Here is a 71713-nt window from a genome sequence, read left to right as displayed (position 1 = left end):
TTACCAATTAATCCAATAGGTTTCTGTAGTTTGTACCACACTTCCAGATACCAAGAAACTCTGTCTTCTATTCCATCTTTCCACTTGAGTGGTCTATATCATGCCTCGTATTGAGCAGCAATTAGAAACATTTTAATTATAGAGACTAGTGGCAATTTGAGATTTGTAAGCTAAGGAAGTTCAGTTTAGCTGACAATTGTCATTTGAGGTATACACCTTCTCAAATGGTAACCCCAATCACTCCAAAACTATAGGATACAACACCCCAACAATTCCCCTAAAATTTGAGTCATTCTCTTAAATTGAGCATCTGTCTGGGGTGAATTGTAGTATTAGACTGTAATTAATTTCTAAAAGCTTCCTTTAGCTGAGTTCAACTGGATCTTAACCGGGGTTTCTTGATCTAAATCATAGGGAGTTGTATTCCATAGCATTACAAGATCTTATCTGTGAAAATCCTTGCCAGTTTGTTTCAGATTATACTTGGTTCTCACCTGCGGAACATACGCAGATTTATTGAATCGATCCTTAATTTCCTACACTCCACCCTGCTTTCTCTATGTTCAAGGAGACTGAACACCCAATCCATTGTAAGTTACTGCTTCTTCCTTTCAGAAATCGAAAGTGATTATAAGAACATTATTGATTCTTGTTGAGGAGCTATTCCTTACTGATAATTCCTACTGTTCCTTTCATCATAAGAAGCTCCTTGTAAGATTTCTGTTTTAAACTTTTGCTTTTCATAACATTTAATTCAACCTTCTACTCGTAAAAATCAAATCAAGATTCTGAACTTAACCTGCTCAATTATTATAGTACGAAAGGAACATATAACAGATAGATTTTTCCACCTGCAAAGAAGGTGCAGGTTCTGTAGAATCTATAAATTACATTAAGTTCTGGAAGCCTCTGAAGGAAGAGGACGACGCCTCTTAAGCCTAGCCATAAGTCTCTCGTGGTCTCCCAAAATTCTTTCATTGGAGACCTGCAGCATGTTTAGCCTTCTCAGTGTATCATCGGAGTACGAACTCACCAGTTTCAACAAGGAGTTGTTTTCTCCTTTGAGTTTCTCAACTTCCTGTTGAGACTCATGAAGTCTTCTTTGAAGAGACAAATTTTCAGTTGTTAGCTGCTGAACCTCGTTTGCTCTAGCCCGCAAACGATCAACCATGTTTGAAACAGAAACAGCACTCTGAATGCTAAAAGCCATTGAGTCATGCATGGCCTCTTCCTCAGACCTCCCTGTCATTAGCATTTCATCCATTGGAGTAATACAATTCTTAGCTACTATGACAGCAGTAGCATCATTCATCATCACAGAATCATTAACTGTGAGATGACGATTGTTGGATACAAAGGATGGACGCCAAACTGTAGCGTCACTAACTGTTGTGGGAACATCATTTAAATTGAAATAATTTGGGCAGGAAGAAGAGGAAGCCATTCTAAGAAGGTTTCTAAGAAAGTCTTGTAAACACTGAAAAAAGTTGAGCTGAAATGCTGTTGCTCAATCAAGTTTTACGAAGGCAATATCTATAGATGAAAATGTGGCAGCTTTTCGGATTCCAAAATCTTCTCGAATCCCCACATTATTTTTCTCTTTCACAAGAGTCCAAAACTTCACGTGGCCTCTAATAATGCTGTCGGTACTTTCGGCATTTCCGCGGATTATCTTCGTCAAGCCGATCTTGCTTTACGGATTTCACGGAGCTACTTTGGCAAAAGTACCCCGAGAATCTCGCAATTTTCCTATGGTTAATTTGAAATTCACTGATTCTACCTCTTCATTGTACTTGTGTATAAATGTGTTACTAATGAAACTTTCTTTGCAGAAGACATCCAATTTACTTCATACCAGTGATGCGATATCTACTTGTTTTTCTTATCAATAAGCACTCAATATGCCCGAGAAGCAAGACTATCTCTGATCATCCACTCAGGAAGCAAGACTATCCCTGATCATGTTTCAGCAAGATCAGGGAATCGTGAAGGCGGCCTTATGCTCTAATCTCCTGAGGTCCTTCTAGACTAGGAGAATTGATGAGCTGGTTGTCTGCTCTCATCAGCTTCCTTCCCTGATTGCTTACCTTACCTTGCAATCAATATCACAATTTTTGTATCTTTTCTTTCTTTTTATAATTCTCTGTTCCTAAGGGATTTTATTTCTGTACTGTGATCTTATCTTGCTACCTTGTGTCCATGTATAACTTCATGATGACATCTCCTTTCCTTAAATAACACTAGAACACTTCACTGAGGAAAGCGCTAAGCTGAATGACCTTCTTCGTTATCATTTCCGGCAAATATTCCTTATTAGTCTTTAACTCATTCAACTTATTAGTATTCCTTTATACTTTACCGGAGAAAAAAGGCTCCCTTCCTGGAGCGAGCTCAAACATAAACCCAATCTCCCAATAAAAAGTAACTCTGTAACACTGTATCTGGTCAGAGTAATCCAACTCTAGGATGATCTCCAGTCAACCATGCCGGAGAGGAATTCAATCTGTATCTACAGTAAATAATGCTCATGCTTCCTACTGAGACATAATATACTGTCTACCTGCGGCTTAAAACTGTTGCCACATAACCTCATGGTTGACTGCTTCCTCAACTAGCCATACTGCTCTGGGCCCATCGCTAAACAGAACTCCCATAAACTGTGGTATTTTCGGTAACTTACCTTGCATACTTGTTTTGCTGCAGAAATGATCTTTTAATACTAAGGGAACAGCGGCAATCCCTTTTGAAAGGCTTAGACTATCCATAATCTTATTCTCCCATAGTACTCCTCTAGTAGGGCTCGGAATAATGCCTTCCACACTTGGCACAATAGGGCAACTTCTCCTGTTAGAGACTGATAACAATTGTCTTCCAACACTCCTGGCTATACCAGCCCCAGAACAATTGCCAATATGACTATCTTGACTGGTACTTTCACTGGAACTAAATCCAGATCGGTACTTTCCGTATCTGCGGCCATTCGGTGATCGGAGACTATAATCACCACTGTAGATACCCCTCTTAAATTCCTCCTGATTAGTATTACCTATATCCAAATACTGTGCACAGAGTGCACCTCATGGTCTACCCATTATCTGGCTGAGGCAGACATTATCACGGCATCAAAGTTAATTAACCACTAACTGATCACAATATCTTGGGGGGGGGGAGGCTTTTAACCTTATCGCAACTAGGTATTACCTCTTACTTTCAGATCTCTTTTAGTAGAAAACAGTGTATGGAACCCCCTTTTTTTTTTTTTTTTTTTTTTTATACTCGGATCCAATTATTATTCTCTATTCTGCTGCAAAACCTCTTGTATCCTCACCTTCTGTAAACTTACAGATAAGACTAGCTATTAAATTCGGCTCTAAAATACTTGTTACGTATTAATCAAAGGATCCTGGTATCTCTTCTTAACTAAATCCCACCAATACTTTACTCTTCTGTAGAGCAACTAGGACCTCCATGTCCTGCTCTATTCCTTCAATTTAATCCTCTTTTTACTACTAGGTACCACCATTATCCCAATTTATAGCCTTCAATCCTTTTTACTGGATCCACCTATCTCACGGATGGATCTCTGGCTGACTAAACCCTGAGTTATCAACTCCCAAGGTCTACTGGACATTTGGATCTTCCTGCCTACTTGGTACAGTAGGTACGGCTCTTGACGAGCCTCTTAACAAAAAATTACTCTACCGGTTCAAATACCGGTGCAGTTTCTGTTCAACTTAGAAATCTCATTTCCTTACATCGAGATATCTGTCCAATTGTCTTACGGATACCACCACCATTAGGGCCCAACTCGAAAAGAGAACGAGGATGCACATAGTGCGAAGTCTACAGGAAGTAAAACCTATGCTCTGATACCAAATTGACAGGACCCGACCCAATTTCCGCTTTGGAATTCGAGCCAAGCCCTGTGCGTGTCCGACACCTGGCAATTGTCGGGCACAATGACCTCTTTACCCTTCCTGGATATAAATATGGTTAAAACTTTCTCTGGACTCCTGCTTTAATTTCGGCAGAGACTCCCCTGTAATTTGACTAAACCCAAATTTTTCCACCTGTCAAACAAACTGATAAATCCACACCAACTGCCAGAAAAGGGTAACTAAATATTCACCAGTTCTGGTTATCTATTTCAACCAGATATCAGAGCAGTTACTAATTGTTTACAAGAATTTAAGTAGGTTACAAGAAATCCTACAGCTTGGAAATAGCGTGGGAGCTAGGAGATGGCCTGGTGGTGGATTCCTGCACACTCGACTGCCTGGGGGGCGCAAAACATTTCAAAGTGTGAGTGGACCAAAATAAAGTTCCAGGAAACAGTATATGAACATAATAACCCCCACTGTAAAAATAATGATAATCATACGACTGAATATTTAAACTGCACTTGAATTATGATAAGTCCAAAGCATTTAGGTAAACATATATATACCATTACTGCTCGATATTAAGAAACTCAAGTAAAATCACTGAAATCAATATTTGCATAATTGCACTGACATTCCTCTAAAGTTACCAACTCGGTGTACCCTTTTAATTTCCGTCAATTCCTCTATAAATTCGTCAATTCCCCTGGCAGGTCTCGGCGACACATAGTGTATCCGAGCCGCAAACTGGCAGGATTCAGGAGACCGTAGTCAGCCTGATTCGCAATCCTGGCACTCACGGTCCGGGCGTCCCCAAAACTCGTGAGGCAAATGTCAAGTGCACTGACGTAACTGAAAGTAAACTGGATGTCTGTAGACATCATCATATCTGAAGGCAACATAAACCGAAGGCAATCTGGATGTCCGTAGACATCGTCTTATTTGACGGCAACCTGTTTCTGTAACCGGGTACCCACAGTGGTTTAAGAAAATATTAACTGCTGAGAAAATATCAAATATAAATATCATAATATTTCTGAAAGATCTGATGAATAACTGAATCTTTATTCAATCTATAACTGTGCTGCCCCTTTTATCTGATAGAAAACTCAAACTCTGCTTTCTATAATTCATGGTGGTCTAAAATAATTATCTTGGATAAAATCTGACATCCTCTGTATTCTGATAAAATCTGAGCTAGATATTTCTGAATCATAAATCTCAAAGTCTGTTGTCCAAATAACTTTAGCAAAATCAGCTAAGTAATGTATAGAAGGAATCTTTAAATTCATAGGAATAAATCACACTGAATAAAACTGATTCAGAAAATCATTTAAAAAAAGAAAGGTCCACTCACTGCTGGTCCGAGCTAGCTGGACCTCTTGAAGGTCCCTCCTGTGGTTCAGTTTGGCCTCTGATGCCTGTTTAACCATGAATATTCAATTACTAAACTGCTCAATAAAAACATTAAATTAAATACCCTGACCCCCGGCTCCTAGAAATACGTGCTCTCACTGTAAAGTCAACTCTATGTCCAGAATGGCCTTAAAAGACCGGAAACCTTACAAAGCGATAAACTGTTAGACCGGCCGATCCGGAACCCCGTGGGGTCCACGATCTCCGATGGCCGATCTGGGATTCTATAGAGGTTCCTCACTGTGTAAAACCCATGTCCTGCGAGTTTGGTCCGAAATGGACGGTCGGATTGGCCAAAATCGCGCTATCGCTTAAAACCCTAACCCTAGCCCCAGGGTTCGCGATTCCGGAGTATCCGGGACTCCGATTTGCAATCCGTCGAATCCTACGCTATCCTGAAACAATGTAGAACAACATATCCGAAATGGGGTGCGATCCAACGGCTAGACGATGCTGCAACCGGGAATCGCATATTATGGAAAATCCGTTCGGGGCTCAAACGGACTCCGAATTGATATCCGCGAAATCCTGCGCGCTCGTGATGGCACGAGGGTCTCAAAACTGGCCAGATCCGTGCCTCCACCCTGGCCCACGCGCCGCCACACGCGCGGACCGCTCGGTTGTCCAAAGCGATCGGGTGTGCCGGAAAAATCTTGGAACCGAGACTCCAAACTCCTACCCTAGGTAAAACACCCCATTTGGAGTCACTTTTGTTCTTGGACAACCCCCAAAAACTGGCCGGAAATGGCCGATTCCGGCGGTCGAAGTTCGGGCGATTTCAAGTCAAAAATTGAGCAACCTAGGGGTGAAATCGATCTAAACCCAGCCAACCATCAGTTAGAGCACGAAAAATAGTTAGAAATCGATACCTCACACGACTGATTTGGTGGCCGGATGAGGGAGAAACTGAAGTTGGAAAATCGGCCAAAACTGCTGCGTTTTCCAGCGGCTCCAGACAGCAGCAGGGGCGGCGGACGGGCTGAGGTTGATGGCGGGAGCTGGCCGGTGCTGCTGGGTCCGTTCCGGAGGGTCGGGGTGGCTTGAGGCGGCGTTGGGGGTGACTTGGAATGGGGCTGCCCGAATGGGTTTCTGAAACTATCGGGAGGGAGAGAGAGAGAGAGAGAGAGAGAGAGAGAGAGAGAGAGAGAGAGAGCTGACAGATTTTCTTTTTATTAAATCAATTTTGAAATATTTACAGTTCTGCCACTGAGACTCTTTTGACCATAACTCCTTCGTTACAACTCCGATTCGGGTCTACTCCGTGTCTACGAACTCGTTTCGCCGTGCTCTACGCAACGGCGTTAACGGAATTCCCAAATTCCTTCTCGGTCAAAAAGTCAAATTTTCCCCCTCTTAAAAGAGGTGAGGACAAAGTCGTCTTTTGCTAGAATAAATTAATACTAATTTTAGAATATTTTGTTTTGGGTTATTACAAAAATGCTAGAGAAGAATCCAAAGCAGTGGCATGAGAAGTTATCAGAAACTTTGTGGGCATACAGAACTTCAAAAAGAGAAGCAACTGGGATGACCCCTTATGCTCTAACCTACGGCCATGATGCAATTCTTCCCATGGAGATAGCAGTCCAGTCTCTTAGAATTGCTCACCAGCACGGTCTCATTGGGGAGGATTACTCTCAAGCCATGTTGCTGGAATTGGAAGAATTGGATGCAAGCAGAATTGACACCCTCAACTCTTAGCAGGAAAACAGGCTGTATCAAGGGCCTACAACAGAAGAGTCAGGAACAAAAGTTTTGAAGAGGGAGAGATAGTCTGGAAGGCAATTCTGCCCCTTGGAGCACACATAGCTGGATATGGGAAATGGTCACCTACGTGAGAAGACCCTTTTTTAATTAACCAAATCCTCGGAATGGGGGCATACAGGTTGCAGGACCGAGATGGAGTTGTTCATTTTGCCCCAATTAATGGTAAATGGTTAAAGAAGTTCTATCCAACCATGTGGGATTCGCAGGCTGTACAAACAGATCCCGGGATAGAAGAGGAACAAGCTTGACTTTTCTTGAAAAGAATCTTGCTTAGATCTGTTTTTGCTTTAAAGTTGTTTTTGTTTTTACTTTCAAAGCCGTGTCCGGTTATTGCATCAAGAATAAATAAAAAGCAGTAAAATGCTTTGAAAGCTTATATAAAAATAGCCACCTTTGCGGCAAATTATTCGAACAATAAAAGGAAAGAAGAAGCTAAAATCCTAGTTTTCTAAGAGTCTCCTGCAGGTTCGCTTTCTTGATAGAAAGCTCTTTCTGGAGCAGCACCCCCTGGTGAATTGAAGCCTCTGCAATCTCCAAGGCTGGCCTGGAAGCTGCAACCATACTTTGCACAAGGAAAGTGGCCTTAGTTTTAGAACTCAGTCCAGCCCCAAGCCTGCTCTGCACCTGCCTGCATTCTGCCAGTTGTTTTTGGAGCTCTTCAATCTGCTTCTCCAGCTTGTCCGCAGTGGCCCTGGCTTCCCTGTATCCGGCCACCATCTGATCCAGTTCTGCTTTCTGCTTTGCAAAATCAGCCAGGTTGGCTTCATGAGTGACCTTGCAGAATTCAGAAGTCTTGAAAGTAGGTCTGAGATCCTCATAGCGATCATGCAGATTGAGCACATCTCTGGCCAAGCTTAGGCCCATCTCAAGGATAGGTTTTGGAGCCATGTTCTGTCTGTGAAGCAGGTCCAGGTCCTTCATCAGCTGATTTAAGGCTTCATTGTCTTGATCAAACTCCAGCTCATTAGACTGCCAGATTTTCAACCTCTCCATGGCCTCCTCCACTGCCCTAGATTTTGTCTTGCCTGGAGGAGAGCTGAGTTTCTCCAGTCTGTCCAATTGGGCATCCAGATCCATGGCTTCAAACTCTTCGAGTTCTGGATCAGCAAAAGAGGCCGTGGCAAATGATCCTGGAAGGGAATGAATGGGCATCTGCAAGAAGAAAGCATAAGGTAAGACCAGGCAGAAAGTGGAAAATAAAGGCCCAAAAGTTATGAAAACTTACAGCAACAATAGGAGGCTTCTGGGGACTGGTAACCGCTGCCAGGACGCCAACAGCTTTAGGCACTTCTACCTGAAAAGGCTACAACAGTTAAAAATAAAGAACAAGGCAGAAATGCAGGAGAGTGTGGACAAATAAGAAAGAAAGTTACCACAACCACAGGGGCAGCGGCGGTTGTTTCCACTTCAGCCTCCGGAACCACAACAGACAGTTCTGCCTGATCCACAAGCTCTGATGCAGACCGTTCCGCCTGATCCTCAGCCACTGGAGCGGCAGTAGAATGCTCTGCCTCGGCATCCTCAAATAGGGCTAGTTCTGAGCTAGTCAGCTCAGTCCTTGGACCCCCTTGTTGCTTCTGTGCCAAGGCAATGCTCTCTGCAATCACCTCAGCAGGGATCTCCTCCTACAAAACAGGGGTCAGAATGGAAGAAACAGCGCAAGAAGGGAACTGATGCGAATCACAGAAATAAAACTTACCTCTCCTTCCACCACTGCCGTTTTTTCCTGAGGCGTTTCTTCCAGCTCTTCCAATTCTTTTTCCTGCTCCACCTCCTCAAAAGCCTCTCGCAGCTCTTCATCCGTCCCAGAGGTAGTGGTGGGAACTGCTGCCGTTTCTTCCACGACGACATACTCCTCCTCACTCCTCTTTTTAAGTTTTTTCAACTTGGTAGGAGGAGGGGAAGGACTTCCAGCTGCGCAGAACGAAAAGCAGTATTAGGGAAAAGAAGGCAAGACATAATAAATTTAAAGGGAATGGTTGGAACATCACGAGCTTACCTGAAATGCCGGGCCGCGTGGTATTATCCAAAGGAGGGGCAGGTCCTTTCCTTTTTCTCCTGCCAGAAAGAGCGGCCTCGGTAGGTGTTTGTTCTGTCTGGACCTCATCTCCTTCATCTGCAGAGGGGAGCTCCAAGTCCCCGGCAGCAATAACAGAAGAGACTGCACCAAGGCATTAGACGTTAGAAACCAATCCAGCAGGAAAAGACAGAATAGAGTTAAAAGAAAAGACTTACCAATCACTTCTCCAGCATGAACAGACTGCCCACCTACGCTAGTCAAAGAAGGATCTGATACAGGCAGAATAGACATTAGAAATCAATCATCAGGACAGAACGAATCCCAGACAGAATCAGAAATCTACCTTCTATAATTTGCGCGTTGATATCCTTGATAGTCTGGATCATATGCGTCTTGGCATCCCCATCCGCAAAAACGACCCAGTTTTCCCAACCATCGAACAGCACCTTGAGGGCAGTGACAGAAGCAGGCATACTTTGGAATCTGGCTTTCCACCATGCGTCAAAATCGGCAGAACTGCAGGAATTCAGCTCCCACGAGGGATAGAGGGCATCCGTGCTGTTGTTGATTTTGTTCACTGCACACCGGGCATCCTTGTGCACCTCCAGGTCATCTGCATCCCTCCAAGAAGAGGCCCGGTTACAACTCCGATATGATCTCAGCGGAATGAGTTGGGGACAACCAAGCTGCCTTGCGCAGAAGTTGGGATGGTAGACTTCTGCCCCCAGATGATAGTTTGGAGGCTTGCCCCCACCATGGGGTAGATCTCTGGGCAGAGTAATGCTCAGAAATTTCCTCCTGAAATCTGTTCTGGCAGCTTCATCTTCTGGCTCCTTCTCAAACAACCGAAATCCGGTCTGGAACCAAGGATAGGTCCTCCTGATCACCACTTGCCACTGAGCTGCCGACCTCTTTATACAATGCCTGAAAAGCATCAAATACTCCTCAATAAAACGCTTGGGCACGTCTGCCGATATCAGAGGAAGAGCCAGGACTTGATCTTCAGGCAGAACTATGTCTGGGAACCTTATTTCTGGAAAATAAACCTGCAGCCAGATCTGGATCATCCAGAATGAGCCCGGGGCTGACAGGTTCAATGGGTTCTCCAGGGTGGCAGTGTGCAGATTCTTGAAAAGGTGAGCCAGAACTGTAGGCCCGAGCCCCACATCAGTGTGATTGTGGAGTGCTTCTGCCAAGTGTCTGTACTCTAGCAGAACTGCAGAAGACCGATTGGGGAGAACGAACCGATTCAGCCAATACAGAAGGAATAACATATGTTGCTGGTCCTTGTCCTTCTCAGCACTGAATTTCTTCAGATAGTTGGAGAAAGAGCAGTTCTGGTTGATCACGGCTGGAGGGATAATAAAAGGAGTGGCCACTTTCTCTTGATTCCTCCGCCTGTGATAATCTCCAACGGCATCAACAGGCCTACCATGGGGCCTGAACCCGAAAATCTGAGCCATGTCCAGCAAGGTTGGCGCCATGGGACCCACGCGGAAGTCAAATGTATTGCTGGCAGAATTCCAGAAGAATAAGGCAGCAGCAAGCAGATTCTCATCTCTGTTAATCGATTGTTTGGACAGAAAAATGGCGTCATAAATCCCAGCTCTCCTCCAGTGACCCCCATATCTCGGGAGAAGTCTATCAATCCAGTCTGCCCATTTAACTGGACTGTTCCTCACCTCACTGGACGGGAAGGACCGACTCAAATTCTTGCTAACCCAAGAATAAGAAGCCAGGGCAGAGGAGCTCTCAAAACACAAAGGAGCCTCGGCATCCTTTTTTAGCAATTCTGCCATCTCAGCTGGAACAGGACCAAACCAGTGAGGCCCTAACACCAGGGTATTCTCGAACAAATGAAGGACATTCTCGTCCAGATTTTTCTGGGCAAAGGGATGAAGCTTGCTCCTGATTTCTATCGCGTGAGCATCAGTCCCGCTCCCAGTGATATAATCGGGAGGAACTGGAGCGGAAGAAGACTGAGCGCGGGACCTTGGGGAAGACATTTCTGATTCGAGGGAAGAAGCAGAAGAAGGGGGGGTCTGAAGAAAGCTATGGAGATCTCGAAGAAAGAGCTCGCAGGAACAAGAGTTGGAAGGTTTAGGGTTTTTCTTTTTCAGAAGCTATGAATTTGAATTTCTTTTAAAATAGGGGCTCGGAAACGTGGGAAGAAGAAGATGGGACGACACCTGATGATTATTAGCTAGTAACTAGCTAATAACTAGCCGTTTTCCCACGAACTCTAGTTCGTAGCAGGCAAACGTGGCAGACGTGGGCGAAAACACGGAAGAAACTGGTGCGCGAATTAAATGGCAAAACATTAAGTCTGGAACCGTTCCAAAACAATTCAGACTTAGGGGGCATTGTTTGGGCCCAAATTCGGCACGCTCAAGACCAGAAGGCAGGCTCATGATAAAATTGCCTGCCCAGCCCAGAGACTTGAGAAAAACAAAAATTAAGATCCAAACAGTTTGGGCTTCATACCAAGAATGTTGGAAATAAAGCCTCAGCCCAAAGAAAGCCCAGAAGTGGAAACTTTCGAAATGGACTTCAAAAGATCAGCCCGTAATTTTCGATAGATTCAAAACCAAGGGATCAAAGACACACCCACGTGATTGCCTCAGCTTTGGAAAAGTCAGCATTTTCAACTAAAATTTAAAAATGTGAGAGGGACATCTCTGAAACACTGCTAATTGAAGATCAAAAACCCATCTGTGTTCAAGATTTTGCTCCAAATCAATACACCATCTCCCAAGAAATTCACGGATCACGCTTTCTAAATTAGAACGGGAAACAGGGAACCACTCAGAAAATACAAAAGAAAAAGAGCCAAAACCGCCATAAAAAGCCCACACAGACGGTGGCGTTGGTTGAATTAGAAAGCTGCCACCCAGAAAACCAGGGAAGGGACTGGTTTTAGGAGGTGACTGCTCAGAACCTATCTAAAAAACCCTTCTTACTTTACATTATAAGAGATCTTTTTGCCGCCCATTATTTAAAAGATTAAAAATGACCTCCTTAGGAGGATCTCTTATAAAAGCGAAAGAAGGCAAAGAAACAAAGGACATTCAATTCATCAATCAATCAAAAAAAAAACAAATAAGAAAAAGTTCACTTGGATCCCAAGAGAAAAAAACAGCTTTAGATCAGAATCCCAAAGTTCAGACTTAGAAAATAAGTCTTCTGAAAACGAGATCCTTCTCGTTACAAATTTGGTTCAGCAAAAGCCAAGACAAACATAGTCTGAGTTTTCACCAATATGAAAACCTCAAAAAATTTTACAGCATAGTTCCAGCTTGCTAAATCCTCGAGAATAGCCACTTCTGTCCCTTCAAACTGAAGAATTCCTGCAGTTCTGCCCGCTCAAAAGTCTCCCAAGGCTTGAAGTAGATTGAAGCTCTGCCAAAATTGAACTTTGGTATCGATTTACAGCTGAAGCCAAGCAGCCAAAGTTGTTGACAGCACAGTCCAGCACAGACATACCCAATCCAGCCCGGATCAGAAGTCTCTACCCAGGCAGAAATGGGATTCCAACCATCTTCTTGTCTTTCTAGAGTTGATTTCTCCCTTCTTAATTTTGTAAAAGGCAGTTCTGCCTGAAGCAGTATTTTATTATTATCTATTCTGGCCAGAACAACCATTTGATACTGAGATAGATTATGAAAGTCCTCACCAGTCTGAGGCAAGAAAAGAACTTACTTGGGAGATATTCCTCACCCAAATTCACAATCATTTGTTTTAGAAGTCAGTAACTTGAGGCGCAAGTTATCCAATCTAAAAATAAGTCTGCTAGGATTTACATTGCTAGCAGTGGCACGCTCGCACACCAAAGAAAGCTGACTTGTTGACCAACAAGTGGTCTCCAAGCCAGTGGGGAACTTCGCCCTTCCACCTCAGGAGTAAAACACGAAAACGGGTGAACAATTATGCAAGCACAAATGTGGTTCGGTGCCATGGCCCAATGCAAAAAAAATTCATGAATCACCAACGTTGGGACGTTGTGAAGAATTGTCCGGGATTCAAAATTATTTCCAATGGTCCGACGTTTATGTTGCATGAGAATCCGCTCCACGATTCACCGACAACCGATTCGCTATAGGACTCCCCAATGGATCAAAACTCACCAATCCAACTTGAGTCGAGACCTATTGGGAGAAAGGAGGCGAATGCCAAGAGATGGAGCACTTTAAACAATGAATGTGCACAATTTTTGGAGCAAATTGCTAGGAACGGCGTACTGAGAATTGAGAGAGACTTGAAAAGAAAAGAAGCAGACAAAGCACGACATGAAGCATATGCAAGGTTTCAAAAATGAATGGGTCTACGGGCGTAATGGGAGGTGGGCCTAAACGGACCAGAAAATATTTTTTTTTCTAAGGGCCAGTTTGGTATTGTTGTGTTGTAAAAGTAATCACTGTCAGATTTGCTGCTAAGATAAATCAACTGTGAAATAAAGCAATTCGGCGTTTGGTAAACTTTTTGTTAGAAGTGCGGTTGGTAAAAAAAAAAATACAGGGTTATTTTTGCAATTTTGAAAGTTTCATTAAACCCAATGCCTCTTCAAAATTGATTCCCGCATAATCAAAAAATGAAAGCAGCTCATCACCTGCTTTCCCTAATTGCTTTCTCTCACAGCAATTATTCAAAATAAGTGATTCAAAATAAGTTGAGCTTTCAAAAATTTCATCACTTATTGCTAAAAATAAGCAATACCAAACAGGTACTAAGTCTTTTAAATCTTTTTGTTACATATTTTTTGTCAAAAGTAATAGATAAAGAGTCTTATTTTAAACAGTAGTGTAGATTATTACATAAGAAAACAAAAATATTTACCAAACTCTTTTATTAAACTTAGATCAATATCCAATATATTTAAAAAAATATTATACCTAAAAATGAATCTTAGAAAATGTGTTACTTCTATCTCAAACTAGGATTGTTATCATGAAAATTGAAGCAATTTGTGTCATTAGAAGTAATAAAACCAATATAAGCTTTCCAATTCTTTATTGAACCATTAAATTTGAACTTGACAGAAAAAGGGCACTAAAAGATATAGTGTATATATTGCTTGTTTGTTACAAAATTTTAGACAACATTAAAAAAATTAACTTAATTTATAAAAATGTGTAAACAAAATAAGAAGTTTATTACTTTATCATACATATTACATTATTTTGATTAAGTATAAAATAAGGTTATGGAGTGTATCAATTAAATCTTAAACAAAGAAGGGCATATACGAGCGGGCCGAGGGTTTCAAATCCAAAGCCCAAGCCCTACCCAATCTTAGAGTGGGCCTAACCACTTCGGTCCGCTGCCCGTGGACTAAATGATGACCCCTACTTATAGAGATGGTAGTTGATCAATTGGCAAAAAGAGGACATAGTTATATCAACTAATGTATTTGGTTTTGTAATTTTTCGTTGGATGTCTCTGATGTGTGTGGTATTAAAATCCCAAGGGAATGTAACTTATAAAGTATTTTTGTTTGAAAAAAGAGGAAGTATTGTTCGCGTATTATATATACTCACATAGTTTCATGAATAATACACGTTTCAAATAGTTTGCAATAACACACGTATGATTCACACATTTTATTCATATTTGTCACTTATTATTTATCTCTGAACTTCTATTCGATTCACATTTTGGTCCTTAAATTTGCAAAGTAGCTGAACTAGTCCCTCAACTCACTTTCGTTAGCACAATTGGTCAGCTATCATAATCTATTACATTTTGTGTCAAAAATGATCATTTTAGGTAGTTTTCCATTTTTGGGGTTTTTAGGAGCAATGGTTTCTAAACTTATCTTGATTTACATTTTAGTTCTCCAACTCGAATAGTCTGCTTCATCCTCTCGTCCCATCTCTCGTACCATAAGTCACACCACCATCAATGAAGAACAAAGCGAAGGTCAAAATCCCCAATGCACCAACTACTCCCCCTTTTCCCTTGTCCTCAAACTTCATCTAAAGATCCCTTTTTTCCCTCTGAAAAGTCGGCTTGGTTAGCAATAAGGAGGGGAGGGTGGCTTGCCGTTGGGTTTGGTGGGTGCAGGTAGTTCATTGTTGCTGCTTATTATCACAATTGGACTTGGTAAAACGACTTAGAGTTCATTTTTTCCGTGATTGTAACAAGTTTGGGAGGGAAGTTAGGGGAAATAAAAACTAAATAAAATGATCATTTTTACCTTATATTTGACGGAAAATGTAACAATATTACGACAACCGGGCAAATGGTGTGAGAGAGTGAAGTTGAAGATGATCAAACCTAGTATTCGAGGTGAATGAGCAAAATTTAAATGGGGTATAAGTTTATATGGGGTAAAAAGCCCAAAATTTACTAAATGATATACGTACGTATTTTATATTATATTCATCCCGTATTGCACCGAAGGAAAACCATTACTTTGCCGCCTGTTTTAGTGAAGAAATGCCCAAAATATAGTACGATTTAGGGATGCAGTGTGCTGGCAGAGGCAGGTGGCAGGCAGCTGTGGAGCGCTGGAAATTTGGGTATTAATTCTACCTTCATTCTTCTTCAGAACACAGTCCAAGTAAGTCGTCGATAATGGAGAAAGGAAAAAATAATAAAAAAGAAACTCTGTTCAATGTTCAGTCCCCCAATATTCTCAAGGCGGAGAATGCGGAGCCAGACAAAGACAGTGGTGAAATGACACTCTTCCCTTTCTCCTTTACCATAATTCCAAGGCAATGCCGGCCGAGGGACGGCAGTATCACTCTTGTTTCCACATTTCTTTTCACCATCTGCATAATCACCAGATTCGCTACACTCCCAATGCCCTCCTTCATTGATTTTCACCATTGCTATGTCACCTCCTAGGTGCTACCGTCCACTCCAAACTCAGCCGGAGACTTTTTGCTTCCAGGAGCCTTAATGGGTTGTGTTCAGACCAAAACTAACTCCCCAACTCATGGCCTTCAAGGCCTTCACAAGTTGAAATTGGATCATGGGTATGTCCAGGGAGGTAAGGGAGGAAAACCCATTAGCCAAAAACACTCCAGAAAGGATATTAAGGTGGTGAGGTTTAATAGGGAGGAGAAGGTTGTTGATGATGGTGGTGTTGGTGTTCCTGGTGGTGGAGGAGGAGGAGGAGGAGCAGGAGGTGCAGGAGGAGGAGGAGAGGGTGTGATTGGAAGGGAGACAGAGAAAGGTAAAAATGGTGGGAATGTTTCAGGAAGGATTACATTGAAGCAGATTGGAGGAGATGATGATACTGTGGGTGGCTGGCCAAAATGGCTTGTTGAGAATGTGCCTGAAGATGTCTTATCTGGCTTGGTTCCGAAGACTGCTGATTCCTATGACAAACTTGCTAAGGTAATTACTTACCAAGTACTCTTTAATTATGCGCAATGACATTATCCAATGTCTTACATTTGTCTTAGTGTTTGGTATATGCATGCTGAGCACCCTTGTCATCCTTGCTCCCTGGATGGATAGACATGAATAAGTTTAAATGAGTTTTCATTGTTCTGACTTCCGACACATTTTATGTTTAATTGCTGCTTTATTGTGGACTTGTAATTTTGATACATTCAAAGCCTGTACTTTGAGTTTGCGGGGCGCTCTTTGAATTCCTAAACCTTTTACTTGAAGGTTCTTTGTATCCTGGAGTGTATGAATGGAAGGAACTTGACATGCTAGAATAACTTCCTTTATTTGTCATTTCTGTCATCTTCCTTCCTCTACCCTTGTTTTGCTCAATTTTTTAACATTTTCTATCATCATCCTTTCTCTATCGGGTTTTGCCCAAAGATTCAAACTGCGGCTTCAGGTGTTAGATGACAGAGGGGGTTGGGTGGGTAAATAAGTCGTGCCATAAGGTTGTTTGCCTTTCTTGGAGGACAAGGGTATCACAATACCTGAATTGGGTTTCGATATTTGGTTTTTGCAGATTGGCCAGGGAACCTACAGCAATGTGTACAAAGCTCGTGACAGGGACACCAAAAAGATTGTAGCTTTGAAAAAGGTCCGCTTTGACACATCAGAGCCAGAGAGTGTCAAGTTTATGGCGAGGGAGATAACAATACTACAGAAGCTAGATCATCCCAATATCATAAAGCTTGAAGGGATAGCTACATCAAGGATGCAGTACAGTCTATATCTGGTCTTTGATTTCATGCTGTCGGACTTGACCAGAGTAGTCTCACGTCCTGGACAGAGGCTCACTGAACCGCAGGTTGGCATTTTTCTTCGTCATCCTTAGAGCTAATTAAAAACTCTTATATGTAGGTATTGGGAATATAAGTATGAACTCAACTTTGGTGTAATATTCTGCTGAGAAAGGTGTGGAATTTGTGAACTAACCAGGAATAGGTCATGATAAGGCAAGGAAAGTCCTATAAGTAACTTTGGAGTGGGAGACAATGAAGGTTGCAAATGATAAAGAATACTCCTGTGTCATTGGAAACTTTGCAAAATTGTTTAAGCACTTATTTGTACTTTGTAACTCAATTCCTAATTGTTGCAAACTCAATTCTCGGAATCACCTCTTAAGAAAAGAAACAGGGCCTTCCCGTCCTCACACATAAATGAATAGGAAGCGGGGCGAGGGTCTTTTATTAAAGGGAGAAAAGAGAGGTTCTTTTGTAGCTTATTTCTATTTTAGGTGTCCATGAACTTAATCAGACTGATTTGGGTGCTTTCTGTAAAGGTGAAGTGCTATATGCAGCAGCTGCTTGCTGGTCTCCAGCACTGCCATGAGAATGGGATTCTACACAGAGACATTAAAGCTTCTAACTTGCTAATAGACAAAAGTGGGATGCTCAAAATTGCAGATTTTGGGCTTGCAAATTTTTTCCCTCCCAAAAAACGTTCTCTTACAAGCCGAGTTGTGACACTCTGGTACAGAGCACCAGAGCTGTTGTTAGGTTCTACAGATTATGGAGTTGGTATTGATCTTTGGAGTGCAGGATGTCTATTGGCAGAAATGTTTGTTGGGAGGCCAGTTATGCCTGGGAGAACAGAGGTAAAATGCTTTGACAGTGAGTTATTCTCTTTAAACTTCATTATCTGTGCATTCTAACTTTCCAGGAAAACTAAATGAGCTCTATTGCCTTCTCACATGAGTTAGTAATACAAATGAATCATCGCACCATTACAAAAATCTTGAGCAATTAGAGAGGCATCTGCAAAATGAAACAATTGCATCTTTCATGTATTCTTCTTCACATAAGCACTTTCGTTTTTGTTTATTTCTGTACATTCAACATAAGTTTTATTTTTCATTTTAATTTCTATGCTGGAAATAAATCTTATTGGATTCTGGTTTTATTTTATGCATTACTGAAATACGCTTTTTCTGTAAGCCTATGCATGTAACCATCTTATTTGTGGCACTTTTTAGTCTATTGAGCATTTTTGTATTCAGGTTGAGCAACTTCATAGGATCTTCAAGCTTTGTGGTTCACCCGGAGATGATTACTGGAAGAAAATGAAGCTACCAACAAGCTTCCGACCACCACAACATTACAAACCTAGTTTTGAAGAATTCTTTAGGGACTTCTCAACATCATCATTTGGTCTCTTGACAACACTTCTTGCTCTTTACCCGGCATCTCGGGGCAGTGCTGCTTCTGCTCTCCAAAGTGACGTGAGTACAAACAGGAAGCTCTTTCTTTGTTGTAATCAATATTTTCCATTCCTTCTTTTTAGTCCCTTCTCTTTTAGTTTGCTTGCCCATTCTCTGCAACTGAAGAAGTTCATGCAGTGAAATTATCAGGAGTTTGAATAGTTAGTGCTACAGGAAAGGTTGAATCTCTCTGTTTTGTTAGATTAACATAATCATGAATTTGTTCTGAATTGACTAAGAGTTTATGGTCAATGTCTAGCAGGTCATCATTGCTTTGTATAATGATGAATTCATAGCATAAATTCTCCTCTCTCTCTCTCTCTTGGTGAAAAGGATTAGCATTATCAGTTGTATGTCATCTTTGATTTGTTTCAGCAACCAGATACATAATTTATTTTTCTTTGTGGGAGATAAAATTAGGATGCCATGTTGTTACTCTTTTACTTTACGAGTTGGATGAAAGTTTATGAGTACAATTTCAAGTATGAACTGCATCTATGCGGACAACTTGACCTTTAAGAAGAAATTTGGTCGCTCTAAGAGCAGAATGAGTGAAGAAATAGCAATGAGAAAGGAAAGATGTCTTAGTGATATATTTTAGTATTTTCCTTTTGATTGTTTGATGTACTTCCTCCCAACATGTACTTATAAATACTAAATTCTTTCTGCTTTCAGTTCTTTAGTTCAAGTCCGTTGGCATGTGACCTTTCAGCTCTACCGGTAATGTATAAAAGGGAGGATGAGTGGATTCACACCAGGGATCGGAGGAAGTACGTTATTTAAATATATAACATGCAATTTCCTGTCATTATTTTGATTTATTTAATAAATAATAGGCTGAAAGAAGAAAGATAGCACAAGATAACATTTGAATTTGATTGGATGAAAATTAAGATATATGTTTTACTAATTTCCCTTTTTATTAAACTTTTACCATTTGAAATCTTACTTTTATACGTGTAACCAAAAAAACAAATCTTACTTTTTTTTATAACGCAAAGATAACCTTTAAATGTTCCAATTCATTAGCATTTTGAATTCCCTTTTCCTTATACGTAAGATGTTAGAAACTTAGAATCTGCTCTTTTAGGTTTTTTGAGTGGTGTTCAATTGAGTACAAATTTGTCCATTATGTTCTAGTCCCCGATTAGAGGAAAAACTTTCATTTTCAGTAATGGAGACATTGCAGAAACGAGCCTCGCAAAAAAAAGACTGTAGGAAAAGAAGCAATGAACGAAAGCTTTCCCTGAATCTAAAACAAAAGAAAATCTGAAAGGGGCAAGGACTTTCAATTAAATGCTACAAAACCACAATGGTTTTAAATTATCTTGTTTAGATATAAAATGGATGTTATGGGCTGTCAACACACCCAACATATGAATTACTTTAATTGTGCTTTTCCATCTGATATAAGGAGGGTTTCCAAACCAAAACAATTGTCTCAAACAAATCGTGAACTTCATCAAAGAAAGGTCCAAGAGGTCAGAGGAGAGTTTGAATCTTCTAATAAGGTAAATCCTTAGTTTTGCATTTTTGTTTGATTGATCAGACTCAATTTTGAATTACTTTTCCTATTTATGAAGTTACATGGTATATGATATATAGCTCATGGTGTAAATCCTTTTCTCTTTCTTTAGTTTCTGCTGGAAAAGAATGCAGAACCGAACATGTACCGCCAAGCTATGGGAATTTCTTACAGCCAGGATATGGAAAGCATGCATAGCCAAGAGATGGGAAGCATGCATAGCCAAGAGAAGGGGAACAACAGTGCAAGCAGCAGCACTTCCTCCAATTTTAAACCAAGCATATATGAGAACTTGCATGCATCTCTTTCTCCAATAATCCGTTCTCATAAAAAACGATTCCCAACCACTGAGGGTCATCCTAATGCTCTCAAGAACATCAACCCTGATGTTCTTAAAAAAATCAAGGACTTTCCCCTCTTGCGGGCCTCTATAACAGATATCGCTGAAGGCAGTGCACTGTCCTATTATCACAGATCTCATTCTACATTGGACTTCCGAAATCTTGATCCGGAGAAGATGTGATAACTGTTGGGACTGGACAAAGAGTAGACAATTGGAACAAATCTTTATCACCTCAAGCTGTTCTATTCCTGGCCTAGAAGCTTATAATTCTTTTCCCCACTTTTTTTCGGTCTCAGTTTTCCCCTTGTATGATTTTGTGCTATAAATAAATCTGTATCTGGGACCCTTTCTTTACTAAATCACTTATGCAAAATTCTCTATGGAACGTTAATAAGGGAAGTTAGTTTTGCACTGAACTAACGATTACAGAAAAGTAGTAATATATTGATGATCTTTTATTCTAAACTTGTCCAGGAAACAATTGTGTTGGATTGGACCATAGACATGATTTGCTAACAAATTTGTACCAGTATTTTATATGTGTTTGTTCTAGATTTGTCCCGGATGCCATACCATCAGGGGTGAGCCAGAGGTGCAAGATTTGGAAGCAGTGGTCGAATTTGATGTGAGACTACGATCTGAGTTTGAACAATGTGGCCGGGATTTGACTGCAGTAAGTCGAAAGACCATTAGGCCCCAAATGTATCGGAAGCTTCAACTGGGTACAAGCGGAGGTACTAAAGAAGGTACGGCATGCTAACCCAAGCTAAAAATATATATAATAATAATATAAAAATACAAAGAGGGAAAGTTAGGCTGGTATCTCTGTAGACCAAAAAAATCCTTGGTGAAGGAGAAAATTTCAATAAATCTCAACAAATGAAGACCAGAATCATGGGAGGGGCCAAAATGCTTAACCCTTGAACCCAAAACACACTCCAAAATAATTGGCAGAGGATCTTATGCCAATGCTTGCTTCAGAAAAGTCCACGAAGAATCCGACATAGGAGCTGCTGAAGAATTTTGAAGGCAGCCAGTAGATTCATACCTCCATCATGCCTTAAGTCTCTCCATCAAGCCTTAATTAGCGCCAACCCAACCTCATTCGTCCTCAATCATGACCCAGATCACCTTCATTAATCTCTTCCTTAATTGCTTCCTTTGAAAAATCAATATACGCATACTTTTTGTTTCTTCTCAATCCTCTAAATTAACAGGAAACCCCAATTTTCCTGAGGCCACCACCAACGCTAAGAGTTGGTGGACTTGGTTCTCTGCATGCCCTATGTTTAATGTTACCTTGGACCCCAAGAAACCTTACAAATAGGTCACCTTCTCCCTTCACATGGATTGACACTCCTTATACAAAGAAAACTCTGTTGAATTCACTGTTAAAATTCTGATATGATTTTAGCGCCACAAGGTTTTTGACTGGTAGCATACCGATTTCCCTCAGATAATCTGATTGTTGTCTTGTACAGGGTTTACTTCGTGATTGTACTCAAGCTATCTTAGATTGAATAGTAATCGTTCGTACTTTAAAAGGACAAAACTATTTGTCATGCCTTCGGCTATGTGCATGCCCCCTATAGTGCTCTTTCATTTGTAGATTTAATGAAGGACTATTTGCTAAATCTAGAGAAGGTAAGGACTGTTTTTCTTCTTTTGTTTGGCGGGAGCATTTTTGCTCACCACATTAACCAAATGTGTATGCTCATTATCACTCTTAAAACGTGACACCTGTCTCATAGTTAACCTTAGTTAAGTTTTATGTGAGAACTAAAAAAAAATTTGAAAAATTGCACAGCTCGTTTTCCTCTCTTTTTCTTTCCCCCTTTCTTCTCTCTCCTCTAGCTGGCACTCTCTCCCTCACTTTGTTTCTTGTTCAGCTCTTTCAGTGTCCACAACTAAGTCGTGGCAAATCTAAGACTGGGTATGCAAAATGGCGTGGCTTGAGCATGGGATTGAAGAGCAAATTAAACAAACACAGAGTCTACCTTGATACCCATTACATGAACTTCATCTGGGTATCTCTGTGCCAGGATTTTGAACACTTGTCCGTCCATTTGGGGTGGCCCTGAGGCACTTTTGGATTGATTTATACAACACAAGCCATGTTTGAGCTTGTAAGCTGAAAGGTGCTTGCAGGGTTTGGGTTTGTATATGCAGGTTTTCTAGTCGACATCGTTGACAGAGATTGAGAAAGGAAGCTCTGATTTGTTACAAATCAAAATAAAAACTTTATTAACAAAAATGGCAATAATAATAATAACAGATTAATGATAAATAATAAGATTGGCAAAGCAAGATCCAATATTCCAGTAAAGAAAGGGATGGAAGGATTTGTTTCGGTGGATGGTTAGGGTGTGAGAGAGGGGGGAGAAATGCAGAGAGAGAAGGGTCCCGTGTGGGTAGGGGTCATCATTAGGCCCGCGAGCTCATGGGTCGATGGGGGCCCGTCCCGCTCATAGAGAAAAAGTCCGGCCCGATTAGGCCCGTTTGAGCTCAAGAAAGCCTAACTCAGCCCGTTCATAAGAGCTCGGCCCACAGGCTCACATACATATAAATAAATATATATAAAAAGCCCAAGTTAAATGAAATATGGAGAAAATCATTATCTATTATCATTGTAAGAACTGAAAAAATGAAGTATGAGATAAAATATGATTTCATTAATATGGGTTTGTATAACTATATCTTTCTATTTATGGGGAAAAAAAGAAGAAATATAAAGTTATGAACAAAGAAAAAAATAGAGACATAAACATATAGACAAATGTAAATAGAGAACTATGAAAAAAAAAAAAAAAAAAGGAGGAAAAGTAGAAAGAAAAAAAAAGAATTGACAAAAAAAAATACATATTAAAGAAAAACAAGACAAAATAAAGTAGTCTCATTTAGGCCAGCCCCTTGGGCTTAACCCGGCTCGACTGAATGGGCTTTTTCAAGCCCGGCCTATGGGTTAGGCTTGGACTTTGAATTTTTTTTAAAAAAACCCGACCCGGCCCGGCTCACCCCGTTATTTTCTCTCCTTTTTAAAGCCCGACCCGATCCAGGCCAAACCCATTAAATTTGGGCCCGACTAGCCCAGCCCGGTCCATTGATGTGGGGAGGAAAGTGTTGGGATGTAGGCCATTTTTGAATTTCTTTTTAATTCTGCATATAAAAACTTAACTATAGTTAGCAATGGGACATGTGTCATGTTTAAGTGTGATGGTGAGCATACACCTTCGGTTAATGTGGTGAGCCAAAATACTCCCTTGTTTGGCGTAGAAATTATAGAAAATTTAGACGAAAGGAATTGAAAACCTACCCTAATGTAGCGGAGGTTCTAGTTGATGAAGAATGAAGACAGACTAAAGGGGATTGAAAGTAAGTTGTCTGATTTGATCACCATCCAATCCTAAAGGACTGAATCCCACATCTCCAATACAACTGTTGGTAATTGTTGTAATTTTAGATATAATACCGTAAAGTAGAAGCCAATATCACAAATGATTAGGTTTGTGTGATATTGTGATATGATAACCTAAAGCATCAATAACCATAGAAGACAAACAATTATACATCTGGATAAATAAATACATAAAAGGCTAGGCTTAAAATACAGAAAAAGAAACCGATAGCAAAGGAAAAGAAGCATGTTCCTTTGCAAGAGCAGCTTAAATCAAGAGTAGTCAAAACCATTTTATATATCAATCATTGGATTCAATCCCAAGAAATTCATTACAAATTAACCAGGTCTTGACAAACTATACAGTAATTGGAACCTTACTTGACTTTGACAAGAAAATAAAAAAGTAAGAGGATTCGGTTTAGTTCACTACTCATCGTAGAAGTTGTCAACAAACTTGCCCTTAATCCATTTGAAACTGTTGCGCAACGACGACTTGAACTTACCTTCCACAGCATACATGTTGTAGCTTGCCACCCTCTTCCTTCTCTCCAGCTCTGGATTGCCAGATGTTGAAGACAACTCATCTACCTTGCTGCAGCTGACCGGACCATTGAAGCTGTATGATTTCGACCGGTCCTCAAACCCAAACTGGGCCTCAGTGTAGCCGGTCGAGTAGTAGCCGGAAAATGATTTGCTCTTCTCCATTACAGAACTTGCTCAGGGAGAGGGAGGCCTTACAAGTGTACCTTTCAGTTCCAAATATATATGCGGTGTGAGAAACTCAGAATAGCAACCCAAATAACCAAGTGCGGCATGCATGGGCCATGACATGCCTTACTTGATGATTAAAGAACTGAATTATTGGGAATTGTGCGCAGGACAAAATCTGCGTTAGGATATGGTGGCGGACAATTAATAATATTACTCAGGGCAGTTGCTTAGATAATTCTATATGGAATATGCTATGTAATTTATGAGCAATGAGCATTTGACACCCACAAAATTAATTAAACTCGGACGCTCTAAATTTTCCCAATTGTGCTTATACTCAAAACTAAGTTTTTGTATATTTGTATTTAATTATCCTTTTAATGTAAATGATGTCTTTTATAGCGTCCAATACAAGTACTAAATACTGAAATTTAAAACAAAATTATCATAATAAGCAAGCAGTATACAAGGTGCAATCAGGAGGCAAATAATTATACACAACAAAGTAAACATTTTTTTTCTTAGTGGAGAAGTTTGGTGGCACCATAGATGGAGTAGGTACTGTGCTTTCCTCGTTATATGAAATGGAATCATGAGAGAGAGAGAGTACACGTGGACCAAGATGGTGGTGGACCTGTTTTACTGTTCAATAGGATAACCCACTACTGATGTGTCATTTGGGTATCAATTAGTAGTGGTAGGGGCCAACGTGTGTGGGGTTGGCCTAGTGGAGGAGTGAAACCACCAATATGGGTGTGGAAAGGAGTTGAATGGCCCACCATAATTTCATAAGGTTGGGAAGCCCACAAGGCCCGATTTCATTTTAGAATTTTAGAATTTATCTTTTATTTTTTACTTTTTCTTTTATATTATTATTATTATTTATTTATCAAAGTTAGGAAGAGGAAAGGGGGTTTTCTTACGCACACATTGTCAAGGTGTCACGGGGGTTTGAACCTAAGCCTTTCCAACTGGGCTAGACAGTGTTGGCATTTTAGAATAATCATTCACTTAGGGTAAAAAAAAACACTCAAATCTCACATGGATTCCAATTTGCAGCACAGTAAGAAAAACATGGTAGGCTTACTGTGTAGGAAAAGTGACCTTACACTCTAGACACAGTTCCAAACTTCTATGAGCAATACAATCTTGATGAAGCAGAAGCAATAACAAGAACAGGGTAAAATAGCAACATCTGCACAAAGAGCAGAAGCAATAACAAGAACAGAGTAAAATAGCAACATCTGCACAAAGTGATGGAGGGTGTAGATTGAATGAATTTATAGATCGGGTGCTAAATTGAAATCAACCTATAAATCAGGTCTGCATTTTGTAATTGACCCTTTATAAAACTTAACTCATCATCCATGTAAAATATTTGCTGCTTTACTAACAAAAAAAGGACAAAAGAGGAAATTAATTGAAGAGTTGTATTTGACACAGAAAGAACAAAAAGAAATGGCTCTATTACAGAATAAATTTTTAGATGAAGAGGAACAAGCATATGCGCACCTGATTTTGCCCATATAAGTGAAATTTAATGCCTGAAGAAATCAGCACCATCCTCGACATCATCAGTTTTGATGCATCCACTTTGTGCCATAAGTATTCTGTACACTCTCTTGGAACAAACTTCACCTAATCTTCTATCATCACCAAGTAAACCTTCGGTTGTCAAGTCCTTCAGCAGAAATTCCTTTTCATGAACCTGCAGAGAAAAGCAAATTGAACAAAAAATTCATTGTTTTACACTGATGAAGCAGACTGAAAGGCATGTGCATGCTGCTCATCTTGTAACAATATCAACATATATTGCACAAGCTATAAGCATGCGAGTCGGCATATTTCAACCAACTATACATGGCGACTTAAACCTCCAAATTGTTTTCTCAATGAACTCAATCAAAGCAATTTCCAATTTTTTTTTTCTTCTGTTTTTAAGAGACAACTAAAGCAATTATGTTCAAAATGGCATAGAACAATGGCCATATTAATCAAAATCCATTTCTATTGGAATTTCATGGCTGTATTCTATTTACTTCTTGAGCAGATATATATCACAAACAAAACATTTTATTCAGTTGTCATATGCATTACACAAACTATACATGGTTATTCAAGAAGCAGAAAACCCATCCAATTTTTTACTTTATTAGAAATACATGTTTTACAGAGTAAAAATCAAAAGGAACAACAAGAAACATGAAGTGGTCCATCAGACACTTAAAACAACAGTTAGAACGCTCTAACCCAGTCAATACACCTGAAACCGAAGTCAAGCAACCTTATCCAGTAAGCCCTCAGTACAAAACTCCCCCCTCCCCCCTCGGGATAAAAAATGATTATTCTGAAAGGAATGTTCTTTAAATGTTTTGACAGAGATGCCCAGAGAGAAGCAAGCAGTCTAACTCTATCGCAAATTGCTCCTCCTTCCTCCTTGAAATGTTTTAACCAAGAGGATAGTGACTATTAATTCCTTTCAGAACTTGGGAGTTCCATTGCATTTCTTAATCTCTCTTCATTTCCCAAAACAGACTAGTAGCCAGATGCAACCCAAAATTACAGATTCCATCTTCCAAACAAGCCAAGGCTCCTACAAGACCAATGGGTGAGGCTAAGTTCAAAACTTTAACTTGCTTACTAAGGTATCGGTCCACAATTTTTATTTATTTTGTTGATAGGAAACAAAACTTCATTAACAAGAGAGCAACAGCACAAAACAATAGACAACATGTCCACAGGAGCAAAGAACTAGGGACCTGTAAAACAGCATCAAAATAGCATAGAACCAGTAAAGAAACAAAAGAACTCTAATAAACAACTGCACTCCAATTTGAACAAAAAAAAAGTTCCAAAAGAAGGGAGTGCCCCTAAAATCCAGAGAGATTGAAGCCCATACTTATTGATAGATTTGGATCCATGTACACACTCAGAGAAAAAGGCGTATTATACTTACTGATATATTTGGGTCCATGTAAATACTCAAAAGAGATTTCATGGTAGGGTACTTCTTCCATATAGCAATAGCAAATCGTGGCTGTACCTTAGGGATAGCTACCAAAGCTTTTAACCTGGATGCAGATACTAATTAGGAACAAAAATAAAGTACTCAAGTATAAAATGGATAAACTTATGAAAAACATACAAATCATATTAGTTTGTACAGAGAAGGCTTGTTCAACAACATGTTTTACCTAGTGTCTACCAAAATTGCTTTGACATCATTAGCTGAGAACACTAATAGGAAAAGAAAAAAAAAAACAAAGACCAAGTAAACTGTTGCATGCTGGTGTTTGGGAGATTAGTTAAAATTAAAGTCATCAATATTCCTAGAATTCCAGAAATCCAGTTTGAATTCGGAAGGCCATGGTCTAATTTTGTGGGGGCAATGGTTGGAGGGCTCGGAGGAAGGGGGGATTAGTCCCAACTAACTAGACAATTAGGCTTGCAGGTTTCTCTATCCTCTCACTTTCATCATGGTTCCTCTTCTCCTTTCTGTCTGATCAAACCATCCTAAAAAGGAGATAGAGCAGCCTCATCGGCCTATATCTAGACCTGCAGTCCAGAAAGTGAATTCAAAGATACTATATCCCCTCGAGGAAATAAGAAAGAATATCAAATGACATAAGTAGAACCACTATCAGAACAACCATAGGAGATGAATAAAATCTGTACACTCTAAAATGATGCATTACTTTTGGTGCTGGGAACAAAAATTTAAGGGTCTATTTGACAGTGCTTTTAGAAGGGCTAAAAGCGAAATCACAAAACCAAAAGTGTTTTGGCCGTGTATAACAGAATAGTTAAAGGAAGCACTTCCAGACATTTCCAGAAAGCAATTGGATTTTCAATAAAAAAATTTGATTTGCTTCTAACAAAAGTGCTTCCAGCAAGTAGAAGTGTCCCAAACAGGCCCTAAGCAGTTCAGACCCCTAAAAGTAGGCTTCACGTTATCACTGGTTGCTACATTCATCATACGAAGTCACATCTTTAATTTTTATTGACAATCCAGACTTCTGCCTTCTGAATCTGCTATCCTGTTATCTTCTAATTCTAGTAAAATGATCAATCTGTTAACATCATGCTACTCACCATGGGCTCTTTTTAATTAAATTTCGGTCAAGGCAGTCCTTAGGGATAAGGGATCCATTAGCATTTACATCCAATCTCGTTAACTTCTTTCTGCAATTTTATAAAACAAAAGGTAGAATCAAAATATTGACCAGTTAAAATGTGAAAATTCCAATGGAAAGAGAGAGCATTTGTCGTTTTACAATGAAAAAATAACTGTACCAAATGACACGACTATTATTTTCTAGGTAATATAAAATAAAACGAAAAAATAATTTGGAAGTTCGAAACATGAGTAAGCTATGTGATCCTCAGAACTTTTAAAAAAAAATGAGAGTGTATAATGTATAAGCATATATAAGGTTTAGAAAAGTAAAATCAACAAATACCTAAATTGGCAGGATGACAGGCTGCATGTTAAACCAACAACATGTTCCGCAAGTTCAGCCTCATCCATACACTGCCTGGAGTGTACTTTAAAAAAATTAGTGGTCAATTTTGCGAGCGCCTGTTAAAAAGGGAAGAAGTCAGGACACTAAACCATTAAAGATCCACTGTTCTGCAAGACATATATGAACGGCCAAAAAGCATTAATGTCTTGCAATCCCAAGTATTTTAATGTTAGTAGTTCAACCTCCTCAACAGGTGGGAGTCTCCGGCCACTATGATTTGTCGGGTTCTTGTACAGCTCTTTTTCCCTAACATTGTAAAAAATTCAATGTGATGCAGATCTTCAGTATACACAAACCCACACTAGCATATTATAGTAGAGCAGAAAATATATGGTGGTGTGATGTGGTGGATATGGATGTGAATCATATTCTCTTGGGAAGACCATGGATCTACGATTACAATGTTACCATCTTGGGTCAAGAAAATATATGTTCGTTCATCCATAAAGGAAAGAAGATCCCGATGAAGCCACTTCAACCCAAGCTCATGAATCAATCCATAACAAACAAAGAGAAGCAAGACAAAGTAGGTAAAGCCAAAGCTCTACATATCATTACGCTTAAAGAATGTAAGGAAGATGCAGAAGTTCCTAGTCAAGTGGAAGTTAAACCAGATTCTCGTGGTACTCGGATTACAAAGGAGGACCTGCCACACATTGATCCCGACATTTTGGAATGTTATTACAGCTTTATCTCGCCCGAGTTGAGATCTTTTCAGCCAGGGGGACTTGATGCGGACATCATTAGTTAGTTTCTTGGTTTATTACTTTCCTAGATTCTCTAGTTTTCCAGATTTCACTAGGATTTTAGTTTCCAGATTTTTAGTAGGATTTGATTTAAGTTTCCTAGTTTATTCGAATTAGTTCCTTGGTGGATTAGGATTTCTGTTTTAGTAAGGGATTTTTATCCTATTGTCTCAAGGTTTTTTGCTATATATACCCCCCATGTAATTCTTTAAAGTTGAGTTTTGAGATATTAAGAAAAGTTTACTTTCCAGAGATTGGAGACTCCTTGGTGTGAAGCCAAAACTCTTTTGGTGTGAAGCCAAGGCGTCTTTTACCACCTATTTTCTGTTTTTTCATTGTTTTCGCTTCCGCTAAATTACCCAAATACTCGATTCACCCATATCCTACATCATAATCAATCAATAATACTCAAGCAGCATATACATTTTATTGAACATTGCATAAGCTCCATCTGTTTAACAGGGAGATAACAAAGCTTGACTTTTATATTAATCTGTTCCAATTACTTATCACTTGCGCCTATTTGAATAAAATTCTAATTACTTACTGAAAGGAAAAATAACATTCAAGCTTTTAGCTAAGTAATCAACTATGTTTATCTAAATCGTGTTAACCATTATGCAGCATACCTCAAAGATTTAACATATAACACTCTCAGAAGATGAAATGAGTCAAATGGCAGCAAAAAAATTTCAATACAAGATATAATGCATATCTTTAGCTAAGTAAATGAGCTACAGATGCACAATGGTAACCTTGGATCTTCAGCAACCTCACCTTTTATTAATGTATGCCATCAACCTATTTGTAAGATAACACACTGTATACGATGGATAACGACTTCGAACACTAAAAACATGATCCAAAAGAGATTCATTGATGACAAGGTTACAAAACTCTTCAGCTTCATACACGAGCAATATATATTGAATCTCTATTTCTTCAGGGGAAAGCTGCAATTAGATATTGAGGTTAATGTACGTGAAAAAAAATTATAACTGATACACAGAAGCAATATATGCACAAAAAATAAATTCTAATTCATTTACTTAGTAGAGAAATTAATATTTTTGTCATATATTCCAACAAGAGACACTAATGGTTAGTGGTTATGTCAGGCATGCCTCTGAGATAGTGAGATGTAAAGTATATTGATCTGTGAGGCTGACGTTCATGAAATCCTTAAAGAAAGATCTTCCAATAAACCATGAAGATGCAACACAATAGTAATCAATCATTTTACATCATGGTCCTTTGATAGTGAGCCTTCCAGCCACGCATACACCCACAATAAACCTTTAACTTTATGGTTTCTATTTTTATAAAATAAATGAATTGACCTAATCTTATAATCCACTAGGGCACAAAGGCTGATAATGTTCAACCATACAGAATTTATTTTTATTTTTAAATTCCAGCTAATTTTCCTATTGCGAAAACTACTAGAGTCTGAGATGATATGATGATGCATATAGAAAATCATCCATTCCATACACCTATTACCTGTGAAATATGTTCTGGGACAGTCATGGTCCAGACAATTGATCTTTCAATTGGATTTGATGTTATACGGTATGTTAGCCCCTTTTCAGCAAACCTTGTAAGCAAATTTCCTACAATAAAGTTTAAATAAGTTCTCAGCTACCAGATATAAACGGATATGAGATACATACACACGTGAAGTACTTTAAGAGAAAAAGAGAAATGACACCACACCTCCAACTGACCCCAACTCCACTACTTTAGAATCAATCTCAGCAACGATGGATTTTAGGGCAAACTTCCCTTTTTCCCACTTTTGCTTTTCTTTCTGTATTTTTTTCATCTCTGCTGCTTCAGCTTTCAGAGCTTCTCTTTGCAATTTCTCTTGCTGTTTTTCATGGATATCAATCAGCTTATTGTTCTGTTAGACAAAATGCAGTACAGATCATAAGAACAACTTACTATCTTCTTTAGCTTCTTTTCTTCCATTAAGCGCGTTCTTTCCTCTTTTGTCAGCTTCCTTCTTCCTGTTGCTTCTTTTGTAATGTTTTCATTATCAGTAATAGCTGTAGTCCTTCTCTGCTTCATGATGTTTCCCATCTGATCCATTCTATTTTCTGGATAATCAAGTACCTAATCTCATCATGACATTACATTTGAGGATTTGGATGTGTGAAATAGCAGAAATTAAAAAGTGATTTCCTCATCAACACACACCATGCCTTCCTTAAAAATGAGCACATTAAGAAGTGAAACATTACGGGGTCTCATGAATACACAATAATAATAATTGAATTCAGAGAGCACATGCCCACAAAAAAGAATGAAAAACAACAGAGAAAACTGTCCACAAATAGCCTGATTTTCCCAACTATTATGCATTTTAAGTTTAGACAATCGAGCGCAAGAAAAAGTGGGAGAAGGGAAATTAGACATAACCAGATGATTGCTATACTGCAAGACTGGTACTACAGTTGGACTGTTAATGTCAATATGTTATAAGCAAAATAGCTTATAGAAAAACTTCAGCTACGATTGACAAAATCATAAAGTACAGAGAACATTTTTCTTGATTGGTAAACAGAAATGAAGAGGATCTAGAAACTTGTTCTCATGATGCTGTAAATTTGTGGAGGAGATTGTTTAAGGAGGCAGAACTGAGCTGGGTTATTCCACCAGATTGAGGGAGGAAAAGGGCAAAGATGATCTAAAACTGTGAGGTGTTGGATGCTATGGGTGATTTGGTTGGAAAGAAGCAAAAGAATGTTTTAAAATATATAGAGATTAGGGCAAAGAGATTCTTTGGATAGAGTAAGATTTTCAACTTCACTATGGTGCATTGGTTTCTCCTGAGTTTTGGGATTTAGCTCGCTGTTATCCTTGCAGATTGGCGGGCTGTGCATATTATCTTGTATGCAGTGGACAACGTGTCCACAACCTTTTTTCTTCGCTGGTATGTGTCCACAAGTTTGTGTTTTTAGAAGGTTATTAATATTTTTTTACTTATTTTTAAAAAAATTCTGTACTCATTTATATACAAAACTACCAAAGGAAAATATACTTTAAGTTCCATGTTTTTTCATAAATGGTTAAGACTTCCATAACATCCATTGCAATCCACATTTTCTTGGACTAAATTTTCATTAGTCCTATCTGAAATGTCCTCCTCAAGTAGTCTTCACATCCAAATCAGAATAATTTAAAACTCATCAAGTTTTGGATGAGTAAAAGATAACTAAGTACTTGAGTAATGTTTCAAGTTGGTACCGTTTGGAACCGTGTAATTCTTAAATTCTAGAAAATGCAATGCCTCCTATAGAAATTAACAAAATAAAACACACTTGTAACTAGAAGCATGTCTCTGAATTATCAAGCATAATTATTAAACATGAAAGACCAGAATGTTTGACCCAAAAAAAGAAAAAAAAGAAAGACCAGAATGTCAATTGCACATATAGAAATTATAACCTCTGACCCTAACTGGGAATAGAAGCCAAAGGTGTTTCTTGTCCACAGCCATAAAATAGATAATACTTAAATAAAAGAAAAAACAGGAAATTACCACAATGCATTGGGACAAAATACCTGATCAATATCATCTTGCAAAGTAGATTGTGAAAAATTCCCCTCAGACATATGTGCTAGCTCAGCATCTCCTGATAAACATGTATTTAATGAGTCCATTTTAAAAGGATAACATATTCCAGGGAGTGGATCATTTTGTTAAATATTCTCAAATTCAAAAATAATAAATAAAGGCAAACACCCAACCTTAACCAAAGGAATGCCAGATACAACATAAACATACCAAGAGAACATGTGGACTCAACAAAACTAAACCTCCAATCTAAGTCCTTCACCACATCACACCCACTAGCGATGGATTCAATCTCCTTCCCCTTTTTCCTTGCATGACCACTTTCAGGCTCATTATCAGATTCCAAACATATCAGTCCATTAACACCTGAATGTAAACAAAAGGCCAGTAAGGTCAAAAGTTAACGCTGAGCAGTATGGCTGTGAAAAAAAAAAAATTATATATATATATAACTTGCTGTAGAAATGGTTTCATTGGAGTCAGCCAATGGTGATGGTATTGTTGAACGCTTCGCTAAGGGTATACCTAAGAGACAAACAAGAGAAGAGAAATCTCAAAACCTTTGATCGAGCCACTTCGTTTTTTACTGGATTGGATTAGCAAGGGTTGATCGAGCTTCCCGAACTTAAGAGACCAGATGAGGTGGGACGAGTAGGAGATCCCAAATACTGCTAATTCCATCTGGTTATTTTTCGTCTAGGCTCACCCGGGCTTTGGATCCCTTTATAAAAGGATTCTACAAAGAGTTGCCTTAGGAGGGAAGTTCCGGCAGCTCTTCCAGTCGAGAAAAAAAGCAAACTCAGCTTCTGTCCCTAGTTTATTTTGGGCTGAGGCTGTTCTGACTGCCGTATCTTTTTTGATATATATATATATATATTTATGTTTAATATTGCAAACTAAACAAAGATTTCAACATTAACGCTCAAAATGTCAGCAACTAAAGGAAAATAATTACAGAAAAATTAACAAATTTCATACTGTCCTCATTCACTTCCTCCAAACTCCCAAAGCCCCCAACACAAAATCCAAAAAATTCAAATCCACTTGGTCGTAAGCTTTTTTGAAATCAACCTAAAGACTAGCCCTTCTTTCTACTTTCTCACTTCCTCCACCACTACATATTCATTAGGACCGCCTCTGATATCTGCCTTTCTTTAACCAAAGCTCCTTGAACAGAAGGAAATTGTATCCTTTAAGACTTCCTTCAAACTCAGAGCCAAAACCTTCGAGATAATCTTGTACAAGCTTGATGCCAAACCTTTCAAAACTTGCATACATCCCCTTTTTGGAAATTAATTTAAAGACTATCCCTTCTTTCTACTTTCTCACTTCCTCCACCATTACATATTCAGTAGGACCACCTCTGATATCTGCCTTCCTTTAACAAAATCTCCTTTAACACAAGCTCCTTGACCAGAAGGAAATTGTATCCCCTAATACTTGCATCAATCTCAGAGCCAAAACCTTCAACATAATCTTGCACAAGCTTGATGCAAAACCTTTCCAAACTTGCATGCATCCGTTTTCTTTGGAATAAGGAAAATGTACGTTTCATTAGTGATCTCATTGACAACCCCACTTCTATAAAATTCCTCAAAAACTTCATCAAGTCCACCATCAACACAGCGCAACACTGGATAAACTGCTATAGAAATACCATCGGGACCGGGTGACTAATCCTGGCAGCAGTCCCAAATTGCCTTCATCATCTCATCGTCCTGAAAAGGTCTCTCTAACCAAGTTGTGTTTTCTTCTTTTGTATAAACCCTTTTATAAAAGCTGATTACTTCTTCCTCAATGTTTCCATCATCTTCAGTGACTGACCCATCTCCCAATTCCCGTCTACTCAAATTCAGGGATTTCACAGTTGAGCATTAGGGCTTAATACTAAAATTTTGAAGAACAGATAAATGGAACTCAAAACTATATTGCCAAGTGATCGTCGAACCTATATTCCAATTAATCGTAACAGAACTGTAATGCCAAAACACTTAATACGCACATACAAATAACTTGAAGCAAAACACTAAACAACTGATTCAATATACAGAAGAACAGTATTGATGATAAAGACAAACAAACAAAACCTTGAATTGAATCAAGTTTAACCAAAAAGAGGTAAAAATTATCATAATATAACAAACAATGCATAAATAATTAATTCAAACAAAAACAAAATATAGCAAATAAGAATTTCCAAAAGCACTCAAATCGGTGAAATAACACAAATCAACCAACCAGGGAACTTGTGCTCGGAGTCTGAAACCCTAGCTTGGAAGTGGGAAGGGGCTTTGGTGCATTTCACAATTGCGAGATCAGACATGGGGGTCTCCATGACGAAGTCAGGAGTGGAGGTGGGGCCGGGCTGCTTCTGTGGGGTCGGGTCGTCGTCGAGGACCAGAACCGTAGGGATTGGGTTTGGGTCCAGTTGGGTTCGGCGTTTCTTACAGTGGAATGGTTGGAATGGGGTTGAGAGGCCATTCTGGTCTTCTTCATCGGAGAGAATGATTGGCTCCGACATTTGGGAAATGGGAGGAACTGGAAACGAACAGAGTATGGGAACCCACCCACTCCACTCGGATAGTGAAGTCCGTTTGGTTATGTCGCTTCCGCTTTGAATAAGCGCGGGATGGTGTTGATGGAGCGAGCAAGAAGGCTTTTGTCTACTTTCGTTTTATTATTTATTATTATTTTTTAACACAACCTAAGGAGAAATGATAGAACAGTATCGTACTACACGTCAGCTGGTGATATCCTCATTCAAAATTTGACATGTGAATAACTTTTTAACAACTGGATTTAGTATTAATTTTTACCCTTAAAAATCAATTTAAAAGAGTTTTAAAAACTTACAAATAAAAAAGAAAGGAAAATGAAAAGCCCCTGTCATGACTACATGTCTCTCTATCTGTGAATAAATGAATCCTTCGAGTTTCACAATCAAGAGAAAAACTTCGATTTTGCTCTTGATATATGTTGAAAGCTTGGATTCCTCAAAGACCATAAACTCACCCCCAAGAAAGTTTCAATCCAAATTCCTTGAACCCTACCCGTAACAAAGAGGAGGGAGGAAGAGGGAGGGGAAGAGAGAAAGACACGAAAACATGAAAAAAGAGAGACTAGCAACCATGACAAGAAAGGTTGGGGTGGGGGCCAAGTTCAAAGAAGGGGTTGATGTTGCTGAGGAAATTTTATTTATTTATTTATTTATTTTCTATTTTTGTTAATTTAAATTTAAATTGAAAAAGGGATTTTAAATCTAGTTGTATAAATTTTAAATTTTTCTTTAAAAAGTTGTATATATGTCAAATTTTGAGTGAGAGTATTACTGGCTAACGTGGTGGTATGGTATCATTCTATAATTTCTCCAAGGTAAGAGCATCTCTAGCGGTGGAGAGAAACTCGTATGTAATGGGGATAGCTCTCTTTGCCATCCCTGCCCAATGATGTAGTGAAACATAGGATAACTTTTCAATGTGTCATTGTGTTATTGGAGGGGGATAGCAAAATAGTACTATCCCCATTATAGGTAAGTCTTTTTTGCCAACGGTGACCATCTCCATACACATATCGTATAAGTATCGATAATTTCAACGATAATATCGAAAAATATCGATGTCGATAATATCTCTCACACTTTAGCAACATTTGACCAAAATATCGAGATGATGAAGATAGTGAAAAATTTGAAGAGTTATTTACACTAACACCCACTGAGGTTTCTTGTATTTTCATAAAACCTCCCTCAAGTCTGAAAAATTATACCAACACCCCCTAAGGTTTCAGTTTGTTTTCACAAAACCTCTTTTCATTGATTGTTTATCCAACACCCCCTAAGATTTCAATTTATTTTCTCAAAACCTCCATATTGCAAGATCAGGTACATTCTCTGGGAGGTTTGCATATCTCTGACCAATGCTTTTGTACTTTTGGAAAATTGGCCTTCTCAACTTCAACATCCAGTCAGCAATATTTTTTTTTTAATATGTCCAGTGAATGCAACCTTCAATTCTTCCTCATAACATGTGTAAGTATATCCAGCTTCGATGAAACTCTCAAATAATAGATTTACTTGAGTCTCCGGATAATCTGAAAATTTTACCCAAGCTCCTTTAATCTCTTGCTTGAAAAGTACACCTATATTCCGAGCAGCTTCTTTGGTTACAATGCTGGAGGAAATTGAAATCATTAAGGTACTTTATATGCCATCAAATAAACTAATAAGTGATAATTAATTAAGCTACACTTGTCGAAGGCTAAGAAATAACTAGAATAACTATTGGTAACAATAAGTAGTGTATATGTTTACCTTCCCTTATATATTTGAATTAGCATACCCTTTCCTTTTCCTCCCTTGGCCTTCCCTCTTTCCTTTTTTTTCTAGCACTTAATCTATATATATAAAGCAAAAAGCAGAGAATGGTGAAACATTCAAAATACCAGAAAATACCCTTGGTTAATGCAAACATTAAGAATTGAAATTATTAATTAAATGAGGATAATATGGTAAATTCACAATTTTTCATATTAAAAAAATTAAAATTAAAAGAAAATTCAGATAATGGATCCTATTTTTATGGAACACAACTATCCATTATCTTTTTTAATTCTAAAATAAATTTAAATTTTCTTTAAAAAAAACCTCTCACAAGCCCGGAAGCGCGTGCAGAGAGGCTGGTCCTAATTAAGAACAACAATTAATAACATAATTTATAGTTTTGAAATAATATAAGCTATAACTTGGGTATTTGAAGGTTGAGTCTCAGGGCATGTCTCTTGAGTTTCTTGTACTTCATTATCATGAGATGGTTCAACAGAGGCATGTTGGACTTGGAATACAAAGGATCTAAGTACTCTCTCTGTTCATTGGTTGATGATGTATTGCGACTCCTTCCTTTTCTTGCCATAGCTACCATTTGTGTTCATTAGCAAAATAGACAATACAAAAAAAGAAAAACTATTATAATAGAATTAGACATAAAACAATAATAAAAAATACTCCACCAAATATAATAACAACTAAAATAACCAAAGAGTTTCATATTCCAAACATAAATAAAAATACTACCCATTTATAAATAAAAAATTTACGACATCAAATAATGCAATAAATCTCGTCCCCACTATTATTAATATCATTACTTTCGTCTTCATTTTGGTTGGTAGTTGCGTGTATACACCTTTGGGCCTTTTCTTCTTGGTATGGTTCTCCTTCATCATTAGGCATTTCATAAACATTTCTACCCTTCGTTTCCACCACCACACTCCATGTGTTATTCTTTATTTCACTACTACAAAAAGTGAAAAAGACGACTAGAAAAAAATGACGGTTTAACAGAAAATCGTCGTTGTATTTGAAAAGACAACGGTGTTATAAAATCGCCATGTATGATTAACTTAAACACCTAAAAAATAGATATTTCAATGGGTGTTTTTAAAAAACGACGCATCAAATTTAAAAAGCGTTATCTTATTGAAAAGGTTTTCCTCAGAGGTAAACTCTGAGCCCTGAAACAACTGCAGAAGATATGAATCCACCGACGTAAAAAGTAAATATGACGGTGTACAACAACAGCCACCGTTTTTACTCCATAATAAACACGACCAAGTTTTCGTATTCGGCGCCGTATAATTTCAATAAAATCCACGTCGGTATATTAGAAAATACTGATGTATTAAATAAATGTATAACGACGGTAAAGATAAATTTATCGACTTATTTTTTGTAGCGTACTACAATGGTATCTATAACTCTAACCACGTTGGTTTGTTCAATTAACGCCGTATAATAAAATTTACCACGTCGTGAAATTAAAATTACCGTCGTATTTATTCACTTTATACGTCTAACCTTATATCTAAACCATCGTCTTAATATTAATTTTTTTTTACTATTTGTTTATTGGATTTTGGTATCCTACAACAGTAGATCAACATAATGACAAGAATTGAGAATAACCACGATAGTTTATGTAGAAAACCGCTGACAGAATCAAATTTTTCTGAGATCCCCAGAGATCGAAATCTTACCAGAGGTTTGCATTTAGAGAGACAATTTTTTGGAAGTTGATGATGTGTATGTGCTTGTGTCTTTGGGATACACAAATGCACACACACATCAACATCCAAACAATTGCCTCTAAAATTAAACGACGGCAGCCACAGATTTGCATTCAGAGAGACAATTTTTTGGAAGTTGATGATGTGTGTGTGTTTGTGTCTTTCAGATATACAAACGCACACACACATCAACATCCAAACAATTGCCTCCTAAGAGGTGAGACAAAGCCAAGGACAAGAAGAAGTTGGAACCCTTATTGAAAACTGAAACTAAAAGAATGTGTGAAAAAAAACTCAATTTATAAAAATAATATTCACATCAACGTTGGTTATATTACACTGACCGACGTGTAACAATAGAAATCTAAGTCGGTACTTAAAACACGGAAGCCGTATAAAACAAATGAGGTTAAGACAAACAACGTCGATCATTAAACTAAAGGCAACGAGGTTTGGACAAACAACGTCGGTTCCACATAAAAAAAACGACGTGGTAACTTGTAATATCACTTCTTCAAAAGTAAACTTTTGATGTGTAGCGCCCAACTAACCACGTAGTTTTCGGAATACAAAAAGTCAAATGGCTTTATTACTAACCACGTTGGTTGATGTTATTTTATTGTCGTGGTAAGTACATACTAGGACGGTTTTTATCACTACCGTCGTTCTATTGATCTTTGGGACACTATATAAACTTTTTGGTCACCTGACGTAAACTTTTACGTTCTCTCTAAAATTTTCAGTTTTCTCTCAGCTTCCCTCTCATTTCCGAAAAGATGTGTGTCTAATTCTCAGTTTCCCTCTCTTTTACGTTCTTCCTCGTCTTCGTCTCCAAAATTTGATTCCCAGGAAAACTTTCTTTGCAAGCCAAAGGTATTTTCTCACTCCGTTTTCTTTTTCTTTTTTTTTTAGTTTCCCTATCATTTGAAGTTTTTTTTTAAAGAACGAGTCCCACTGATATTTGAAACAAGACTCAGGTTTGAAAAGGCCAAATCTTTCACTGTTCCCACTCACAGGTCATGTGAGGACGACGAGTTTTTCTCGTATTGACGTTTTTATTGACACACCACGATGGTAATTAAATTCGTGCTATTTCAATAGAATGGCTGTTCATAATAATCGACATGGTGTGTTAATAAATATGACATTTGAAAGAGAAAAACCTTCGTCTGATTTAAAACGAACGTAGGAGAGAGAAAACTGGAAGGTTTTTATTATTTATAAACTTATAATACGACGGCGGTTTTATTTAATTACCGTCATTTTAAGTTGATGACCACGACGTATTTGCATATCCACGTTTCTATAGATTAGCACGACGATTTATTTTTTTTGCTATCGTTTGAAATTTCATTTTACGTCTGGCTTTTACCTAACCGTCGTTGTTTTTCTTGCAATTTGTATTTCTCTCTAAACATGGTTTTGAAATCTCAAAGTAAGGATTGACATTGCAGTTTCAAAGGCACAAATGGGTGAAGCCAAATCTGTTCCAAGCAATCCCGCAAAGAAGATGAGATTTACTTCATCCTCCGAGAAAGACCCAAGCTTTGCGACATTTGATGAAGTGAGAAAATCAACTCGCGGTATCAACACAATGAGCTGTGTTGTGAAGAGGAAAATCCAGAAGATTAAGCATGTGGTTGAATACAATAAAAGTGGCAGACCACATGGCAAGGCTGCTATTGAGATGCAGAGTTACATTGGTGTTTTGGTACACACCAGAGTCCTTCTTGTGGACAAGAAATGGACTCAATTGCCCAAGGACCTGAAGGAGCAGATTTGGGAAGATGTTCAAATGACTTATGCTGTTGGGGAAGGGGGCAAGAAGATGGTGTTGTCTGCTGCCGCCAAAAAATGGAAGGATTTTAAGTCTACCTTAACTAGGCAGTTTATCCTTCCATTCGCAAATGAGAAGGAGAAGTTAAAAGAGCCCCCTCAGCTTTATAACTTCTTAGAGAAATCGCAATGGGATACCTTTGTAGCTTCAAGGTTATTCCCATATTTTGAGGCTGTGCATTCTGAGCAGTCACATAGAAGGGACAAATTCGAGTACAACCATAGGTTGTCTCAAAAAGGGTATGTTGGTTTGGAGCATCAATTCGAAGAAACCATGCCCGGTGAAGAAATTGATCGATCTCTGCTATGGAAGAAGTCAAGAGAAGATAGACAGGGAAACATCCTTGATCCAAAGGTTGCAGAGAAGGCAAAATTAATCATAAATCTCACTGACTCTGTTCTAAACTTGTAAAACATAGGTTTTATTTTTCATTCAAATGTCGATCTTTTTAGTAACCGTCGTTCGACATGAAACCCCGCGACGGTTTTTATTTACCGCTTTTTAAAAAACATATAACGTCAGTATTTTTATGAAACTGACGTCTGTATTGAATTACAACAACAGTTTTGTATTTCTATATTAGGTTTTTTAAATTAAATTTTGAACTTTCTTCATATTCACATGCACACACACTCTCTCTCCCTCTCTATTTCTCTGCAATTTGTTTGTACACTATTTCTGGATCAATGAATATTTTGGTTAAGTATTTTTATCTCTGATGTCAAATAAACGACGGTTTTTTCATGGACCAACATTTTAATCTATACAAAACGACGGTAGTTTTGGGCTGACGTATTAAATGATTTTCTATGTCTGTTTTTTAAATAAACCGTCGTCTTAACCTCTTTACCACGGCGGTTAATATTTTTATGAATTAATTAATTTAATCAGTTTTACTATCTGTTCACTCACTAACATTCTCTCTCTCTCTCTCTCTCACTTTTAGGATGATTTGAAAAAACAAGTCTCCGATGGCACTCTGACTGTCTCTGGGAGCAACGATGTTTTGACCTTGGATTTGGGAACCCCTGAGCATGGTGGGAGAGTCAAAGGTGCTAGAGCTGGGGTTTCCCTAACTCAATTCTTCAATTTGCCAAGATAGCAGAGAGTAAAATTTGCTAACAAATTGAAGGAAAGTGTTATGGAGGCACTGAGAGAGGAAACCAAAAAGATAGAGGCCAGGGCAAAGGAAAGTGTTTTGGATGCAGTCAGAGCAGAGAGGGAAATTTTGTTGAAACAATTCAGTCAACTAATTCCCAACTTTGATCCTAACTTGCTCGGTAAAACTCCAACTACACCAATTCCTCCAATTCCTCAATAGCAAAGCCCAAAAAATTCCATGTCTAACAAAGCATGCTGCTCTAATGTGAGAGCCCTTGTTTTGGAGGAAGACAATCCCACGAATGATGCTGATGTTGCTAAAAACAGGCACGATGAAACGGTAAAATCTCTGACATTTGATTTTTTCTGATTTTTAAATTTTAAATAGACGTCGGGTTTTATTTTACAACCCGTCGTCTATTTTAACCTAGACGACCTTTCTATTGTTTAGTGACATTATAACATTTACACCACGACTGTTATGTATTTACCGTCGTTGATATTATATACCACGTCGGTTTTGTTGATTTGTTGGAGTCGTTTATTACTTTATGTACAAACCAACTTTTATTTATTTATTTATTTCTTGTTACAGGATCTCTCAAAGCTTGACATGCCAGCTCCTCTGTTAGCCCTATGCCAATATGTCGAGACCAAGTTGAAGCTTGCTAACGAGACCATTAGAATTCACATTCCAGAGGAAGTGTTTGGCACTGAGCATGATACCTGGCTCTTGTGAAGACATTTTATAGTTTGCTTCCATGGTTGAGATTGGATCCACAATGATTGCACTATACATGAGGTAATTCTAGAAATCCAATTTTTTTTTTTTTTTTTACATTTCATTTCTTTTAAATTAAAATCTCATTTAATTGAATTTCATATATTTAATTAGGTACCTATTTGACTATTTAAAAATGACAAATATGGTAAACCTTGTTGGCCTCGTGGACCCTGGACATGTCATCTCTCAATCTGGAACGTTATCTCACCGTTCAAAACATCTCTCAGACCGCCCAAAAAACGCAGATGGGGATCAATTTTACTTGGTGCCTTATAATCCAAGGTTAGTCCCTTTCGATACTTGGTCCCTTGTAATATATTTTTTTAATAGTATATTTAATCTATATGGATCATTATGTGTAGGGGTCATTGGGTGTTAATAATTGTGAGACCACCTAAGGAGACTGTCTATTACATGGATTCATTGCCAAACCGCTCTGTTGACGAGGACATGAGAAATATAGTGAATACGTAAGTTTATTTATGAAAATCTAAGATTTTTAATTTCTGCATTTGAATGAAACGACGGCTTTTTCAAATACCGACGTTGTAATAAAAACACAACGATGGTATATTATAACCGACGTTTGAAATCATTTACAACGTCAGTATTTTCTGTAAACCGTCGTCTTAATTGAAATACCACGTCATTTGTGTTTTTCATTTTAGGACGTTTTAATTTTTTCTGTTCAACTTTCATTTAAAAACAACTTTGGTTATACATCGTTTTTCGTCGTCACCGACCTTAGAATGATACACAACGACGGTACTTATTTACCGACATTTGAAGTAAAACACGACGTCATTTGTTTTAGAAAACCGTCGTCTTCACTTATTTACCACGACGGTTAATATTTTTGACGCTGATTAGTTTTGTCATTAACACTTTTTGTTTTCTTGAAACAGATTAATCAAAATGTATAACTCTCACACAGGCAAACAATCATCACATAAATCACCCATATGGAAAAATCTACAAGGCACTCCTAGACAACCAACAAATGTAGAGTGTGGCTATTACGTGATGCGTTTCATGAGAGATATAATTCATGATACAGGCCTAGCATTTGAGAAGAAGGTAAAATTTAAGATATAATTTCTTTATTTTAATACCACGACTTTTTCTTTGGAAACCATCGTTTTAGTATTTATAACACGTGGGTTTTTGTAGAAGAAAAAGGAACCAATTGAGTATGTACAAGAACATATTGACGAAGTCAGGCTGGAATGGGCAGAATTTGTGAACAACCAATTACAGAACAATAAGTGATATAATTTATTTTAACAATGGTTAGGTTTATTTTAATTTATTGATAATGTATATAAATATATTTTTGGTAATTAATTGAACAATCATCAAAAAAATCAAATGAAATTTGTTTTTGTTTCTAGTTTTTTTTTTGTATACTATATTTATGTCGTTAAATGAAACAAAATGACAATAACTCATAAAAATTTAAATTAATTCCCAAAAATCGACGTCTCATTTGTATTTACACGTCTCATATCTATAAACAACCGCTGTCTTATTATAGTGGGAAAGAAAACATCGACAACACTTCTCAAAAACGACATGTAAGGTTGCTAAACACGACGGTTAATATATAAAATTGAAATCTATTTAAAATTTGTATAGATATACTACGTCCGTTAGTACAACAGACAGGACGTGTTAAAGACATACAACGTTCGTTAGAGGTTAAAATTGGACATTGTATATCTAAACAACGTCATCGTCAACATAATAACCGACGATGTAAATTTTACCCACGTCGATTATTCAGAAAAAGAGGACGTTGTAACTTACTAATCACGGCGCTAAGTACGTTGCGACGTCTAATGTGTTCTAGGACGATGTGATGTGTTATTTAACGTCGTTGTAAATGGATGCAACGTCGGTTATGTACATTTGTCATTTAATTTTTATATGACTTTTATATTTTATTCCTAATTTTCATAATAATTTCAAAAAAAAATTCCATAAAATAAACTGACTGCCATACCCTCATTGAAAGATTTTATCTCCCCTAAATCTTTAAAAAATGTAATTTTAAAAATATTTTTAATTGTATTTAATTACTAATATTCATAATATATTTTTTAAAAATCTGAAAAATAAACCGACAAATTCTGTGCACTCATTGAGACAATATCTTCCCACTACATGCCTGAAAATTTTAATTTTAGATTTCAAAATTAGAAGCGATAACAAAAGTCAAAAAGATTTAGAGACAAAGCACAATAGTCATTATACTTTCCATAACATAACCCTAAGGTTTATGTGATCCATTGGTGGTCATAAAATTCAAAATTATTTAATATGGATTTTAGCCTACTAATATGAAGGCATTGTTGTAAGTAGTCCGTAGCAATTTTCGGTTCATTTTTCTCATACTTGTGTATTTTTTTAGAATTATTGTAAAATTTAGGATTTAAGTTTTATTGAAACGACGCCGGTTTTCTCTCGCTCACTTTGGTCAATTACACGTGATCGAATTACAGGAAACACACACAAAAATCTAATTATTTAATATTTCAGACATCGTTTTTTGTAGGGGCGACGTCAAAACGCTATACAACGGCGTCGGTGTACCATAACCGTCGTCATAAATCTGAAATTAAACGACGACTGGGTTGTATTTACCGTCATCTTTAATAAACGCGGTCCTTTGAAATTTTGACCGGGATCTAAAATTTTCAGAATTTCCTTTTAACCCTAAAGTATTTTCTTCTCTCTCTTCAACGTAAATTTCTCTTAAAGTTTTCGCTCTCTCTCAAAGCATTGGGTATATTCTCTGAGCTCTCTCAAGCATTTGTTATTTTCTCTCAGAGCTCTCTCAATATCCATGTAAGTATGTTCTCTCAGCTCTCTCTCAATATTCTCTTAGTTTGTATATTCTCTCAGCTTTGGTTTATTAATATATCTTTTGGGAGCTATGGGTTCTTGATTGGGAGCTATATATGGGTTCTTTTATGTTTTGGTGTTTGCATTCTGTTAAGGGTTCTTTGAAAAGGAATGGGGATGGAAGAATTAGGCTTCGATTTTTTGTAAACCATACGTCAGTTTGTTATTTACTACCGTCATCGTCATTAGGCAACCAGAACCCAGACCTGGTTCTTCAAAAAGAATACAAATATCTTGTTTAGGTTGCTTAAAGATGACGGTAAATAGACGTGCCGTTGTCTTACTCTGTGTTAAGCGACGATTATTTTGTAAAAACCGCCGTCTGATTCTTGTGGAATATATTTATTTATTTTTTTCCACTTTGTTCTCTTCTCTGTCAATATAGTAGTGTTTCATTGCTGGTCTTTTCACTTTATTATATGTATGATTTTCTATTGTGTGAGATGGATAAGTTATGGATGCATGCGGATAGAAGATCGAAGGCATATGAGTTAGGTGTGGAAGGATTTTTGAATTTTGGGATTTTTGAATGTTCTCTCAGTTAGGTGTGAAATACAACTCATATTCGTTGTCCATGTGTTAAATGTGGGAATATTCGATTGTTTGGAGTTGGAATTATAAGGGACCACTTATACTTTAATGGAATTGACCAAAGCTATAAGATTTGGACATGGCATGGAGAACCTTGGGAATGGACAACTAATACTAGTAGAAATCTGGAAGAAGATGAGCAAAGTAGGTTCAGTTTTGTTTCTGAAGAAGTAGGGAAGGATGATAATGATTTAGGCGATACTGGATTTGATCCTTATGAGTTTGCCAATGTGATTGGGGATGGAGATGAACCCTTGTACCCTGATAGCAGTAAGTACACGATGTTGTCGGCTTTGGTGAAGTTTAATAATTTAAAAGAAAAGCATGGGATGATTGATGTGCTTCCAGAAGGAAATACACTACCTTCCTCTATGTATGAGTCAAAAGAGACATTGTCTGCTTTAGGGATGAGTTATGAGAAAATCCACGCATGTCCCAATGACTGCATCTTGTATAGGCAGGATTATGAAGATTCAACTAATTGTCCTACTTGTGGTATCTGAAGATGGAAGGAAGGCAAAGATTCAATCTTGAAAGAGGGTGTGCCAGCGAAGGTGGTGTGGTATTTTTCTCCAATTCCAAGGTTTAAAAGGATGTTTCAATCACATAAGACAGCTAAGAGTTTGACTTGGCATGCTGCTAGAAAATCAATTGACGGTCATATGTCTCATCCAGCGGATTCCTTGTCTTGGAAACTGTTTGGGCCCAAATTCGGCACGCCCAAGACCAGAAGGCAGGCCCATTATAAAATTGCCTGCCCAGCCCAGAGATTTGAGAAAAAATAAAATCCAAAACAGTTTGGGCTTCACACCAAAAACGTTGGAAATAAAGCCTCAGCCCAAAGAAAGCCCAGATGTGGAAACTTTCGAAGACACACCCACGTGATTGCCTCAGCTTTGGAAAAGTCAGCAATATCAACTAAAATTTAAAAATGTGAGAGGGACGTCTCTGAAACACTGCCAATTGAAGATCAAAAACCCATCTGTGTTCAAGATTTTGCTACAAATCAATACACCATCTCCCAAGAAATTCACGGATCACGCTTTCTAAATTAGAACGGGAAACAGGGAACCACTCAGAAGATACAAAAGAAAAAGAGCCAAAACCGCCATAAAAAGCCCACACAGACGGTGGCGTTGGTTGAATTAGAAAGCTGCCACCCAGAAAACGAGGGAAGGGACTGTTTTTAGGAGGTGACTGCTCAGAACCTATCTAAAAAAAAACCTTCTTACTTTACATTATAAGAGATCTTTTTGCCGCCCATTATTTAAAAGATTAAAAATGACCTCCTTAGGAGGATCTCTTATAAAAGCGAAAGAAGGCAAAGAAACAGGGGACTCATATTTTCATCAATCAATCAGAAAAAAAACAAATAAGAAAAAGTTCACTTGGATCCCAAGAGAAAAAAACAGCTTTAGATCAGAATCCCAAAGTTCAGACTTAGAAAATAAGTCTTCTGAAAACGAGATCCTTCTCGTTACAAATTTGGTTCAGCAAAAGCCAAGACAAACATAGTTTGAGTTTTTACCAATATGAAAACCTCAACAAATTTTACAGCATAGTTCCAGCTTGCTAAATCCTCGAGAATAGCCACTTCTGTCCCTTCAAACTGAAGAATTCCTGCAGTTCTGCCCGCTCAAAAGTCTCCCAAGGCTTGAAGTAGATTGAAGCTCTGCCAAAATTGAACTTTGGTATCGATTTACAGCTGAAGCCAAGCAGCCAAAGTTGTTGACAGCACAGTCCAGCACAGACATACCCAATCCAGCCCGGATCAGAAGTTTCTACCTAGGCAGAAATGGGATTCCAGCCATCTTCTTGTCTTTCTAGGGTTGATTTCTCCCTTCTTAATTTTGTAAAAGGCAGTTCTGCCTGAAACAGTATTTTATTATTATCTATTCTGGCCAGAACAACCATTTGATACTGAGATAGATTATGAAAGTCCTCACCAGTCTGAGGCAAGAAAAGAACTTACTTGGGAGATATTCCTCACCCAAATTCACAATCCTTTGTTTTAGAAGTCAGTAACTTGAGGCGCAAGTTATCCAATCTAAAAATAAGTCTGCTAGAATTTACATTGCTAGCAGTGGCACGCTCACACACCAAAGAAAGCTGACTTGTCGACCAACAAGTGGTCTCCAAGCCAGTGGGGAACTTCGCCCTTCCACCTCAGGAGTAAAACACGAAAACGGGTGAACAATTTGGCACGCCCAGTGGGACTTCTCAGTATACATGCTCTGACAGAATCATTCACAGATTTACAAACACCGGAAGATCTGGTCAGAACCCACACCAGATATGGAGAAAAACAAGATGGTTCTCAGGGAAGGCCTCGTGTCAGAAGAAAGCGATGCTAGGCAATCTGCCCACGGCAGTACAGGAAGTAGACGTTCCAGGACTGGCTCCAAAAGGATGAATCAAATACAGGAGTCAGTACTCCGACAAGAAATCACAGTGCAAAGGAGCCAGGACACTCTCAATAACATGACAGCCATGATACAATGGCAGGTTAACAGACAGTTCCGGAAGGACCGAGAATTCGCCATGGCCAGAATTCCAAACCCGGATCCTATACTCCAGCAGTTAGATCTCCCGTATGGCCCTCCGCCGGGATTAACGTGGCCATACCAGGAAAATCCCCTAGTTGCACAGATGGCTGGAGTGCCAGACCACAGAGAAATCCAGGCTGGCCCGAGGGAAGGAGCCCTTCCTAATCAAGGACATGAAGCCCCAGCTCAACCAGATAACCTGGCACTGGCTCAGAACCAGCCAGAACCTCAGCCCGTTCCACCTCATGTGGCCCCACATGATCAACCTTTGGCGCTTCTGCCTGAACCACCGGCAGTATTGCCATATAGACCCAGAAGGATGGACCCTAATCCATTCCCTCCATTTGCAAGAGGGAGGAGAGGCCGAGGAGGGAACAACCTTTTGGCTAATCATGACAAAAATAGACTAGGGGCAAACTGGAGGAATCATCCAGAAGTCGAAGAGCAGGAAGAACACAGGGAGGGAGTTCCACCCAGACCACACAGAGCAGAACCCAGGTTTGATTACGTTCAGCCAGAGCAGGGACAAAATCTTCCCCCCGTCAATGCTCTGAATGACATAGGAGCATTGCAAAGAATGATCAGAGAAATCATGGAGCCCGAGGCTAGAAGGGGGGAAAGGCCTACTTACAGAAAGCCATACCCAGCTTATATCGATCAAATACCGTTGTCTCCAGGTTTCAAAGTACCAAACTTCACTCTGTTCAATGGGGAGGACCCCCATGCCTCTTAAGTTGAACATATAGGCAGGTTCTCCGTCCAATGCATAGCTATCGAGAACAACCCTCTGCTGAAACTAAGGCTTTTCGGCAACTCTCTCTCTGGACAAGCTTTTACCTGGTACACCAGCCTGCCAGCTAACTCTGTTCAAACCTTGGAACAGATGGAAAATGTCTTCCATGACTACTATTACAGGATTCAGCCAGAAGTCACCATCAGTGATCTAGCTGCCCTCAAGCAAAGTGAAGATGAACCGGCCCAAGATTTCATAACCAGGTTCAGAAAGCTCAAAATGAAGTGCCGAATCCCCATGGAAGAAAGACACTTCATCCAGATGGCCCAAGCCGCCCTTAAAATCTCTCTCAGGAAGAGGTTCGACGGGATATTATTCGGAGATCTGGCAGAACTGGCTGATAGGGCATCCAAATATGAGGAGTTACTCAGGGAAGAACAGCAAAGGAGGAACTCCTCCAAAGGTACATACTATAAAACCCCTTCTTCTTCAATCCACCTGATCGAGGTGGAATCACAAGAAGATGCGGAAGAATCAGAAGAGAAAGAGGTTTCAGTGGCGGAAATGGCAAAACTAAAACATCCCATTAGTTGCAAAGCCCTCACAAAGCCACCTAAAGACCAAAAGCCACCACCATTCACAGGAGGATTCGTTCTAAACAAGCCAACACAAAACAAGGTTTACTCTTTTGACTTAACCAAGGTTGATGCCTTGTTCGACGAAATGCTACTGCAGAAGGCAATAGAAACGCCTCACAGAATACCGAAGCCGGAAGAACTCAAGGGCAGACAGTGCTGCAGGTGGCACAACTCTTGGAACCATCCTACCAATAGTTGTGTGGTTTTCAGGGACGTGATACAAGAAGGGATAGCGGCAGGAAGGTTGAAACTGGCAGAAAAACCACCATCGGTCACAACGGATCCTTTTCCTCAACCTCAAGTCAATATGGTCAACTTAAATTGGCCAGAACAAAGGAAAACCGAGCCAATCACAGATGCTGGTTGCAGCAGAGGCAGAAGAGTCATAAGGGAGACCAGTCAAATACCAAGAGCGACCATCTCGGCTGGGGTAGTGCTCTGCAGTAGGTGCAAATGTGAAACAGAGCTAGAGGTGGTTCTAGACAGACAAAATCAGCCCACACCTAGTGTCTTTGACAGGATTGGAACCTCATCCCTAGACAAAACAAGGCAGAAGAGCTGTCTTAGGCCTACACAATACAGCGAGAAGAGGACGGAGCAACCCAGAAAGGAAATACCAGTCAAGACACCCGAAAACGAAAAACCCTTGGCAACGATCATAGAAGGGAGATGGTATTCCGTAGGAAGAAGCGGTAGACCGACTCTGGAGCTGACCAGAACTCAGAAAAGGAGAATCCAGAGGCAATACTGCACATATCTTAGGAGCCAAGATAATACGCAGGTACGTTCACAACCCAGTTCTGCCAGGAAAGGAAAGAATCCTGAAACACTTCCTCAGACAGAACATAAAGCCTGCCAATCAAGGGAATTGCTGAAAACAGAACCACCAGCCAGGTCTCCTATCCATGTAGCCTCGTCGTCCAGCAGTCGTCCTGACACCACGCAGACACCAGAGAAATTCGGGTCTACCCCATTACAAGGAGAAGACGACTACACTGAGGAATATGAAGAAGAGCAATTGGACTATGAACCTTCTGCAGATGATCAGAAAGAACCCCTCGAAGTAGTAGAACAGGATGACTGGGCGGAAGAATACGGGGAAGAATTAATGGAATTTGGTGAAGAATTGGATCCAGAAACAGAAGCTTTTGGGGCAGAATTAGAAGACCTCCTACAGGGTGATCTGGGAATTAACATGGTATTCATCCTACCAGGGAAATTCAGGGCTGCCGAAGGACAAGAAAGCACTCTGGAAGGAGATGTTTTCTCTCAGGAAAGCTTTGAATGTAGATTGGCAGAAGCAGAGGAGCCACCAGAACCACAACCAGAAAACCCCAAGACAAGCAGAACAGCCAATAAACCAGCTACAGAGCAACCTTGTTTCGCCAAGCCAACCAGAGAAATGGCAAATCACCTCAGACCTTTGTTTATAATGGCAAATCTTGGGGGTATTCCTATTTCCAAGATCATGGTAGATGGAGGTGCAGCCATTAATCTATTACCCCACAGAATGCTGACCAAGTTGGGCAGGACGGAGAAAGATCTGATTCCAAGACGATTGACCGTCACCAACTTCGCTGGGGGCATCACCAAAATACATGGCATCTTAGATGTGGATGTCATAGTCGGAAGCAAAGAGTTGAAAATAGCATTCTTTGTTATAGACACTACTTCCACCACCTACAATGCACTACTTGGCAGGGATTGGATTCACCAGAGCCTTTGTATTCCTTCCACCCTCCACCAGCAGTTAGCACTATGGAATGAAGAAGGCTGCATGGAGATTATAGAGGCCAATCCACGGCCATTCCTGCCCTCTGCCATGTGCTTTGAAGCAAGGTATTATCATGATGACCTCGGTCCCTTCACTTTCCTCGAAGTCAATCAGAACGGCCGCCCACATGGTGTCACGGCCCAAAGACTCATTGAAGAAGGTTTAGCCAGTTCTCTAGAGGACTGGAATAGACCTTTTTATGCTGAACTTCCAGAACTCTGATGTTTAGTCCCAATCAACTGGACAAGGATCGAGCTGCAACAATCCGATCCATCACAAAAAGATTGTTGATATACTGGGGAGAAAGGAGGCTTTTCATACAGAATCCAGCCATCAATATGGCAGAATTCACCCATGAAAGCACAAAAGAACAAGAGGAGGAAATTTTACAGGAGGAAGTATTAGATTTTGCACCAGCAGCACTGGATGACTCCCTGCCAGAAGTAGAGGATCCTCTACAGGAGATAAACTTAGGGACAGAAGAGGATCCAAGGCCTACTTTCATCAGCACACTTTTGAAGGAGCCACTCAAGACTGAACTCATGGCACTTTTGCAGGAATTCAGAGATTGTTTTGCCTGACATTACCACGAAATGCCAGGGTTGGACAGGCAGTTAGTAGAGCACAAGCTGCCAATTAAAGATGGCTACCTTCCAGTCAAACAGGCCAGAAGAAGAATGTCTATGGACACAGAATTAAAGGTCAAAGAAGAGATAGAAAGGCTGCTCAAGGCAGGATTCATCAGGCCAGCCGTCTATGCCGATTGGTTAGCAAATATTGTACCTGTTCTCAAAAGAAAAACAGGGGCAGTTAGAATATGCGTGGATTACAGAAATCTGAATGAGGCATCTCCTAAAGACGAATATCCTATGCCAATGGCAGACATGCTAGTAGATGGAGCTGCTCATAACCAGATGCTATCCTTCATGGACGGCAATGCAAGTTATAACCAGATTATGATGGCAGAACAGGACATCCACAAGACAGCCTTTATGTGTCCAGGACATATAGGTGCTTTCGAATATACTGTAATGCCCTTCGGTTTGAGGAATGCAGGGGCCACCTACCAAAGGGCAATGAATTCTATTTTTCATGATATGATAGGACATTCCTTGGAAGTATACATAGATGACGTGGTGATTAAATCCCCTGAGGAAGGAAACCACGTAGCAAGCCTAAAAAAGGCATTCCTGAGAATGAGGCAACACAAACTAAAAATGAACCCCAAAAAATGTGTTTTTGGAGTCCAAGCAGGAAATTTCTTAGGATTCTTGGTCCACCAGAGAGGTATAGAGGTTGACAGAAATAAAGCAAAATCCATCATAGAAGCTCTACTACCTCGGAACAAGAAGGAACTTCAAAGTCTCTTAGGGAAAATCAATTTTCTAAGGAGATTCATATCCAATTCTGCAGGAAAAATCCAACCTTTTTCTCCCCTGTTAAGGCTGAAGCAGGAACAGACATTCAAGTGGGAAGAATAGCACCAACAGGCTTTCCAGGAAATAAAGCATTACCTCTCAAACCCACCAGTTCTGTCCCGGCCAAAAAGAGGCAGACCACTCAAGCTTTATGTATCTGCATCAGAAGTATCCATTGGAAGTCTTTTAGTTCAAGACAACAAAGAGGGAAAGGAACAAACAGTCTATTATCTAAGCAGAACATTAACAGAAGTAGAGAGAAGGTATTCCGCAATAGAAAGGCTCTGCCTGGCCTTGTATTTTACTGCTGTAAAGCTCAGGCACTACATGCTGCCACATACTATCTACATCATTGCCAAAACAGACTTAATGAAATACATGCTAACGAGACCAATGCTGAGGGGCAGAATTGGGAAATGGACTTTGGCTTTGACAGAATTCACCTTCAGGTATGTCCCCCAGAAAGCTGTCAAAGGACAAGCTGTGGCAGACTTCTTGGCAGATCACCCGGGAGAGGAAATTGAAAACATGGATTCCTTGGACATAGCAAATGCAGATCTACTAACTAGAGCTCATGTTTGCCTTAACAATCCAATCTACTCGATTCATCTCACACCGTGGAAATTATATTTTGATGGATCAAAGACAGATAAGGCTTCAGGAGCAGGGATTGTTCTGGAGGAACCATTAGGGGTCAGACATTGCTACTCCTTCCAGCTAGATTTCCAATGCACCAACAACAGGGCCGAGTATGAGGCTTTGATTATAGGGCTCGAGATGTTGGTAGAATTAGGAGTCCAGTCCGTGGAGATCTTGGGAGATTCCATGCTTGTCCAAAAACAGATTGCTGGAGAATATAAGTGTCTGAATCCTTCTCTGGCTGTATATCTAGTAGCAGCTAGAAATCTGCTAACAGAATTTAGAGAAGCTACTTGGGAGCACATCCCAAGGGAGGAAAACTTTGCAGCCAATGAACTGGCTCAGGTGGCATCAGGCATACAAATGCCCAAAGACTGCGTCCAAAGGATCATCAAGATAGGAAGGAAAAGTCTACCATCTGTTTTGACTAGAGGAATGGAGATAGAAGTCAACTCTGCCTTGATCCCTGAAGATGATTGGAGGGAGCCTATCATGACTTACTTACGATATCCCACTCTGCCCTCTAAGAAAAGAGTCAGAATCATGGCTACAAACTACCTCATATGGAATGAAGATTTGGTCTGAAAAAGTAAGGATGAGGTACTATTAAGGTGCCTCGGGAAGACAGAATACATGAAAGTCATGGGAGAAACCCATGAGGGGATCTGTGGAGCTCACCAAGGGGGAAGGAAGATGTGCTGGTTAATCAGAAGGTATGGCTACTTCTGGCCAACCATGATGAAGGATTGCATCAACTATTCCAAAGGATGTGAGGCTTGTCAAAGGCAGGCCCAATCCAGCAGGCCCCTTCGGTTCCCAAGAACCCAGTAGTAAAACCATGGCCTTTCAGGGGATGGGCAATGGATCTCATTGGCAAGATCTATCCAGCCAGCAACCAGCAGCATTGTTTCATTATTGTTGCTACAGACTACTTCACCAAATGGGTGGAGGCCAAGCCAGTGAAAACCACAACATCTCAAGACATCATCACCTTCATAGAAGAACAGATCATACAAAGGTTTGGCATTCCAGAATCAATCACAACTGATAGGGGTTCTTCTTTCATATCTAGGGACATGCTAGATATGGCAGAAACACTCAAGTTCAAACTGCTTCAATCTACTCCTTACTATGCTCAAGCTAATGGACAGGCAGAGTCAAGTAATAAGGTGATTATCAATATCATCAGAAAAATGCTAGAGAAGAATCCAAAGCAGTGGCATGAGAAGTTGTCAGAAACTTTGTGGGCATACAGAACTTCCAAAAGAGAGGCAACTGGGATGACCCCCTATGCTCTAACCTACGGCCATGATGCAATTCTTCCCATGGAGATAGCAGTCCAGTCTCTTAGAATTGCTCACCAGCACGGTCTCATTGGGGAGGATTACTCTCAAGCCATGTTGCTGGAATTGGAAGAATTGGATGCAAGCAGAATTGACACCCTCAACAAACTCTTAGCAGGAAAACAGGCTGTATCAAGGGCCTACAACAGAAGAGTCAGAAACAAAAGTTTTGAAGAGGGGGAGATAGTCTGGAAGGCAATTCTGCCCCTTGGAGCACACATAGCTGGATATGGAAAATGGTCACCTACGTGGGAAGGCCCTTTTATAATTAACCAAATCCTCGGAATGGGGGCATACAGGTTGCAGGACCGAGATGGAGTTGTTCATTTTGCCCCAATCAATGGTAAATGGTTAAAGAAGTTCTATCCAACCATGTGGGATTCACAGGCTGTACAAACAGATCCCGGGATAGAAGAGGAACAAGCTTGACTTTTCTTGAAAAGAATCTTGCTTAGATCTGTTTTTGCTTTAAAGTTGTTTTTGATTTTACTTTCAAAGCTGTGTCCAGTTATTGCATCAAGAATAAATAAAAAGCAGTAAAATGCTTTGAAAGCTTATATAAAAATAGCCACCTTTGCGGCAAATTATTCGAACAATAAAAGGAAAAAAGAAGCTAAAATCCTAGTTTTCTAAGAGTCTCCTGCAGGTTCGCTTTCTTGACAGAAAGCTCTTTCTGGAGCAGCACCCCCTGGTGAATTGAAGCCTCTGCAATCTCCAAGGCTGGCCTGGAAGCTGCAACCATACTTTGCACAAGGAAAGTGGCCTTAGTTTTAGAACTCAGTCCAGCCCCAAGCCTGCTCTGCACCTCCTTGCATTCTGCCAGTTGTTTTTGGAGCTCTTCAATCTACTTCTCCAGCTTGTCCGCAGTGGCCCTGGCTTCCTTGTATCCGGCCACCATCTGATCCAGTTCTGCTTTTTGCTTTGCAAAATCAGCCAGGTTGGCTTCATGAGTGGCCTTGCAGAATTCAGAAGTCTTGAAAGTAGGTCTGAGATCCTCATAGCGATCATGCAGATTGAGCACATCTCTGGCCAAGCTTAGGCCCATCTCAAGGATAGGTTTTGGAGCCATGTTCTGTCTGTGAAGCAGGTCCAGGTCCTTCATCAGCTGATTTAAGGCTTCATTGTCTTGATCAAACTCCAGCTCATTAGACTGCCAGATTTTCAACCTCTCCATGGCCTCCTCCACTGCCCTAGATTTTGCCTTGCCTGGAGGAGAGCTGAGTTTCTCCAGTCTGTCCAATTGGGCATCCAGATCCATGGCTTCAAACTCTTCGAGTTCTGGATCAGCAAAAGAGGCCGTGTCAGATGATCCTGGAAGGGAATGAATGGGCATCTGCAAGAAGAAAGCATAAGGTAAGACCAGGCAGAAAGTGGAAAATAAAGGCCCAAACGTTATGAAAACTTACAGCAACAATAGGAGGCTTCTGGGGACTGGTAACCGCTGCCAGGACGCCAACAGCTTTAGGCACTTCTACCTGAAAAGGCTACAACAGTTAAAAATAAAGAACAAAGCAGAAATGCAGAAGAGTGTGGACAGATAAGAAAGAAAGTTACCACAACCACAGGGGCAGCGGCGGTTGTTTCCACTTCAGCCTCCAGAACCACAACAGACAGTTCTGCCTGATCCACAGGCTCTGATGCAGACCGTTCCGCCTGATCCTCAGCCACTGGAGCGGCAGTAGAATGCTCTGCCTCGGCATCCTCAAATAGGGCTAGTTCTGAGCTAGTCAGCTCAGCCCTTGGACCCCCTTGTTGCTTCTGTGCCAAGGCAATGCTCTCTGCAATCACCTCAGCAGGGATCTCCTCCTACAAAACAGGGGTCAGAACGGAAGAAACAGGGCAAGAAGGGAACTGATGCGAATCACAGAAATAAAACTTACCTCTCCTTCCACCACTGCCGTTTTTTCCTGAGGCGTTTCTTCCAGCTCTTCCAATCCTTTTTCTTGCTCCACCTCCTCAAAAGCCTCTCGCAGCTCTTCATCCGTCCAGGAGGTAGTGGTGGGAACTGCTGCCGTTTCTTCCACGACGACATACTCCTCCTCACTCATCTTTTTAAGTTTTTTCAACTTGGTAGGAGGAGGGGAAGGACTTCCAGCTACGCAGAACGAAAAGCAGTATTAGAGAAAAGGAGGCAAGACAGAATAAATTTAAAGGGAACGGTTGGAACATCACGAGCCTACCTGAAATGCCGGGCCGCGTGGTATTATCCAAAGGAGGGACAGTTCCTTTCCTTTTTCTCCTGCCAGAAAGAGCGGCCTCGGTAGGTGCTTGTTCTGTCTGGACCTCATCACCTTCATCTGTAGAGGGGAGCTCCAAGTCCCCGGCAGCAATAGCAGAAGAGACTGCACCAAGGCATTAGACGTTAGAAACCAATCCAGCAGGAAAAGACAGAATAGAGTTAAAAGAAAAGACTTACCAATCACTTCTCCAGCATGAACAGACTGCCCACCTACGCTAGTCAAAGAAGGATCTGATACAGGCAGAATAGACATTAGAAATCAATCATCAGGACAGAACGAATCCCAGACAGAATCAGAAATCTACCTTCTATAATTTGCGCGTTGATATCCTTGATAGTCTGGATCATATGCGTCTTGGCATCCCCATCCGCAAAAACGACCCAGTTTTCCCAACCATCGAACAACACCTTGAGGGCAGTGACAGAAGCAGGCAGACTTTGGAATCTGGCTTTCCACCATGCGTCAAAATCGGCAGAACTGCAGGAATTCAGCTCCCACGAGGGATAGAGGGCATCCGTGCTGTTGTTGATTTTGTTCACTGCACACCGGGCATCCTTGTGCACCTCCAGATCATCTGCATCCCTCCAAGAAGAGGCCCGGTTACAACTCCGATATGATTTCAGCGGAATGAGTTGGGGACAACCAAGCTGCCTTGCGCAGAAGTTGGGATGGTAGACTTCTGCCCCCAGATGATAGTTTGGAGGTTTGCCCCCACCATGGGGTAGATCTCTGGGCAGAGTAATGCTCAGAAATTTCCTCCTGAAATCTGTTCTGGCAGCTTCATCTTCTGGCTCCTTCTCAAACAACCGGAATCCGGTCTGGAACCAAGGATAGGTCCTCCTGATCACCACTTGCCACTGAGCTGCCGACCTCTTTGTACAATGCTTGAAGAGCATCAAATACTCCTCAATAGAACGCTTGGGCACTTCTGCCGATATCAGAGGAAGAGCCAGGACTTGATCTTCAGGCAGAACTATGTCTGGGAACCTTATTTCTGGAAAATAAACCGGCAGCCAGATCTGGATCATCCAGAATGCGCCCGGGGCTGACAGGTTCAATGGGTTCTCCAGGGTGGCAGTGTGCAGATTCCTGAAAAGGTGAGCCAAAACTGTAGGCCCGAGCCCCACATCAGTGTGATTGTGGAGTGCTTCTGCCAAGTGTCTGTACTCTAGCAGAACTGCAGAAGACCGATTGGGGAGAACGAACCGATTCAGCCAATACAGAAGGAACAACATATGTTGCTGGTCCTTGTCCTTCTCAGCACTGAATTTCTTCAGATAGTTGGAGAAAGAGCAGTTCTGGTTGATCACGGCTGGAGGGATAATAAAAGGGGTGGCCACTTTCTCTTGATTCCTCCGCCTGTGATAATCTCCAACGGCATCAACAGGCCTACCATGGGGCCTGAACCCTAAAATCTGAGCCATGTCCAGCATGGTTGGCGCCATGGGACCCACGCGGAAGTCAAATGTATTGCTGGCAGAATTCCAGAAGCATAGGGCAGCAGCAAGCAGATTCTCATCTCTGTTAATCAATTGTTTGGACAGAAGAATGGCGTCATAAATCCCAGCTCTCCTCCAGTGACCCCCATATCTCGGGAGAAGTCTATCAATCTAGTCTGCCCATTTGACCGGACTGTTCCTCACCTCACTGGACGAGAAGGACCGGCTCAAATTCTTGCTAACCCAAGAATAATAAGACAGGGCAGAAGAACTCTCAAAACACAAAGGAGCCTCGGCATCCTTTTTTAGCAATTCTGCCATCTCAGCTGGAACAGGACCAAACCAGTGAGGCCCTAACACCAGGGTATTCTCAAACAAATGGAGGACATTCTCGTCCAGATTCTTCTGGGCAAAGGGATGAAGCTTGCTCCTGATTTCTATCGCGTGAGCATCAATCCCGCTCCCAGTGATATAATCGGGAGGAACTGGAGCGGAAGAAGACTGAGCGCGGGACTTTGGGGAAGACATTTCTGGTTTGAGGGAAGAAGCAGAGGAAGGGGAGGTCTGAAGAAAGCTATGGAGATCTCGAAGAAAAAGCTCGCAGGAACAAGAGTTGGAAGGTTTAGGGTTTTTCTTTTTTAGAAGCTATGAGTTTGAATTTCTTTTAAAAAGAGGGGCTCGGAAACGTGGGAAGAAGAAGATGGGACGACACCTGATGATTATTAGCTAGTAACTAGCTAATAACTAGCCGTTTTCCCACGAACTCTAGTTCGTAGCAGGCAAACGTGGCAGACGTGGGCGAAAACACGGAAGAAACTGGCGCGCGAATTAAATGGCAAAACATTAAGTCTGAAACCGTTCCAAAACGATTCAGACTTAGGGGGCATTGTTTGGGCCCAAATTCGGCACGCCCAAGACCAGAAGGCAGGCCCATTATAAAATTGCCTGCCCAGCCCAGAGATTTGAGAAAAAATAAAATCCAAAACAGTTTGGGCTTCACACCAAAAATGTTGGAAATAAAGCCTCAGCCCAAAGAAAGCCCAGATGTGGAAACTTTCGAAGACACACCCACGTGATTGCCTCAGCTTTGGAAAAGTCAGCAATATTAACTAAAATTTAAAAATGTGAGAGGGACGTCTCTGAAACACTGCCAATTGAAGATCAAAAACCCATCTGTGTTCAAGATTTTGCTCCAAATCAATACACCATCTCCTAAGAAATTCACGGATCACGCTTTCTAAATTAGAACGGGAAACAGGGAACCACTCAGAAGATACAAAAGAAAAAGAGCCAAAACCGCCATAAAAAGCCCACACAGACGGTGGCGTTGGTTGAATTAGAAAGCTGCCACCCTGAAAACGAGGGAAGGGACTGTTTTTAGGAGGTGACTGCTCAGAACCTATCTAAAAAAAAACCTTCTTACTTTACATTATAAGAGATCTTTTTGCCGCCCATTATTTAAAAGATTAAAAATGACCTCCTTAGGAGGATCTCTTATAAAAGCGAAAGAAGGCAAAGAAACAGGGGACTCATATTTTCATCAATCAATCAAAAAAAAAAAACAAATAAGAAAAAGTTCACTTGGATCCCAAGAGAAAAAAACAGCTTTAGATCAGAATCCCAAAGTTCAGACTTAGAAAATAAGTCTTCTGAAAACGAGATCCTTCTCGTTACAAATTTGGTTCAGCAAAAGCCAAGACAAACATAGTTTGAGTTTTTACCAATATGAAAACCTCAACAAATTTTACAGCATAGTTCCAGCTTGCTAAATCCTCGAGAATAGCCACTTCTGTCCCTTCAAACTGAAGAATTCCTGCAGTTCTGCCCGCTCAAAAGTCTCCCAAGGCTTGAAGTAGATTGAAGCTCTGCCAAAATTGAACTTTGGTATCGATTTACAGCTGAAGCCAAGCAGCCAAAGTTGTTGACAGCACAGTCCAGCACAGACATACCCAATCCAGCCCGGATCAGAAGTTTCTACCTAGGCAGAAATGGGATTCCAGCCATCTTCTTGTCTCTCTAGGGTTGATTTCTCCCTTCTTAATTTTGTAAAAGGAAGTTCTGCCTGAAACAGTATTTTATTATTATCTATTCTGGCCAGAACAATCATTTGATACTGAGATAGATTATGAAAGTCCTCACCAGTCTGAGGCAAGAAAAGAACTTACTTGGGAGATATTCCTCACCCAAATTCACAATCCTTTGTTTTAGAAGTCAGTAACTTGAGGCGCAAGTTATCCAATCTAAAAATAAGTCTGCTAGAATTTACATTGCTAGCAGTGGCACGCTCACACACCAAAGAAAGCTGACTTGTCGACCAACAAGTGGTCTCCAAGCCAGTGGGGAACTTCGCCCTTCCACCTCAGGAGTAAAACACGAAAACGGGTGAACAGAAACTTGTTGGTGATAAATGACCCGAGTTTGGTAAAGAGCCGAGAAACTTGAGATTGGCTCTCTCATCTGATGGATTCAATCCCCACAGTTCTTTAAGTAGCAGATACAGTTGTTGGCCAGTTAACTTAGTTACATATAATCTCCCACCATGGCTATGCATGAAACGGAAGTTCATGATGTTGACCTTACTGATTTCTGATCCTAAACAGCCCGAAAATGATATAGATGTCTGCTTAGAGACGTTGATTGATGATTTAAAATCTCTGTGGGATGGGATTAGAGGAGTGTATGATGCAATATAGGAGAATACTTTACACTCAGAGGTTTATTACTGTGGACAGTTAATGATTTTTCTGCCTATGAGAACTTATCTGGTTGTGTCGTTAAAGGATATAAAGCTTGTCCAATATGCGGCGATGATACACCTAGTCACAGGTTGAAAAATGGCCACAAAATTTGTTATATTGGGCATAGAAAATGGTTACCAATCAATCATCCATATTGGAGGCAGCATGCAGCTTTTAATGGAAAACCTGAATATGGCACGCCTCCCGAGCCATTAAAAGGAGAAGAAGTGTTGCACATGGTTGAAGATATTAATTACATATGGGGCTCAAAAAGTGGGGGAAGTGTTGGTGAGAACGATGGTGACAGAGTTTGTTGGAAGAAGTCATCAAAATTCTTTAATCTCGAGTATTGGAAATACCTTCATGTGAGGCATGTCCTAGATGTTATGCATATTGAGAAGAATGTTTGCAATAGTATCATTGGTACATTGCTGGAGATCCCTGGAAAACATAAAGATGGGATTGCTGCTCGGTTAGATTTATTGAATATGGGGGTCAAAACTGATTTGCAACTCGAGTATGGACAAAGACGTACTTGCTTGCCTCCAGGGCCTTGGAATTTGTCAAGAGCAGAGAAAAGAGCAATTTTCAATTCTTTCTATGGTATGAAGGTCCCTAAAGGTTATTGTTCAAATATAAAAAATATTGTATCTTTAAAAGATTCAAGACTTCTTGGACTTAAATCTCATGATTGTCATTCCTTGATGCAACAATTGCTCCCTATGGCAATTCGTTCTATTTTGGAAAATCCTGCAAGGTATGCAATAACTTGATTGTGCTTCTTCTTCAATGCTATATGTGCAACGACGGTAGATGTTTCCAAGCTAGATAAGTTGGAAGAAGATGTAGTAGTTACTTTGTGTTTGCTTGAGAAGTACTTTCCCCCTTCATTCTTAATATCATGGTCCATCTAGTAATACATCTTGTCAGAGAAGTTCGTCTATGTGGCCCAATATATTTTAGATGGATGTATCCGTTTGAAAGGTATATGAAAGTGCTAAAAGGGTATGTTCAGAACCGTACTCATCCCGAAGGTTGCCTTGCTGAGCGGTATATAGCTGAAGAAGCTGTAGACTTTTGCATCGAGCATTTATTTAATGTTAGTGCAGTTGGAGTGCCTTCAAGCCAGAAGATGGGAGTTTCGAAGCCATTACTAGGTTAGCTTAGTTGATCGGGACTTGTTGAACCAGGTACATCTATATGTCTTGGAGAATACGGAGGAAGTCCTACCTTATATCAAGTACGTATGAGTTTTATTTTTCATATGGAGCCATTTTAAATATTATTATTCCTTATGTTTATCTTATATACAAGGGACTGTAATGTTTGATTTTTTCGTGCCAATGTAGGGAACATATGATCCACATCAAGACCACTTATCCAAAATTTAGAAAGAGAACAAAGTGGCTACAAGATAAACACAATAACACTTTCATTCAATGGTTCCACTTTAAGGTATATATATGTTATTGAATGACATGCATATTCAACTTTTAATTTTCTTCCATTCTATATGTTAGACTGAATTAAGATATATATATATATATATATGATTAATTTGCAGGTTCAAAGTGAATTTAATGGGGAAGAGCATAATAGCATATCAGAAAATTTGAGGTGGCTAGTAGCTGGTCCAAGCATGGCAGTGCCATCATATAGGAGCTATCTTATTAATGGTGTTAAATTTAACACCAAGCACAAGATGATGTGCGAACTGTCCAAAATAGTGGAGTTTATTTACTTGCACATACTATGCAAGTTGCTAGTGCCAAGGATTAAAACCCTATTGTCTCCAATATGGGTTTTTATGGTGTTATTCAAGAAATTTGGGACCTTGACTACCAAAAGTTTAGAATCCTAGTCTTGAGGTGTGATTGGATAGATAACACTTGGGGCCTTGTAGTCGACGAACTTGGATTTATCCTTGTAGATCTGAGTAAAATTGGACATAGGAATGACCAATTTGTTATGGCTTTTCAAGTCAAACAACTATTTTATGTTGACGATCTAATGCATTGTGGTTGGTCGGTAGTGTTATCAATGCTTAATAGAGAATATAATGATGTTATTGGTGATGATGTGCTAGGTGATACTAGAATTGAGTGTGAGCCATTTATTAGAAGGATACCAAATGTAGACACATTTAATGACCTAATGGGTGAGTTTGGGAATGAAAATATTAGAGATGGGTGTGAAGATATATAGATTGATTGATTGTTGTAATGTATGACATTAGTTACTCACTTAATTGTATGACATTAATTAATAACTTTGTACATCATTTTAATTCTGATCATATTTTCATTATGCAGGCTTTGGGCACGACAAATAAAAAATAAAAAAAGCTGAGTTAAAGCTGTAAAGTATGACGGTCCAGTAAAAAAATTGGAAATGCAGACGTCTAAAATAAAAACAACATCGGGTTTTAAAAATGTAAAAGACCGTAAAACAAAAAAAACAAACATCTGAAACAGAAATCAAGTCGGTTTGATAAACACAGCTTAAAATAAACCGTCGTCTAAAGAGAGAAATAAAGGCCGTTTAGTTCTATTAACTGTCGTGACAGATGTTCTGTAAGTCGGCTAGTCTAAAATAACTGACGTCTCCGAGCATACGTACGTCAAGGAAGGTTAAACAAGCGACTTTTAAAAGGACAACCACGTCATCATGTAATCAAAACCGACGTGGTAAGCAATTACAACGTCAAGCAGTTGGATCTCTTGACATAGTGAAATAATTAACCTCGTCCTTTATTTTAATGTCATAGACGTTGAATATCTAATCCACGTCAGTTTTTTTCCTGTCCACGCCTTCAATATTATTTATAATGTCATCCTTTGACAAAAATCGACGTGTGTACAATTTTGTACACCGGTATGAGTAATATTATGTCATTTTAAATCTTTTAGACGTCGGTTATTCAGAAAAAGTGACGTCTAACTCTGTCAAAAGGGCTTCTTTATACAATTTAAACGACGATTATCGCAAGAAATAGACGTGGAATAAGCTTAAAATGTCAGTTTTTTCATATTCTGCGACGTGGATAATAACAGAAGCGTCAGTGATGCTAGGTGCAGGACGTGGTTATGGCATGTTATGGTACTTATTGAGAGACAAATGACATGTAATACTCTTTAAACGTCTGTTGATTTGTGTGGACATCGTCGTTTATGTTTTAGATATCGGTTTCTTTATAAATTAACCACGACGGTTTCTAGCTTATCCAAGTCTTTTTTCCTTCATTTAGGGACGTGGATAATTATTTGTACGTTGGTTCTTCTTTTGATCTTGACATGTAACACTCTTTAGACGTCTCAGTTTTCATAAAATCGTCGTCTAATGTTGTCGAAGATTTCATTTTAGGCTAATTATATAGTAATTACACATTGGTTCGTAATAAATCTAGACGTTGAATGCCTTAACGATGTCGGTTATTAACCGTCGTTATTTTTTGTACAAAAGATGGCGGTTGATTTCACGACGATTGGAAAACCTTCTAGATGACGGTGGTTTCCCGTCGTCTATTTCGATTTTTGTAGTAGTGTTTCTTTGACGTAAAATACTTGTGTTGCTTGGCTTGCCAACACAAATGGATCCTTAGTATGTAACTTGCGTGCTGTGTTAACCCTTGTGATCCCATAGCTATCAATCTTATAACCCCTTCCTCTTTGGGTTGTATCATACCAATTGCAATTGAACAAGACAACCATTTTCTTCTATGTATAACAAAGATCTACAATTTCTGTTAATGTTCCATACCAAGGAACATCATCAATTTGATTCTCTCCTTTAACCATGACACCGCTATTTTGTGTTTTTTTTTATTCTCATCACGATGCAAGGTATGGACCCTAAAACCCGCTCATATTGTAACCAAAATAGTAAGTGGCTCGCCCTTCAGGACCATGGCCCAAAGCAAGCATTTCCTTACTCACTTTCCTGTCCTTGTATAGTTGTTCAATCTACAAGTTAAGAAAAATATATATTTTTAATGACCCTTATATGATCCCAACACTTAAAAGTGAAATTGCAAACAAAAAAATATTTGCTTACTCTCTTTTCAAACCAATTGGGAAATTGATGACTGTGTGTCACATCCACATCCTGGACTCCATAGTGGACTAGAGAATTTTTATGTTCTCTGACACATGAGATACCAATTAATGCATATGTTAACAAAGACGTTAATAATATGCGATCAATGAGTGTGAAGATTTCTTAGGTAGATCTCGAAGACTTCGCTCTCTATTTTTTTTTTTTTTTCATAGGTCTGTGAAGAGTATGCTTCTTTTTGTTAGTAGCGTGAGAAGATGAAAGAGCGCTAAGTTAACCAAAACACAATGAGCGCGCGATAATTTTTGTGTTGTGCTTTTTTTTTCATTCCTCTAGAGCGGGAGTTAATTTTTCAATAATTTTTCTTTTTTTCAAAAAATTCTATTAAGCTGTAGACTTTGCAAATGTAAAATTAAAATTTGGCAAAAAAAGTTAAAAAAAAAAAAAATCTAAAAGCCTGATCGGATTACTTTTTGAAAAGATATAGCTCTATTGTCTTTTATCATATGAATTACTTTTTTATAAAAAAAATAGTTCAATCTATTGTATTTTATTATATGCAATACTTATTAAAAAAAATATAGTTCAATCTATTGTCTTTTATCATATGAATTACTTTTCAAAAAAATATAGTTCAATCTATTTCATCATAATAGAAATATATAGTGAAAAATTGTTATGCATTAAGGCATCCTAGGAGCTAATCGAATTTTGATCAAATGAATAGTTGATTTGGATTCTTAATAGATACAAGTAGTTCCCATCATTGTGATCATTATATGCATGTGGAACTCTTCGGTATTATATACTTGTGGAACACATGAGCTAAGGTGATTTTATTGGAGAACAAATAAAAAATTTAATCTTTGTGGCATCAAAATGTACATTATTTTAAATAAGTATTGCCAATGGGGAAGTGTAAAGAAGTTCAAATTGTTTTAAATAAGTATTCCTGATTTTGGTGGAATTCAATTCTTTGGTGGGAGGTGGTATTCTAATTCCTAGAGAACTAACTCATTAGGAATTCATCCTTTTAACCCATTATATCGTCACACAATTTTTAAAATTCCAAATTTTAACCCAACAATGAGGACATTTTAGTAATAGTACCACTTCTACCCCAATTCCATATGATATCGTTGAAGTGTAAACCTTTTGAATATCAAGCGTAATAACAATTGTTAAAAACTGACTGTCTAATGTTTGTACACTTCGATATAAAAGATAATTTACAATTTTGTTATAATTAATAACACTATAGAATAGGGAGGTTATTACAATTTGGAATGTAACATCCCGACCCAATTTTAATTATTCGTTTAAATTATTTAATTTATTTAAGTATGAAATTACAATTTTGCCCTTGGAGGTACGGTTATTTTGGTCACTTTTTAATCTTGTAGGATTTTGGGAAACTGAATAACACCATTACGTAGATTGCATCGATACAAGTTCGTAGACACGCAGTGGGCTTAAATTGAAGTTGTAACGAAGATGTTACAATCAACGGAAGTGCAGTGGCACAACCGTAAATAATTCAAAGTCTTAATTTTTTTTTTAAACATGGTTTTCTCTCTCTCTCTCTCTCTCTCTCTCTCTCTCTCTCTCTCTCTCTCTCCCCTCTTCCCCACCCCCACCCCCTACCTCGATATTTTCCTCTGCGTGCGACAGCCCCTTCCCAAAAACTGTATAGCCACTGCAAGATGGGGTGTTACTGTAGACCTTTAGTAGGGTAGTTTGTACGCGTAGGACTTGTCACTAGCGCACAAGAATGGAGGATTCTGCTGTGGGTGCTGGTGAGCCCAGTCCCCCGGTTGGACGACTCATCCCCGGCCACATGGTTGTCGAGGATTCCTCCGTGTGGTTCAGCCAAATGATTCACATGTTGGATTGTTTCCCCCAGTACATGATATGTACTATCATATGTACCTCCCTTTGGATACTAATACTTGGAAACAATGGATATGGATACTTGGATACATGGATAGTTGGTGGTCTGCACGCATAGGACTTGTCACAGGCATACGAGTATTGAGGATTCTGCTGTGGGTGCTAGTTAGCCCAGTCCCCCGAATGGACGGTTCGTCCTTGGCCACATGGTTGTTGAGGATTCCTCCATGTGGTCTAGTCAAACGATCTCCGGATTGGATTGTTCTTCCCCGGGTACATGATGATGGTGTGAGGTTTGTGTATTGATGTATATAAATATACATATGTACATACATATTAAATATATATATATATGTGAATTTGTTTTCGGGTTGTGATTCTTGAACTGGTGCTTCGTGAGTATCTAATTGATAGTTTGGAAAGTATTGTTCGGCAACATACGCCTTGGATAGAGTATGATTGCGGGAAAGAACAGGTAAAAGGAAAGGAACTATGAAAGTGTTCAGTGGTTGCCTTGTCGAATTTGATGTTGTAATTGAATCTAAATTTAATCGTTGGCATTACTTTAAATACTTGAATATTATCTGAATCGTGATTGTTGATTTAAGAATTACATGTGGCCTGATCCCTCACAAAGGGATACATAGGTAGAGGTACAGCCGCAAAATAAACTGTTAAAGTTATGCATTATCTACATTATGTGTCTAGGTAGATTGACTATGATATTATGTCACACATTTCCGTTCAATTGTCTAGTCTATGATTTTATGAAGTTTAAATATTATGTGGTTGTATACTTAGAGCTAGATAACCTTTGTTGTTAACACGCTTATGTATTAAAGCCTTACTATGTTACCTGTATCTTTGAGAAGTTAGTTGTGGGCTCTAGTTCCTTCAAAGTGTGCACTAATATACTTGTAGGTTCAGAGATGTCAGACCTTAAGGTATACATACTTTGGTATATTGGACCCTAGTATGACACGTGACTAATACTCAATTTATGAAATCACATAGTGTTGGGTGGTGTATAGTTTTATACATTGAAAAGCATGATTTATGGGAGGAATGATTGTGAGTATTTTGACTACATGAGATTATAGATTTGTGAAGTTTTAAGAGAAATGCTTGGGGTGTATATGAGAACTATATTGGTATTAATCATTACGGCTTTTCTATTGTGCATGCTGTCAGTTGGGAGATTTTATATTGCGATATTTACAAGTGAAAAATTTGGTAAATGTCCTTTTTTTTCAGGGGAGACTCTGCTGAAATTTTGGCAGAAAGTCTCGTCCCTTTTTTCCTTGATTTGGAAAAGAGACTATATCGTTAGTGTTCACCCATTTTGATTTAATCTTGTGATGGTAGGGTAAAGTTTCCCATTGGCTTGAAAACCATTGGTGGTCAACATGTCAACTTTCTTTTTGTGTGTGAGCGTGCCACTGCTAGCAATTAAAAACCCTAGCAAACTTCTGAAAAATAGATAATTTGCACCCCAAGTTAGTGATTCTAAACAAGCAATTGTGAATTTGGGTGAGAAATATCTCTCAAGTAAGTTCTTTTCTTACCTCAGACTGGTGAGGACTTCACAATTTTGCACAGTACAAAAACTGGTAGTTCTGGCCAGAATAAATAAAAAGAAAGCAAACTGTTTAAGCAGAAGTGCCTATTACAAAAGTTAAAAGAGAAATGCCAAGTTTGAAAAAGACAACATAATGTTGAAATTCGATTTCTGCCTGGGTAGCTGCTTCTAAACTAGGCTGGATTGGATGTGTTTATGCTAGATTGAATCGTCAGCACCTTCAACCGATAGGTTTCAGCTGGAAATCGATACCAATGTTTGAGTTTGGCAGAGCTTTGATCTATTTCAAGCCCCGGAAGGCTTGTTGAATGGGCAGAATTGAGGCATCTTTAGTCTAAAGGGGCAGAAGTGGCTGGATTGATGATTACTGAGCTAGTGCTGCACTATAGTACCTGTTCTGCTTGATCAAGACCTTCTATAAATTTGTTGAGGTTTTCATATTGTAAAAACCCGGATTCTGCTTGACTTGGCTTGTACTAAACCAAATTTGTAATGAGAGAAATATCGCTTTGTAGAACTATTTCTCTGAATTGAACTAAAGAACCTATCAACAGTTAGTCTTCATGGTGGTCTTTTCCTTGCTTTTTCCTAAAGGAAAACCAACTCTTTTTGTTCTTTGTTTGTTCCTTGTAGAAACACAATCTGCCATGATGGTCCGTTTGCTTTTTCTAGTGAACAACTCCCTTGCTCCCTGCTTTTCTCTTGGAAATGTAACCTGCTTAGGTGCAGAGCTTTTCTACATATTGAGAGGGGATTTTATCTTCTTTCACTGGTTAAAAAATGGAGAAGTCAGAAAGTCACGTGGGTTCCTCTTGAGAAAACATTTTTTAGAAAAAAAATATGCTGAATTGCTTTTGGGGCTGAGATCAGATGGTGAGAGTTTTTTTTTAGAAGCTGGGCGTTTTGATCCAAAGCTGTGTGTGTCAAATTTAATTGCCAATAATGGTAATTATTTTTTTAGACCATGGCTATATTTGTAATCTACCCAAAAATGGTCCGGGCTATTTTAGCATTTTGGGTTTATTTCCAATTCCAATAAATACAAAGCCCATTTGGTTTTTTTGTTATGGGCCTTTTAACAAAATGGGCTGGCGTGCATAATTTTGGCCCAACAGTTAGTAAATGCGCCCGGCATCAACTTGATGTCGAAAATACCACAAGATTCGTTACGGATTCCAAGGAATTAGGGCGGGCCCTGTCATGGAAGCTTGGGAAGATGTGTAGTTATTAGAGAAAGAGATTAGAGAGGTGGTGGCTTTTTGGAACTTGGTTTGAAATGGGAAGAGAAACGAAGGGGTGGGCTGGTTTGGTTCCTAGTTAAATGTAATCCACCGTGTGTATGAAACTAAAGCTAAAACGGTGATGTATTTTCTCATATGTTGTGGAAAAATAGGTCTTCTCTTCCATTTATTGGAGCAAATGATAGGCGTTCCTGCCCAGCCACCAAACAATCCAGGGGTTAACCACCTTGCCTTCCATGGTGTTTTCCAGCTTCTGGGGGTCAATTGACCATCCATGCCCCAGCGTAGGTCCGCCCCAAATAATATTTATGCACACTCTGTGATATTTTTATTCACACTAGAAATTAAGCATCAACTTTTTTGACGACTTTTTCTGATGCAAGTTATATGCCATAGAAAATAATAATTATTTCTGATTGCGATTAATTGCAATCGAAAATGAAAATTTACTTCCAAAAACAAAAATTATTCTTCGAAAATTGACAACTATTTTCGACAAGCAAAACATGTCGGTAAAATGCAATTATTTATGACCGCACATTACCGAGAAGACATATTTTCCTTCGGAAATAAGTGACTAATTCCGAGGGCAAAAACAGCTCCTCAAAAATAACCATTACAATTCCAACGACCATGCCTTTTGTTTGTAATTCAGCTGGCGCCA

At 39.4% G+C, this 71713-nt stretch overlaps 4 protein-coding genes and 1 long non-coding RNA gene across 9 annotated transcripts; 3 read left to right on the top strand and 2 right to left on the bottom strand.

Annotated features, from left to right (window-relative positions):
• Positions 3246-5412, bottom strand: LOC109949523. Its single transcript, XR_002271979.1, has 2 exons — positions 5239-5412; positions 3246-4276 (listed from the first exon to the last, which is right to left on the bottom strand). It is a non-coding gene; the product is annotated as an uncharacterized LOC109949523 (long non-coding RNA).
• Positions 15537-20967, top strand: LOC18774409 (probable serine/threonine-protein kinase At1g54610). Its single transcript, XM_007208663.2, has 7 exons — positions 15537-16422; positions 17000-17284; positions 17759-18073; positions 18476-18697; positions 19352-19446; positions 20091-20187; positions 20314-20967. The coding sequence occupies exons 1-7, from the start codon at positions 15982-15984 to the stop codon at positions 20722-20724; spliced, it is 1866 nt and encodes a 621-aa protein (XP_007208725.2). The 5' UTR covers positions 15537-15981; the 3' UTR covers positions 20725-20967.
• On the bottom strand, positions 24084-36217 carry LOC18773240 (crossover junction endonuclease EME1B). Of its 5 annotated transcripts, XR_002272347.1 has the most exons (14): positions 35740-36217; positions 33712-33867; positions 33489-33559; positions 31866-32036; positions 31638-31791; positions 31425-31534; positions 30699-30874; positions 29358-29421; positions 29113-29231; positions 28745-28834; positions 27609-27723; positions 26165-26360; positions 25762-25847; positions 24084-24687 (listed from the first exon to the last, which is right to left on the bottom strand). XR_002272347.1 is itself a non-coding variant. In XM_020567328.1 (13 exons), the coding sequence occupies exons 1-12, from the start codon at positions 36020-36022 to the stop codon at positions 26190-26192; spliced, it is 1680 nt and encodes a 559-aa protein (XP_020422917.1). In that variant the 5' UTR covers positions 36023-36217; the 3' UTR covers positions 24084-24827; positions 26165-26189. The 5 variants fall into 5 exon arrangements, 4 of the variants coding, with proteins under 4 accessions (XP_020422917.1, XP_020422915.1, XP_020422919.1 ...); XM_020567328.1 differs by lacking the exon at positions 25762-25847 and having other exon boundaries at positions 24084-24827; XM_020567326.1 differs by lacking the exon at positions 25762-25847.
• LOC109949688 lies at positions 54304-55111 on the top strand. Its single transcript, XM_020565781.1, has 2 exons — positions 54304-54336; positions 54533-55111. Exons 1-2 carry the CDS (start codon positions 54304-54306, stop codon positions 55109-55111), a joined length of 612 nt encoding a protein of 203 aa, XP_020421370.1.
• LOC109949687 lies at positions 55387-56298 on the top strand. Its single transcript, XM_020565780.1, has 2 exons — positions 55387-55579; positions 55667-56298. Exons 1-2 carry the CDS (start codon positions 55387-55389, stop codon positions 56296-56298), a joined length of 825 nt encoding a protein of 274 aa, XP_020421369.1.

The sequence above is a fragment of the Prunus persica genome, chromosome G6, assembly GCF_000346465.2.
Source record: "Prunus persica cultivar Lovell chromosome G6, Prunus_persica_NCBIv2, whole genome shotgun sequence".
NCBI lineage: Eukaryota > Viridiplantae > Streptophyta > Magnoliopsida > Rosales > Rosaceae > Prunus > Prunus persica.
The sequence above is the reverse complement of the archived record's forward strand: the minus strand, read 5'-3'. Positions and strand labels throughout refer to the sequence as shown.

What these genes read in the sequence shown, in the direction of transcription:
- LOC18773240 (XM_020567328.1), bottom strand. Translation starts at nt 36,022, where the DNA reads ATGTCGGAGCCAATCATTCTCTCCGATGAAGAAGACCAGAATGGCCTC. An exon ending in TTAATTAAAAAGAGCCCATG is followed by an intron (nt 27,724 to 28,744) that starts GTGAGTAGCATG and finishes ATCTGCATCCAG; the next exon opens with GTTAAAAGCTTTGGTAGCTA. An exon ending in ACATGGACCCAAATATATCA is followed by an intron (nt 26,361 to 27,608) that starts GTAAGTATAATA and finishes TTTTCTCTGCAG; the next exon opens with GTTCATGAAAAGGAATTTCT.
- LOC109949687 (XM_020565780.1), top strand. Translation starts at nt 55,387, where the DNA reads ATGGATCTCATTGGCAAGATCTATCCAGCCAGCAACCAGCAGCATTGT. An exon ending in ATCAATCACAACTGATAGGG is followed by an intron (nt 55,580 to 55,666) that starts GTTCTTCTTTCA and finishes ACTATGCTCAAG; the next exon opens with CTAATGGACAGGCAGAGTCA.
- LOC18774409 (XM_007208663.2), top strand. Translation starts at nt 15,982, where the DNA reads ATGGGTTGTGTTCAGACCAAAACTAACTCCCCAACTCATGGCCTTCAA. An exon ending in AGAGGCTCACTGAACCGCAG is followed by an intron (nt 17,285 to 17,758) that starts GTTGGCATTTTT and finishes CTTTCTGTAAAG; the next exon opens with GTGAAGTGCTATATGCAGCA. An exon ending in CACACCAGGGATCGGAGGAA is followed by an intron (nt 19,447 to 20,090) that starts GTACGTTATTTA and finishes ATCTGATATAAG; the next exon opens with GAGGGTTTCCAAACCAAAAC.
- LOC109949688 (XM_020565781.1), top strand. Translation starts at nt 54,304, where the DNA reads ATGGACTTTGGCTTTGACAGAATTCACCTTCAG. An exon ending in TTGACAGAATTCACCTTCAG is followed by an intron (nt 54,337 to 54,532) that starts GTATGTCCCCCA and finishes GATGGATCAAAG; the next exon opens with ACAGATAAGGCTTCAGGAGC.